Source organism: Saimiri boliviensis, chromosome 11, assembly GCF_048565385.1.
Source record: "Saimiri boliviensis isolate mSaiBol1 chromosome 11, mSaiBol1.pri, whole genome shotgun sequence".
NCBI classification, from domain to species: domain Eukaryota; kingdom Metazoa; phylum Chordata; class Mammalia; order Primates; family Cebidae; genus Saimiri; species Saimiri boliviensis.
In genome coordinates, this window is record NC_133459.1 from 20875064 (window position 1) to 20938481 (window position 63418).

At 55.1% G+C, this 63418-nt stretch overlaps 1 protein-coding gene across 1 annotated transcript; it reads left to right on the forward strand.

Annotated features, from left to right (window-relative positions):
- The first annotated feature begins 897 nt into the window (after positions 1-897).
- EPHA8 (EPH receptor A8) lies at positions 898-37908 on the forward strand. Its single transcript, XM_039474178.2, has 17 exons — positions 898-991; positions 6453-6517; positions 13259-13922; positions 22689-22844; positions 25070-25405; positions 29722-29846; positions 29920-30082; positions 31854-31947; positions 32726-32793; positions 33948-34112; positions 34296-34481; positions 34771-34832; positions 35460-35669; positions 36723-36872; positions 36965-37155; positions 37390-37563; positions 37729-37908. The coding sequence occupies exons 1-17, from the start codon at positions 898-900 to the stop codon at positions 37841-37843; spliced, it is 3018 nt and encodes a 1005-aa protein (XP_039330112.1). The 3' UTR covers positions 37844-37908.
- Positions 37909-63418: the final 25510 nt, after the last annotated feature.

The following is a 63418-nucleotide window of genomic DNA, read 5'->3' on the forward strand; positions in this document are numbered from 1 at the left end:
TGGCCACCTGGCCCTGTGCCTGGCTGTCCCACAGGAGTTCCACCTGGGCCCTTTCACTTCTTACAGCCGCCCTAGGATATCCATACTGGTATCCCTGCTTTACAGACATGGAAATGTAGACTCAGAGAGGTTAAGAAACTTGCCTAAGGCCACACAGCAGGACAGTTGTCTTCCTGGTTCCTGAGCCTGCACTCCGGGCCACTGCAATCTCAGGCCTTCCTAAATGCCTGCCGTGGTCCCTAAACGCCAGGTCATTGGAGTGGGGAAAGGGAGAGAGTTTCGGTTTTGGGTTTTTTTTGGTTTTTCACCTAAAAGTGCCTCCGAGTTTGCTGCTGAGCCGGTCTCCCAGCCTCTGCCCATGAACTAGTGTGTGTATATCCGAGGGTGTCACCACGTGAGGCACTCGGTGTCAGGGGTCATGCGCGCAGGAGCGAGCGTGCGGTGGATGTGCGGCCCGCGCGCGTGTCCACAGGGGGAATCCCCGGGTGGGTCTGGTCCCGGGGTGGCCGGGACGTCCCGATGGTGGTCTTGCGCGCGGGGGCCCTGGGTCCACGTGCGCCTCGCGGGGCGCGTCCCCGAAGGTGCCCGGCGGGGGAGTGTGGGCGTGCGCACGTGCGGCGGCCGTGGCCGCGGGCCGGGTGGCCGCGGTGCGGGCTCCGTGTCCCCCACCCCCCCGCCTCGGTGCTGATTGGCTCGGCGCCGTGACTGGCCGGCCCCCGCCCGGGGCGGCGGCGGCGGCGGGCGCGGGTGCCCGCGTGTGCGCTGGGAGCCGCGTGTGCGCCGGGGTGTGCGCCCGGCCGGGTGTGCAGAGAGCGAGGGAGCGCGCTCCCTCCCGACGCGCGGGCCGCCGCGGCCGAGCCAGAGGGTGCGCGGCGCCCCCGCCCGCCCGGCCCGGCCATGGCCCCCGCCCGGGGCCGCCTGCCCCCCGCGCTCTGGGTCGTCACGGCCGCGGCGGCGGCGGCCACCTGCGTGTCCGCGGCGCGCGGCGAAGGTGAGCGGCGGCGGCGGCGGCGGCGGCGGCGGCGGCGGCGCGGGGGCGGCCGAGGGGCGCGGGGTGCGGCGCGCGCTGCCTGCGGCTCAACTTCCTTTGCCTCGACCCTGAGCTCGAGGCGGCTGGGATCCCTCGGCCCGGGGGGCAGGGGTGCCACCGCGGAAGAGACCCGGGATGAAGGGACGGAGCGGTGACTATAGGAACCCGCGAGCTTGAGGAAGAGGGACAGGTAGCAGGGCTGGGGGACAGTGGGAAAGGACAGGAGACAGGACTGAGGGATGTGCAGGTGGGGACAGAAAACTGAGGGTCGGACGCCGGGGACGAGGGGACAGATCGGACAGAAGACAAGAGGTAAGGAGGCGAGGGGACAGCGAGGTAGGGCAAGGAACAGGGTTGGGGACAGAGGACAGAGGGGCAGGCACTGGGGATGGAGGGGCAGGAGAATGGGAGAGGAGGTTCAGATGGTGGAAGGAAAAGGGGGTGGGGATGGCATGGAGGTGTGGGAGCCAGGCGCTGAGAAACCGGACCCGGAGAGCAGGACCAGCTTTGAGGGGAGGTAGGAAGGAGGGGCAGGGAATGAGAGTCTGGGAGAGGAGTCAGGGTCTGAGGGCCACAGGTTGGTGACATGGTGGCGGGGAGAAGAATCAAGGGCAGGGGAGTTCCAGATGGAGGCGAGGCAGCTTCGGGGGCAGCAGGATCGGGCTTGGGGAGGAGAGGGCTGGAGGATGGGGAGCCCACAGAGAGACTGAGGCAGGCAGGTTGGGGAGAGCAAAGTCTTGTCAGGGAAGGCCGGGAGGGCAGGGTCACTGGAGGGCCCCGTGGGGGAGGAAGGATCCGGGTGGGGAGGGGCACTGAGTCACTGAGACCAAAAACGCCTGGGAGATGACTTCTAGTTGTGGGGGGAAAGAAGAGCTGAGAAGAAGCACCCAAGCCTCCCACCCACACACCCCCTATGTCCCTGGGGACCCCAGCTCCATCCAGCTCAGGGGGCTTCCCTGGTCCCACTCCTCGCACCCCAACCCAGGCCCTGGCCCTCCTCTGTTCCCACAGCTCTGCCCTAAGGAAGCCAGAGCGTCTCCCTTGCAGGCTTCCGGGGCTGATGTCCAGGGGCCAGAGCTGGATTCTCACCTGCCAGGATGAACCTCCAGGTGTGAGCGAACTCCAGAGCCTGTGCTGCTCTCCCACACCCAGACAGACCAGATCTGCCCTTCACACACAGCTCACCAAGGTCCCACCCTACACAGGCACACACACAGGCTACTTGGGATTCACACTTGTGGCCCCGGGCCTGCAGAGACTCACCTGTGTGGTCAGTCTGCCCACCCCATGTAACATCCACAGCCACATACACAGAAATGCAGACACACACACACGTACACGCACGTACAGATGCACACACATGAAAGTATGCAACTCTGTGTCTACATGTATACATCACACCACATATATAAGGAGCCTCTCACTTGCATTTATGCCCACGGAAATGCATGAGCACCAACAAACACACACAGACACAGACAAAATCAGAGTCTCCCACGAGCCCAGGGCGCAGCCTGGAGCGGGGCCAGGCAGGGTGGCTGAGAGATGAGGTGGCCGGCAGAGCAGGACCGGGTGGGTGTAACAAGGAGCAGGTTCCCGGGGCACCAGGAGAGGCCTGGGGTCGGGGATGCTGGGGCGCAGGAAAGGAGGCAGGATGGGAATCCGAGAGGCCTTGGCTCCTGGGGGCTGTGCCGGAGGAGATGGCTTTCTGAGGGTGGGCGGAGGGAAGGGGACAGTTTGTTTGCCCAGCAGGCTCTGAGGAGCCCCTCTTCAAGGCGCTGGGAGTTGGGTGGTGCACCCCAACCCCCTGCCTCAACTCTCTTCTCTGGGGAGGAGCCAGCACCCTCTGGAATCACAGGCTGGAGGCCCCTGAGCCCCTCAAAGAGGGAGCTTGGATCAGGCTCATGTTTTGAGACGAACCATGGGTCTGGGGAAGAGACCTGTGTAGCGTTTGGGGGCCAGCGGCTGAGGAGGAGGGAGGGTCTGGAGAGAGAGGCAGGGGGGAAGTCTGTGTCCAGGGTGAAGGGAGGCAGGGTCCAAGGGCCAGAGTCCACGCCCTTTCTGGTCAATGCAGCAGGATACACACAGCCAGGCATGGGTTCCCCATTCGAGTCAGACAGCCATGGTGTGGAGACCTGGGGCCTGAGTTCCATGCGGAGCATCCGGGAGTCCTCTCCAGCACTGGCCCTGGGCTGGCCTAGAACAACCAGAGCCAGCCGAGGGAACTGTTGAAACTGAGGGAGGGGGCTCTGCTCCCAGCTGGGTCTAGCAGAGGTGGCAGGGCCTTAGCCTGGCCCAACACCCCTGCACCGGGTCACTCTCAGGGCCCTTGCTGGGGCACCCATGGGCCCAGGAAGGGCTCTGCACCTGCAGAGACGCCCCCAACCCTGCCAGGCCCAAGGCCGCTTGTCACTCTCTGGTGTGGCTTATCCTCCACTTTGAGGTGATCTCCAAGGCATTCAGAATCCTGGCTGACGTCCCCTGGCCACCCCGAATTCTCCAGCCTCACCATCATGCGCTGCGTCCTCAGGGAATGTAAATCAATTTAAGTATTAGTCCCAGCGAAATGGAATGGGGGAAGGCGACGGAGCCGTAGAAAAAAAAAGAAATCGCATAATGCCTTCCACAGTCCAACAGGAGCGGCTTAGGAGTTATCTGTGTTTCTCAGAGCAGGAGAGGGACCCATTTCCTCCCCCCCAGAACAGCCGGAGCAGAGAGGCCTAGGAGGGATTCCATGGACATCTTTCAGATAAGGAAACTGAGGCAGAGGGGTTAAGTGCCTTGCTTCACCGAAAGCCCCTGAGAGACCATGCAGTCCAATCCTCCTGTTTTGTAAGCAGGGAGACAGGCCCAACGGGGACAATTGGCTTCACTGTCCCGCAGTGCAAGACGCAGGAGAGGGGCTAGCTTCGGGGACCAGAGGGTCTGAATTTCCAAGGGGACCCGGCCCCAGGCTGGGTGGGCCAAATGCTGGCTTTCTCTTCGGCCCTGATCAAACCTCCTATGGACTTGGGGCTCCCCTCGAGGGACACTCTGCATTCTCACCCATTCAAGGGGACGTGGCTAGGGGAGGTGCAGATGGAGACAGAGGAAGAGGAGGGAGGGGAGGGACAGAGAAGGGTCTGGAAGGAATTGGAACAAACAGCCCTGGAATCCTATAGCCCTTCCTGAGTCTGAGAGAATCGACTTTTGACTTATCTTTGGATTATCTGAGCCCCCTGGCTGGTTAATCAAGAATCAGCTGCAGATGAGGTGGGGCTTCCCCGAGGAGGGCAGGGCCCGGAGAGCGGTATCTACCAGCCCTGAAGCCCGCACGCCCCAGGGGGAGAATCCTGAGCCACGGACATCACTCGGGTGGCTCCAGGGAAGGGGCTGGTCTGGGCTGCATCCAGGCCGGGTCAGAGAAGGGGTCCAGCCACTCCGAGACCTGCGTCTGGGATGTGGGGTGGGGCGGAAGGTGAGGGGTCCTTCTCTCACCCTCTCCCCAAAGTCGGCTTTGCTGGTCTGGGGGAAACTGCAGTGCGGCCCCCTCCCCCTCCCACCAGCCAGCAGGAGGAGAGATCGCCTGACCCACTTTTCTCTACATTGCCTGAGAGGGAGGGAGGGAGGGAGGCGGGAAGCCTCCTTCTCTCTGCCTCTGCCCTGGTGTGGGGCCGGCTCAGGAAGGGGGAGGTCCCTCTGTGGACATTCGCTCTGTCCCCTCATCCCAGGTGGCCCCTGAGGACCCAGGGAGGAACGCGGGGAGGAGCACAGAGACCCCCTCTCTAGTTCTGCCAGCTCCTTTCAGCCAGCCTCCTCCAGGGTCCCTGACGGTGGGGCGGGGAGGGGGAGAGGCAGGAGAAAATCAGCAAATAAGAGCATCCTCACTCCAGCGTTTCCTGAGGACACTTGTCTTGTCTTTGAGGGGCAGGCTTAGAGCTGTACAAATCTCAGGCAGAAGGACACCCAGCCTCCCCGCTGGCAAGTTCCAGGAGGGCCGCAGCTTTAACCCCCGTCACCTGCACCTGGATAAAAGCGCCTGGCTGTTGGCCGGGAGAGGAGGATCACGGAAGGCAGAGCGAAACAGAAAGCTGTGGGACTCGGGAGCCAAAAGCCCTCTCATGCAACAATCACCAGCCAGATCAAAAGCGAGCAGAGAGGCGAAGGGATTTAAAGAAGGACACACAGCAGTTAGAGCCTGCTGAGCCCTGATTTCTAAACAGCGTAATGCATCTGTATCTCCATAATCGAGGGTGTGGCCACAAGCGGAGAGAGGCAGGAGTGGGGGACTTAGAGAAGGGGAACCAGTGTTGGTAAGGACCAGCACTGGCTCCGGGCTCTATGTGGTTTCCTGACCCTCCTCCCACCCTTGGGTACCATGAACCCATTTTACAGATGAGAAAATTGAGGGTCAAGAAAGTGAAGGTCACCATGCCTGGAGACATGGGCCCAGGAATGTCTGACTCCCAAGACGGGCTCTTTTTCCTACCATGTTGAGCTGCAGGGTCCCCTCTGCAGAGGGCCTGACTTAGAGTGACGTGCCCTTTGGACCAGTGCTCCTTCCTCGCTGTAGGGACCACTCAGAGATTCTGCTTCTCGGCCCGAGCATCCAGGGATGGTGGATGGCCCACAGTTGCTACAGCAGGTGCCCTGAATGCCATTCCCGCCAGCTGCCCATTCCCGGAGCTCCCTGAGGTGCAGCTCCTTCATCTGTAAAATGGAGATAATAATGGCCGCCTCTCTGGTTGTTGTGCGGGGCGCAGATGAGGCATCTCAAGCTCCCCTTGCAGATAGCAGCACATAGTAGGTGTTCACTAAGAGGCAGCTCTTACCCCTGGAGCCCCTCCACACCAGATGTGCACAGAGGAGGTGCTAGATGCTGGGCACCATGCAGGGAACACGGTAATGACGAAGCTGGGGCCAGTCCTCAGATGGGAGGTATGACTTTGCAGCATGGACACTTGAATGCCACCGTGGCTCTTACATGAGACAAGGGCCAGGTCATCGTCACAAAAGCCCCATGGGACCAGAATCATTATCACCCGATTTTACAGAGGGGGAAGCTGAGGCTCAGGGAGGTGAAGAGATTGCCCAGGATGCACAACTCCTAAGTAGCAGAACTGGGATTCTGAGACCTGCCAGCCTCAAGCCCACCTATCTCACTGTGCCACCAACCAGGGACGCCTGGCACCTGGAACCGCTTGTATTCTGGGAGTTCAGAATATTACTTTTGGGCCAAAGGGGTGGAGGAAGGCTTCAGAAAGAGAGAGAATTTAAACTCAGCCTTCAAAGAGAGTGTAGGAAAGAAGGCGTTTAGGCAGAGGGCCCCGTGGGAGCTGTGTGCTGGGGGCTGAGCGCGCACCAGTGGAGCTGGGTCAGGCTGCTCGTGAGGGGTGGAGAGAGGTCACAGGGCCCTGATGCCCTATTGTCTCCTGTTTTGCAGTGAATTTGCTGGACACGTCGACCATCCACGGGGACTGGGGCTGGCTCACGTATCCGGCTCACGGGGTGAGTGATGGGTGGTGGGGCCAACGTCATTCCTCCGTGAGCAGAGAGAGGCTGCCACTCAGAGTCGGCATTAGATAGATCAAAAGGAAGCAGAGGCCCAGAGAGGTCAAGGGGCTTACCCAAGGGCACACAGCAGTTAGTGCTGCTGATCTCCTAACAGTTTAGCGCATGCAGACCTTTGAGATGACGGAAGCAACTCAGGCACCAAAGCCCTGACTCTTCAAGTCTGAGGCCCTAGGTCTGGGCGTCCCCATCGCTGTATCCTACAGAATCATGAGGTGCAGGCCAGGACAGAGGAGGCTGGCCAGGCCTTCCTGCCCTCTGGGTCGGTCCCTCCCTCCCAGCTGCCCTGGCCTCACCAGGAGCCACTCCGAGTCCTGGAGTCTCTGCTTGTCTGTCTGCCCACTGTGGCCAAGCCCCCAGGCCTCCATGGTGACTCTGGGCTCAGCCTTCAGGTCCCTGTGGGTAATGTGCTCACAGACTGTGTCCCCATCCTCCCGGAAGGGACTACAGTGACAAGGCCGCACTGCCCTGTCCCCCTGCTTCTCTTCTCTCAGTCCTGCGGGGGCAAGGCAGAGTAGGATGAGCTCACCAGCCTGGTGGAATCCCGGCTCTGCCGTTGACAAGCAGGTGGCCCTCATCCCACCCTTAGGTACTATGGTGGGTCACATCTGGGTCACTGCTTCACCTCTCTGTCTCAGTTTCCCCATCTGTAGAAAGGGACAAGCCTGTGATGACCTCCCAGGTCTGCGCCAGGGTGAGGGCGGATGACCCAGTCTTGGCACCGAGTCTGGCACAGGGTGCGCCCTCATGAATGTAGGCTTTTATAGTGACCATTAGCATTGTTACTCACGTGTTATCTCACACATTTACTGTCTCACACGAACTTTCTCTCGCCAGGGTGCTCAGAAACACACACACACCTGCACACATCCCTGCCACAGACACGAGCACATCATGCAGACCTGACTTCTTTATGTCCACGTTCAGCTCCTGTGGCTCTGGAGACAGAGGGATAATAATGTTAATAAGGATGATGATACTGACACCAACAGTTCACATTTATGAAGGGCCTTTCTTGACTTTAGGTAGAGTTTTCATCTGGGCCTTTTGGGGCCTGTGGTTGGAAGTCTGGACACAGCCCTGCTCCTCTCTCTCTGGGGGTCTTGTCACTAGGCAGTAGTGAGCTGATTCTGTCATCAGTCTTCATGCACTGGGCTCCCGGGAGCTGGGGGCAGGCCACATGGCTCTGGTTCTCCAGTCCCCAAGCCTGGAGGGAGCCCTCATCCCCTGACTCAGCACCACTGCCTGAGGATGAAGGCCAGGTTCTTGGGGCGTCCCTTTACCTCCCAGCGCATCAGTCTTCCCCTCTGTAAAACACTCCTTGGTGTGGCCATTGTATGCAAGGGCTTTGGTGCAGTGAGCTGGGGCCCACCCATGAGGAGGTGGGTTCTGGTCCCACCCTCACTGCATGGCTGTTGGCTGAGATGGCATTCCCCTGAGTCCCGGCAGCTAGGAGGGCACGCCTGGGCCCTGGCTGGCTCTGGGGTGTCTTTATTCCGCTCAGAGCATCGGACTTGATGTTTAGGGTAACGAGGAATTGTCTGAGTTTTCAGCAGATGGGGCGTATGGCTGGCCTCGTGTTTTGGATGCTGGTGCTGCCAGTCTCAGGTGGGTTTCATGTAGGATGCTATAAAGCATAGCTCAGTGTTCTGGCATTGCATTCTGGAGTTAGAATGAACCAGGCAACTTAATTCACTCACCTCTGAGCAGGTCAAGGCATCAGCTCATTACTCCCCAATCCTGTGAGGTGGGCGTGGCCACCGCACTTTCCAGATGAGGAAGCTGAGGCTCAGAGCAGTGAGAAGTAACCTGTCCATCATCAGACAGGTGCCAGCTGATGGCAAGCTGGGCTCAACCTTGGGTCTCCCTGAGCCTAGAGCCTGTGGTGAGTCCCTTATGCCGCCTTTGAACTGAGGCAGTGAGGCCTACCCTGTGACCATGGCATGAGATGGAAAGGGGAATCTTCACTCTCTGCTGAGCCAGGGACTACCTGCCATCTCCAGGGGGCCTGCAGACCGGGGTTTCTCAGAGAGGAAGGAAGGCTGGAATCAGATCTGATTCCCAAACTCTAGACCTTGAACCTGTGCCGGGCTCAGGCTGGCAGGCGAAGCATACGGAGTCCCACATCCAGGAGGTCTGAGGAGGGGCCTGGGAATCTTCTGTTTGATCAGTTTTCCAGGGAGCCGGGCATGGTGGCTCATACCTGTAATAGTAGCATTTTAGGAGGCTGAAGTGGGAGGCTTACTTGTGACTAGGAGTTCGAGACCAGCCTGGGCAACATATAGTGAGACCCTCTCTCTACAAAAACTTTAAAATTAGCTGGGCATGGTGGTGCACTCTTGTGGTCCCAGCTACTCAGGAGGCTGAGGTGGGAGGATTGCTTGAGCCTGGGAGGTTGAGGCTGCATTGAGTCACTGTACTCCAGGCTGGGTGAGAGAGCGAGATCTTGTCTCAAAAATAAAAAAAAAAAATAAAATAAAATAAAATAAGCTTTCCAGGTGATTCTCCTGCTCAGCTCGGGGAGGGACCTCTGGAGATGGTCCTTCAGGCTCTATCCACCTCTGATTCTGGAGTCCATTCAATAGCTTGAGGACAAGAGTCACCCAGGGTGGTCTCCAGGCTCAGAAATATTACCCGATTGTGAGGCAGGTGGCAGAGCCTGAAGGGCCAGGTTGCCGCGTCCTGATGAACAGGGGCTCTTCCTCCGGTAGTCAGTGTGATTCAGGCAGATCACTTACTTCGCCTCCACCTCCTCATTTATAACACGGGGACAATCTTAGAACTATTCCATACAGTGCCATCAATGGGATGATACATGAAAAGGCCATTTTACCAACAAGAAACTGAAAGCTCTCAGAGGCAAAGCAATTCTAGAAGACTGGGGAAGGTCTGGCTCAGACGCCCTGCTCTTCATCAGGCTGCGTCCTCCTTCCCTCTGCTCCCGGGAACTCACGAACATGCTGGGATGTGCTCCGCCTGCTCTGGCGAATTAACATCGACTCACAAACGCTGCTTTAGGTAAGCGGGCAGGTTCATTTCCATTGTTTCACGGAATTCTCACCACCCCCTGCAGCAGATGGAAGGAGCAGGCATTTGCTACCCCATTTTACAGAAGAGAAGCCGAAGCCTCAGAGAGAGGATACGCCTCACCAAACGCTGCACAGCTGGCTCACTGCATTCTGGTCCGGGAGGGGGACAGAGTTGGGGGAGCAGCGTGCCAGAGCTGGTGTCTGGGCTTGAGAAGCAGCAGAGATGGGAGTGGCATCCAGCATGCTATGCAAGGGCTTTGGTGCAGTGAGCTGGCCCACCCTGTGGCAGGGGCCCACCCATGAGAAGGTGGGTCTGGTCCCACGCTCACTGCATGGCTGTTAGCTGAGATGGCATTCTCCTGAGTCCCAGCAGCCAAGAGGGCACGCCGGGGCCCTGGCTGGCTCCAGGGTGTCTTTATCCCACTCAGAGCATCAGACTTGATGTTTAGGGTAGCGAGGAATCGTCCGAGTTTTCAGCAGGTGGTGACCATGGCCGGCCTCGTGTTTTGGATGCTCACACTGGCAGTCTCAGGTGGGGTGGGGGCGCCCCAGGCAGGGAACAGGGCTGATTCTGCCCTTGCACTAGAGCTCCGGGAGTCCATGCCACTCTGGGCATCTGAAACAGCTCCTGGGGCTGGCAGGGCTAGGCCAGGCCCTTGGCCCCAGTGGGGCAGCTGGAGTAGACTCAGATTGAGCTGATTAATTTATCCGGGTCCCTGGCAGGAGATACACGGGGAGCAGCTGGCTGGCTCTTTGGTGCTCCATTAATTGTGACAATGACTTTAACCCCAGATGTGATGCCGAACTGCCTGGAGCCTCTGGCAGCAGAGCGGGGTGGGGAGCAGGGGTCCTTCTTGGGTTGGGGGGACTCGGAAGCATAAACTCTTTCAGGTGAGACTGGCACTCCCTGGGGCCCCTTTGGAAGCAGGGAATCTTCCCCACATGGTCCCTGGAGGCAGGCAGGTGGGCTGTGAAGATGCCGCCAGTTCAGTATCATATTAGGCCCATTCGTCAAGCGCCTTCCCATGCCAGGCCTGAGCTAAGCACTTTGCAGGAATTTTCCCACCGCATCCTCTCAAGCCTCGCTGAAGTGGGGCCTATTTGAGTCCCATTTTACAGATGTGGGCACTGAGGATCAGGACGAGATTAGACAGCGGGGCTCGGGATGGGCAGGAAAAGACTTGAGACATCCATGGCCTTCTCTCTAGCACTTATGGAGCCCACAGGTTCTCAGAGCATCTGGTCATGAAGTCCCCCTTCCCCTTTAAGCAACAGGATCTCTAGTTCAAGGACAATTGAAGAAAGTCAAGGTGTTGACAGTTGAAGAAAGTCAAGGTGTTGCATGTGTGGAGGAACCAGGACAGGGGCCCAGAAACCAACCCCTCCCTCTGCCCTCCTCCTCCAGCTCCTCCTCAGAGCCCTCGTGAGTCCTTGAAGGCAGCTCAGCAGGGACTGCCCCTGGCCAGCTGGTGCTCAGCAGCGGTGGAAGCTCGGGCTCTCCCCTCCCGTCTTCTGCAGACCCCCACCCTTGGAAGAGGGCCCTGCTTCATTGCAGTGCCAGGTTGACTGTAAATTACAGATGCCCCATGTAGAAGCGCTGGGGAGGGGCCTGGGAGTCTTGCCCACCTGGATTCCCTCAGCTCATCACCCTGCACTGCCGAATCTGGTGGACTGGGGCACTTGAGCACAGGGAGTGTTTCTGACATATTTCTTTCTTTTTTTATTCTGGTAAAATGCACATCACGTAAAGTTTACTGTCTTAACCCTTTTTAAGAGCACAGCTTGGTGACATGTAGTGCATTCACATTGCTGTGTGGCTGTCACCACTGCCACTTCCAAGATTCCTTTCGTCCTGCGAAATGGAAACTACGCCCTTAAACAGAACTGCCCCCTCCCCGTCCCCGCCACCCTGGTAGCCCCCATTCTACTTTCTGTCTCTCTGAATCCGACTAGGTACTGCGTATAAGCAGAATCCTAACGATATCTGTTCTTTCGTTTCTAGCTGATTTCGTTTGGCTTGTCTTTAAGGTATATCCGTGTTGTAGCATGTATCAGAATTTCCTTCCTTTTTAAGGCTGACTAGTACTCCGTTGTAGGTATATACCACATTTTGCTCATCGGTTCTTTCACTGATGCACGCTTGGGTTCCTTCTACACTCTGGCTATTGTGAATAATGCTGCTGTGAATTGGGCTGTACAAATATCTTTTTGAGACCCTCCTTTCAATTCTTTTGGATCTATACCCAGAAATGGGCTTGCTGGATCATTTGGTAATTCTATTTTAAACATTTTGAGAAGCTGCCATACTGTTTTCCACAGCAGCTGCACCATCTCACAGTCCCACCTGCAATGCACAGGGTTCTAATTTTCCACATCCTTGCCCACATATTATTATTATTATTATTATTATTATTATTATTATTATTATTTGAGAGGGAGTCTCACTCTGTTGCCCCGCCTGGAGTGTAGTAGCATAATACTGGCTCACTGCCACCTCCGATTTCCCGGTTCAAGTGATTCTCCTGCCTCGGCCTCCCGAGTTGCTGGGATTACAGGTGTATACCACCACACCCGACTAATTTTTGTATTTTTAAGAGATGGAGTTTCACCATGTTGGCCAGGCTGGTCTCGAACTCCTGACCTCAGGTGATTCACCCACCTCGGCTTCCCAAAGTGCTGGGATTACAGGCATGAACCACCGCACACAGACTCATTATTATTATTATTATTTATAACAGCCATCCTAATGGGTATGAAGTGGTATCTCGTTGTGGTTTTGATTTGTGTTTTCCTAATGATTAGTGACACTGAGCATCTTTTCATGTGCCATTTGGCTATCTGAATTTTTTTTTTTTTAGAGAAATGTCTGCCCAAGTCCTTTGCCCATTTTCTAATTGGACTGTTTCTTTTCTGCTGTTGTTGAGTTGTGGGAATTCTTTATGTATGCTGGATATTAACCCCTTATCAGCTACCTGGTTTGCATATATTTCCCCCCATTTCATGGGTTACCTTTTCGCTCTGTTGAGAGTGTCTGGTTTGTTTCTGAATCACTGATGCCCAGCCAGCAGGTGGCACAGAAGCAATTCCACTCAACTTTCTCACATCCTGGGATTCCCTTCAGTGGGACCCAGGACAGCCCAGGGGAACAGCAAGAACAGTGGGGAGAGAGTCTGTGGATCAGGCAGTCACTCAACAAGCAGCAGTGCAGGAGAGGCTGCTGAAGGATCTGGGGCTCATATGTTAGAAAGATCCCTCTGGCAGCTGATATGGAAACTGGACTGGTTGACTTCCCCAGGCAAATCCCACCACTGTAGGAAAGATATGAAGAGCCACAGAGAGATGAGGGCGGGGCTTTGGCATCAGGCAGGCCTGATTCCCATACAGCCATTACTTGGTAACTGCATGACCTCAGAGGAGTGGCTCACAGGTCAGAGCCTCTATTTCCTCATCCCCAGAGTTAGTAAATAACACTTCTCCAGAAGATGGTGGCCCTCTGCGAGGTTAGGTCTGCAGGGGCACCTGGTAGCGATGACAGCCCACCAGGAGGACAGTTCCTTTGTTTATTTTCCCAGCACAATACACAAGGTCATTGGCAAAGGGGGGTGAGGTGCTGGCTCTGCGTTAGTGGCTGTGTTCTCTCTGCCCACAGTGGGACTCCATCAACGAGGTGGACGAGTCCTTCCAACCCATTCACACGTACCAGGTGTGCAACGTCATGAGCCCCAACCAGAACAACTGGCTGCGCACGAGCTGGGTTCCGCGCGACGGCGCCCGCCGCGTCTACGCCGAGATCAAGTTTACCCTGCGTGACTGCAACAGCATGCCCGGTGTGCTGGGCACCTGCAAGGAGACCTTCAACCTCTACTACCTGGAGTCGGACCGCGACCTGGGGGCCAGCACGCAAGAAAGCCAGTTCCTCAAGATCGACACCATCGCGGCTGATGAGAGCTTCACAGGTGCCGACCTTGGTGTGCGGCGCCTCAAGCTCAACACGGAGGTGCGCGGCGTGGGGCCCCTCAGCAAGCGCGGCTTCTACCTGGCCTTCCAGGACATCGGTGCCTGCCTGGCCATCCTCTCTCTCCGCATCTACTATAAGAAGTGCCCCGCCATGGTGCGTAATCTGGCTGCCTTCTCGGAGGCGGTGACGGGGGCGGACTCATCCTCACTGGTGGAGGTGCGGGGCCAGTGCGTGCGGCACTCGGAGGAGCGGGACACGCCCAAGATGTACTGCAGCGCGGAGGGCGAGTGGCTGGTGCCCATCGGCAAGTGCGTGTGTAGCGCGGGCTACGAGGAGCGGCGGGATGCCTGTGTGGGTGAGTGTGCCATGGCCTGGGCAAGGGTCAGCCGGTAGCGGCGCTTGGTCAGGGCAGGGCTGCGGGGGTGGGGAGCGACATCAGAACCCACAGGCACCTGGGTGGTCCCCACAGCCCCTGGGAAGATGGATAAACCTTCAGTGTGCCTGCGTCAGCAAATATGCCAGGCCACCTGTGTCCCTGTGTTGGGCAAAGATGTGGGAGCAAGAAGTTGGAGTGAGAGGGAGGGGAACAGACTCTGGCCAGGTGGTGCCTTCTGTGGGGGGTACAGCTAAAGGCGCCTGTGCAATTGGGTATGCTATGGGTTCCTACCTGGATTAGGGAATGATCCCATGAGCTAACTCAGGTCAGACACTGTTCTAAGCACTTTCCAAGTGTTAACTCACTGAATTCTCGCCACTACCTATGGCCTAGGAACTACTGTGATCCTGGTTTTATAGATGAGGAGACTGAGACACAGCAAGGCAAAGCGTCTTGCCCAAGGTCATGCAGCTAGGAATAGCAGAGCTGTGATTGGAACTCAGAGTCTGGCTTCAGAATTGGCGCTCGAAATCACTGAACTTCTAACCTGTAGGGTGTAGGGAAGTGGAGCTGGGGCCCTGAATGAGCACAGTGAGGGGTATGAAGTCAGGAGCACCCGGGGAGTACAGTCTGTGTTGGGCCCATCCTTGGTGCCCTGCCCAAGGACAGGCTGCCTCTGTTCAGGGGGAGCTTATCAGCAGGCACCTGTGGGAGAAGACAGGCAGGGTTGTGGAGGAGGACAGTGAGCAGAAAGCCCTTGGGTCATGACTTAGGGTGGCACCTGTGCCCACAGGGGCACTGCTGGCTTCCTGTGCCAGAGCAGGAGCAGGGCAGGCAGATGGGGAAGCCTAGGCCCAGGTGGCACTCATGGCTGTATGCATGCATGGTTTGTGTGTGTGTGCACGCATGTATGTGTGTATGCATGGTGTGTATGCATGTGTGTATGCATGGTGTGTGTGTGCATGTATGTGTGTATGCATGTGTGTATGCATGGTGTGTGTGCATGTATGTGTGTATGCATGGTGTATGTGCATGTGTGCATGCATGGTGTGTGTGCATGTATGTGTGTATGCATGGTGTATGTGCATGTGTGCATGCATGGTGTGTGTGCATGCATGTGTGTATGCATTGTGTGTGCGTGCATGCATGTGTGTATGCATGGTGTGTGTGTGCATGCATGTGTGTATGCATGGTGTGTGTGCATGTGTGCATGCATGGTGTATGTGCATGTGTGCATGCATGGTATGTGTGTGCATGCATGTGTGTATGCATGGTGTGTGTGCATGTGTGCATGCATGGTGTGTGTGTGCATGCGTGTGTGTATGCATGGTGTGTGTGCACGTGTGCATGCATGGTGTGTGTGTGCATGTGTGTGTGTATGCATGGTGTGTGTGCACGTGTGCATGCATGGTGTGTGTGTGCATGCATGTGTGTATGCATGCATGTGTGTATGCATGGTGTGTGTGCATGTGTGCATGCATGGTGTATGTGTGTGCATGCATGCTGTATGTATGCATGGTGTGTGCATGTGTGCGTGCATGTTGGGGGAGGTCTGTGCAGCCAGGCACCCCAAGAGCAGGGAGCACTAAAAGAGCTTGTGTGGACAAATATCAAGTGTCCAGCTGTTCCTGGTCTCTCGGTTTCTCTCTGTTCTTCTTTGGTCTTCCTAGTGGCTGGGCATATGGTGGCTCAGCCCCTGGGGCACAGTGAAGCCTGGCTGCTGAGATCATTGGATCCCCTGGACTGAGGGTTGGAAGGGAGGGGGATGTTCCCATGCAGGGATCAGAGACTCGAGAGCCTGTCCCCAGACACCCTTAGTGAAAACTGGAACGGGGCCCTTGTCAGCCACTGGGAATATGCTCCTAGCCTTTTGCTGCTACATCACAGGCCCCAGGGCCACAGTGAGAGGGACCTTTACTTTCATCCTTTCACCCATCCCTCCGCCCCCAGAAGGCAGGCAGCCAAGGCCCCTCAGTGCTAACAGGACTGGGCATGACATAGGCTGACAGCCTCAGGTGGTAACAGGTGGGTATGCAGTCTAGCTGGCCCTACTTAGGAGCTGTCTTGCCCAGAGATCTCTGGGGCCAGGATCTCCCCTGCAGCCACCAGGCCCTTTCCAGCCCTTCCCAGAGACTCTCTGGTTTTCTTTTTCTTTTCTTTTCTTTTCTTTTTTTTTTTTTTTTTGAGACAGAGTTTTCACTCTTGTTGTCCAGGCTGGAGTGAAATGGCGTGATCTCAGCTCAGCTCACTGTAACCTCCTCCTCCCGGGTTCAAGTGATTCTCCTGCCTCAGCCTCCTGAGTAGCTGGGATTACAGGCGCCCACCACCATGCCTAGCTAATTTTTGTATTTTTAGTAGAGATAAAATTTCACCATGTTGGTCAGGCTGGCCTCGAACTCCTGACCTCAAGTGATTCGCCTGCCTTGGCCTCCCACAGTGCTGGGATTACAGGCATGAGCCACCACGTCTGGCTCGATCTCTGGTTTTCTTAAGAAATCTTGTTTCACATCCCCAATTTCTATGAGTCTTCTCCTGTCCTGAGCTCTAAACCCCAAAGCACCTTCTGTGGCATTTGCCCATTTCTGGGTCTGTTCTGCCCTCTGCAGTCAGGTTTGCCAGGCTCCCAGGCCACCAACCTTTCATGGTTCCTGTCACAGACAGCCCTGTATGTCTCAGCTTTGCACTGGGGAAGAAAAACCTGCCTGCACAGCTTATAGCAGGCGCATCACATCCCAGCTCGTTTGCTCATTACAGCAAGGCAGGTCTCACAATCCCATTTTACGGATGAGGGGCTGAGGTATAAGAGGTAGTATTACCTGCTTAGGCCTCACAGCTAGTGAGAGTTGCGCCTGGAGCCTGAAGGCAGATCTGTGTTGCTTTGAGCCAGGTACAGGCTTTTTGCTTCTCCCCGGCCTGCCCCAGGCTGTTTGCCCTACCAGATCTGTTCCAAACATCCCCTCATTCTAATGGGGATATTGAAGGACCTTAGTGATGATTTTTCATTTTTGATGTTGTATCAGTTGTCCATTCTGCTGAGCGTCTACTGTGTCCTGGCACTGGGGATACAGGTACAGGGAGTCTCTGCCTCTGGGGACTTTGCAGTTTCTCATCCTTACAACAGTCCTCTAAGCTAAGTATTACAGTCCCATTTTACAGGTAAGAAAAACTGAGGCCCCTCAACTTAAGTAGCAGGGTAGTGATCTGATCCCAGGTTGCCTGACTCCGGCACCTTCAATTGCTTCCTCTGTGCACAAAGCCCTTTGCGAAGCCCTGCCTCCCTCCTCCCTGGGGTAGCATTTAGATGGACGGTTAGTAACTGGTGCAGCTTAAGTCCTAAGAGTCTGGCTGGTTGGCCGGTGCATATGCACTCAGGGTCCGCCACTGTCCCCAACTCTGGATTTAGCCAGCGGGTACAAGTACGCCAGTCATTTGTCCCGGGTGCACTGAGCCACATCTGTGTGTAGGAAGGAGACCCGCCCTCCTGTCTTTGGGGTCAGGACCTCGCTTGGAGGTCTCAAGTAATGCTGCAGTCTCCTTGTGTGGCAGAAGAGGGAAGCGGAGCCCAGAGGGGGGATGCGTCTTGCCCAGCTTCCACAGCATGTCAGGGGCAGGGCTCTGAGTGGAAACCCCAGGCCCTGAATGGCAGGACCTGGGAGAGGCCAAGGACACACCCATTTCCTGGCACTGCCCACACATTAATAACAAATACAAAGAAATGCCAAAGCAGGGTTAGGGAATTGCAGCATATTTTGAATTTTGCATTTAAATCGTAATACAACATAATTATGCCAGTTGCAAGATAATTACAGGTTTTATAAAAAAATATTAATTCATAGTGCACTGCAGGCAGTGAGATTTGGGAATGGAAAGCTCTTTTTAAGTTGCACAAGGAAAGATGTTTCTCAGCCCCGTTGGTGGCTTCTGTGGCTGTGTAACCTCATTTGGGAGGGCAGCACAGGTCCCAAACTAAAGCCCTTCACAAATGGGAGCCAGCCCCAAGGGCCCTGCCTGGCCCCTTTCCCACCCCTGGAGAAGCCCTTGACCTCTTTGGAGCTGCCCAGCCCCTTGGTGGATGGCCTGGGGCAAAGGAGGGGCTGGGAGCAGAGTGGGCGCCTTTCCTGCTCTGCCTCTCAGATGTTTTCTGCAGTAGGGCTGCCCCTGCCCAGCCTGAGGGGGTCTTCAGGAGACCTGCTGAGGTCCAGGGGCCCCTGCCTGGTTTGAGGACATCCTGATCCCTTTTGGGCTATTCTCTCAGCAAGCAGGTAAAGAGAGGAAAGGCACAGAGTTGCAGGGGGTTGGCCCCAGCTCACCTAGCCCCGAACCTTGTCCTTCTAGTGACAGGAGCAGGGGCTGGGAGCCTGAGACCCACAGCAGGGGTCAGACCCCCTTCGACAGCCGCCCTCCCTGCCTTGGGTTTTGCTCTCAGAAGGTGGCCGGGCAGCATCTGATTTTGCAGAAGACAGCATAGTCCAGGAAAAGGGACCCACCAGGTCACATGGCTCTTTAGAGGCCTTGCTTAGATTGCACTCAGGCCTCAGAGACCTATGGAAAAATGTCAGAGCCGTGTGGGGCTTTGTCCAGTTTACCACTGGGGATCTGGAGGCCCCGAGAAGTGAAGCGACTAGCCCCAGGGCACACAGCGAGTGGTGGTTGATAGAATCTCACATCTCCCGACTCCCTGCCCAGAGAAAGCTCCCCACACTCCACAGCTCCTGACCTAATGAGCTCTCCACACCAGGCTGCACTTCCCAGCATGCCCCCACACACCCCGGTTCACCCCAGAAAGGGGCAGAGCCTCTCAGTGCATCACCCAACGGAGCAGCAGCCCAGAGCCTGAAGTCGTGGTTGCTGTCCTTCCTGTCACCTGGACACAGCATATAAATCACCCTTTAAGGCCCTAATCATCTTTCTATAAATATCAGAATCTCATTTCGGAGGGGAGCAGGAACGGGAGCTCTTCTGCCTTCCTGACTGTGTTTAAAATCTGATTTAGAATTAATTTCCTTTGGTTTTCCACGGTGGACACCTTATTTGTCAAATCTCCAGCTCCTTTCAGGGGAGAGCAGAGAGGTGGCCGGGGCCGCAGGAAGCTGCTGGCCTGACAGGCAGCCTGGGCAAGGTGCCCTCGGCAGGGGCAGGAGCCCCTCCTGGCTTGAGGCCCGATACCCAGGCAGGCGCAGGCTCCGGAAGCACCCTGGGTCGACAGGCAGGGCCGGGCCCCAGCCCAGAGCCGCTCCATCTGTCTCAGCCATTAATTCCCGGCCCAGCCTCCAGGTCTCAGGGCTCCCTGAGGCCTGGTGATTAGTATTCTTATTAAAGATTATTTTATTTTCATTGCGTGGATTAATCTGGCCTTGACACGTTATAGCCATATGGGTATTAGCTGAGCGTGGGAGAACTGCCAACGGGTGAGCCGCAGAGGCACCGCCATCTCTCAGCTCTGGGACAGTGCTGACGGGGACGGGGGAGGCCACAGCTTGGGGGGCTCCCCAGCCTGGCCGCACGTCCCAGCTCCACTGGGAACCTGGGGCAAGGCACTCAGCCTCCCTGAGCCTCTGTTTCCTCTTCTGTCGAACAATTATAAGAATTCCAACTACAGCGAACTGTTGTGACCAGTGCGGGGCACTGCCCTGGCCTTCGCTCATGTCATCCTTGCCATCTCTGTCTAAGGCAGGTAGAATTATGATCTCCACCTTACAGACGAGGAAACTGACTTCCAGCAGCTTCCTTGATGTCACCGAGCTCAGCAAAGGGGGTTAGGCCAGGACAGGAACCCAGGCACTGCGGCTGAGCCGCTGCTCGGGGGGCCTGACGAGGACCAGGTGAGCCCTGGCTGGAGTGGGTCAGAGATTTGCAGGGCAGGCCCCGCATCACACCGTGAGACCTTCCCTGTCTGTCTCCCAAAGCCCTGGAAGCTCCCCGAGAGCAGGCCCAGCTCTTACTTCTCTCGGGTCCATAGTAGAAGCTCAATAAATGTTGGGGAAAGGAATAAATGAGGGAGGGAAGAAGCACGGGGTCTCTGAGATGCTAATCGCCGTGGATCAGATCATTATGAGGATTACTGTCATTCGGTTTAACAACAGGTTCAACAAATATCTGCTAACAAAATGCAAAGCCCTCTTCTGATGATGCCACCCCCAGCGGCTCCCGGGGCTCAGAAGGAGCCTGAGTCCCAGGCTGTGCCCCAGGACTGAGCCTCCTGGGAGGCTTCTGGGAAGAGGAGGCAATATCACGGTGTGTCAGTCAAGACTCCCCATGACTCCAGGCTCCCAGCCCTGAGCTCAGCCCCCAGGCAAGCCTGAGCCCTCTCGGGGTCCTCTGGAGGGGAAGGAAAGATGTCGCAAGACTTGGGTGTGTTTCCCCCGACCCTGCAACTTACAAGCCCTTTCTGGCTCTTCAGCCTTCTAGCATATGAAGCAACTTCAGGGTGTTACCATGTGTCCTGGCTCCAGGTTTTCTCTCAAGTTTGTAGAATTTTACAAATTAACCCGGTTTTAGCTTTTATAATAGAGATATGATCAACATCCAGAGAAGAAACGCTCTGCAGTGGCGTGATGTCTTTGTAAATGAAGCTTCTCTCAGGCACGGAGTTTTCCAGACAGGATTTAGTGCTGAGAGAACCGCAGTGAGCTTCCTGGTGGCCCCTGTTGCAAAGGACTTCAGTTCCATGGACGGAGCCGGGAGCTGCCTGGCAGGGTGGCATTTGGTCCACCTGAACCTCTGGGGTCTCTGCCCTGAGCAGATAATGGTAGGATCCACTCACTTGGAAAACTGCTGCCTGGGGTTTAACAGCATCTCCCGGGGCTGGCACTGGACAGGTTCTGCGATGTTCAGATGAGGAAGGCAGCCCTACTCTGTTCCCAGGATCTGCCTATAAGGGCCTGCCAGTCTGGAAGGAGAGTCAGACACAGATAAGCCAGGACAGCCACAGTGTTGCAGGTGGTAAGGCCAAGCAGGGGCTGCAGAAGCCTGGCAGGGAATGGTTGTTTGTGTGTGTGTGTGTGTGTGTGTGTGTCTATCTGTCTAGAGATCCAGAAGGGACAGTCAAAATGAACCTTAAAAAAGGAGTTCCTTAGGTGGACAAAGGAGAAAAGGCATCCCAGGAAGAGGACACAGCATGTGCAAAGGCCCCGAGGCAGGAATCAGCCTGCTGGGCGTGGGCAGCGGGCAGTGATTTACTTTGGCTTAAGGATGGGGGTGAGGGGCAGCACTAAAGGAGGCTGCCAGTGGGTTTTGATTGGGCAGGGAGGGATTTGAATGCCAGGTTGCATTGTCTAAGCCCTGGGGAGCCTGTGAGGCGTGAAACAGGCAGTGACTGAGTGAGATGTGTATTTGGGAGAGTCCCTTAACCTAGGGTATTCCCCTCCCTGCACAGCTGACCCATTCTTCTTTTCTTTCTTTCGAAACAGAGTCTTGCTCTGTCGCCAGGCACCAGGCTGGAGTGCAGTGGTGCGATCTTGGCTCACTGCAGCCCCTGCCTCCCGGGTTCAAGCAATTCTCCTGCCTCAGCCTCCCGAGTAGCTGGAACTACAGGCGTGCACCACCATGCCCAGCTAATTTTTGTATATCTTTGTAGAGATGGGGTTTCACCATGTTGGCCAGGATGGTCTTGATCTCTTGACCTTGTGATCCACCCACCTTGGCCTCCCAAAGTGCTGGGATTACAGGTGTGAGCCACTGCGCCCGGCCGACCCATTCTTCTTCTTGAGGCCACAACTCAAATATCTCCTCCTCCCGGAAGTAGCTCCTCCCACCATTTACCCTTCTGCCACCTTAGCCCCCTTATTTTCTCCCTCCCTCCTAGCGGTGATCACAGCTGTGAGCCAGAGGCTCTGGTTCACAGCCCTCCAAGGCCCAAACAGGCCTGGTCTGGAGTCCTACTCATGAGCAGTGGTTGACTGAAGACATGATCACGCAGGCAGCTGGGGTGGGGAGGCAGAGCTGAAGGCTGAGTCTGAAGGCTGCTGTGGGTGACAGGCGAGATAGGATGTGACAGCGGCTAGAGAGGGGCAGTCCCAGCCACAGTGACAGTGACAGTGACAGCATGGGCCCAGGACGGGAGAAGCCTGCACTTCTTGGATAGTCCACCTCCCTCAGGGAGCATGTAAAACAGATCCCAAGGTACTGGCCCTGGCTCTTCTAACCCAGTGTCTGAGGTGGGGCCAGGAATCTGTGCTTTTATGAAGGGGGCTCCGTGTCTGCCTGCGTTTGGGGGCGGGGGGAAGCCAGGGTCTTACCACCTGGAACCCCTTTCCAGTTGCCTTCCTAGCATCCCCATCCCTGGCCTGCTTCCTAATCCCACCCAAGTCACTCCTGGGCATTTGATCCTCAGCCCCAGGGCCCTGTCCCCTAGCCTGGTGTCCTGCCTAAGGACCAGTGTCCCAAGAAGGGCAGAAGAACAGCATCTCCACCCCTAAAGCTGGAGACAGGGCCTGGGTAGAGGGATCAGTTGGAGGAGGGCAGGGAATTTGGAGAAGCTCAGGGGTGGGGCTGACTTTGAGGCCGGGACTCCCATGTCAGGGTCTTCAGCTCAGCCCCGACCCGCTATGCAACGCTGTGAGACGCAGTCTCCCTGTACACTTCAGTTCTGTCACCTGCAAATGAGCGCTGCACCGGGCAGCTAAAGATATGCACCTCTGTCCCTCCAGGGGACCCCCCAGGAAGCCGAGGGCCACAGTGTGAGCTGTCCCCAAGGCCTGCCAGGGTGTTCCCGCTGGCTCACATGCAGCCACCTCTCCTCTACAGCCTGCGAGCTGGGCTTCTACAAGTCAGCCCCCGGGGACCAGCTGTGCGCCCGCTGCCCTCTCCACAGCCACTCCGCAGCCCCAGCCGCCCAAGCCTGCCGCTGTGACCTCAGCTACTACCGCGCAGCCCTGGACCCGCCATCCTCAGCCTGCACCCGTGAGTACCACTCCCAGATGGCAGCACCCTTGAGCCCAAGACTGGGCCGGGCCCCTGTGCTTTGTCCTGCAGGACTCAGAGAGCCAGTTTTCTGCTGGTGGGGCAGGGGTAGGTGGACCAGCAGAGCCACCTGAGGTCAGTCTTGGGTCGGGGTGGTGGTGACGCTAACCCCTCCATGGTGAGATCTAGACCTCTCTGGGTTCACAGTCTCTGTCATGTGTCACCTGCCCTGGAGGGCAGAGCGGAGCTGGCCTCACATCCCTCCCCATACTGGGCAGTTTTCATCATCATCTGATCTAGCGGTGATGCTGATGTCTTCACCAGGTGGGCAGGCTAGGATGCTCGCCTGTGCAGAGAGGGTGGGGGTTAGAGCAGCAACCCCTCCATCACCACCATCTCTGATGAACTTGCTGGAACCGCTGAATACTGGGAGCTGCCTTCAGTGTGTATGGTATGTGTGTGTGCACATGGAGTTGGCATGTCTGATTCTGTGTGTGCCACGGGACCCCTGCAGTGAGTGTGTGGCTTCGTGTGTTCGTGTGGGCAGCTGCTCTTACAGACGATGCCTGTATCATGTTTGGATGCCTGCGTGTAAATGTGTGATGTGTACTTGAGCTCACATGTATAAAGGATTCGTTACATATATTAAGGATTCTTAGGAGGAGGGGTGTGTGTGGGGGGGTGTGTGTGTACATCTGGGTACCTGAAGGGGACTCAGAAGTCCTTGTAAAGCTTGAATGAGGGTGTCTTGTGAGCTTAGCACATGTGTGTGCCCATGTGCACACCTGGCCCTGCAGGGACGCCTGTACCTGGAGAGGGTGCGGCTGCGCATGCATGTGCCCTACGTACCTGAAGGTAGGGGAGGGATTCTGCGCTCATGCCTGCAGGGCTGCGTGGCTGTCCTGCCTTCTGCTGTTGCAGCGCCTGGGTTCTCTCCTCTCATCTGTCCTGATGAGCCACTCACACTCCCATCTGAGGCCTGGGGAGAGGCCACAGCCCACTCAGCCCAGCCAGTTACCAACCCTGGGCTCTTGTGGTGGGACAAGAGGCACTTCAGACTGTTTTTGCTCTGAATCTGCGCAAGCCTTGCCCCTGCCTCCCACTCCCATGCATCCATCACCACCCAACCCCAGCCTTGCTGCACATGGCAGGTGAGGGCCCAGATACACCCAGGCCTGCATGCTTCTGCACAGACACGCACATGCCCACCCTCCTCCACTGCCCCTCCAAGATCTGAGCATGTCCCCCATGTGGGACCTGTTGGGGCAGAAAAGGTGGCCGGATGTGACGTGGTGCCAGCATGGGCTCCTCAGGCCAGGCGAGTCCGGCTCCAGGTCATGGACACTCGGCGTGAAGCTAGCTGGACCCTGGTTTCTTTCCAACCCCACAGCTCAGTTTAGGTTCTGGAGAGCTTAAGATCATAAAGACTAAGCTTTTAGTATTCTGTACCCTTCAGATGTTAAAGCTCTCTTCTCTTCAGACTGTATGATTCTGTTCCAAGATCTTACAATTCTATTTTCTGAAGATCTAAGATTCTCTGCCTAGGATTCCGCAAGCTGGAATTTTGAGGCCAGGAGTCCCCAGAGACCCCCATGCCCTCCTGGCTCAAATCCCCATCCCAGCCCCCTGGCCCCCAGCCCCACATCCTGGTCTGCTCAACCAAGGGGTCACCCCTCTCTCTCCAAAGTCCATGTTGCCGGGACAGAGGCTCCCATGCCCGGGGTCAGGGAGGGGTTGCTTGGCGCACACAGCCATGGGGATACATGGTGGGCTTCCTGAGGCCTCCACTTAGTTCCACCATGCATGCCCAGTGGCATTTTACATCAGATCCGGCACAGAGGGGTCAAGGAATGGATATGGCTGCAAATACCTGGGTTGCTTACACATGGGGTGGCTGCTGTGGGTGTCCCTGGGACTGTGCAGTCTCTCTCCGGCTCCGGGTGAGCACTGGGACACCCAGACCCCGGGATTACAGTGGTCCTGATGGACTGGGGGGACAAGGTCCTAGGGTTCTGTGCCCAGACCCTGACACTGTGGTCCCAGTCTGATGGCAGAGGCATAACCTCTGCCCTTGGGGAGGATCCAGAGGATGGAATAGATATGACCTTATCCTTAAGGAGCCCTAAATACGATGGGGAGACCTTCCCTTCCCCAGGTCTGATGATAGGAAGACGGGACAGCCCAAATAAACAGCCTCTGCCCCATCTGTCATCCTCTGCCCTCAGGGCCACCCTCGGCACCCGTGAACCTCATCTCCAGTGTGAATGGGACATCAGTGACTCTGGAGTGGGCCCCTCCCCTGGACCCAGGTGGCCGCAGTGACATAACCTACAACGCCGTGTGCCGCCGCTGCCCCTGGGCGTTCAGCCGCTGCGAGGCGTGTGGGAGCGGCACCCGCTTTGTGCCCCAGCAGACAAGCCTGGTGCAGGCCAGCCTGCTGGTGGCCAACCTGCTGGCCCACATGAACTACTCCTTCTGGATCGAGGCCGTCAATGGCGTGTCCGACCTGAGCCCTGAGCCCCGCCGGGCCGCCGTGGTCAACATCACCACAAACCAGGCAGGTAGGCGGAGAAGCTCCGTCCCGCAGCTTCCAGGTCCCCTAGCTTTCCCTGCCCCGGGCTCATCCAGGGATCAGAGCTCTGCCAGGGATGTGCTGTGGAACTTTAGGCGAGTGCCTGCCTCTCTGGCCCTGCCCTCCTCCTCACCAGGACCCAGAGCTGGAGGCTCTTCAGGCCCTTAGAAAAGTGGAACACGTTCTATAAGTAAGAGAAATTCCAAAAGCTCAGAGGCAGGCTGATGTGGCCATCTTAAGCCTGGGTTCCAGAACTTTCCCTCTCTGCGCCTCTGTTTCCTCCCTGGTGCAATGGGAGTAATAGTACCTGCCCGAGGTCCTCTCGGGAGGCTTAAAGGAGAGGAATGAAATTGCTTAGCCCAGCACCTGGCCCGTGGTAAATGCTCAATAAATGTCATTAAAAAATAAAATCACTCTGATGATCATTTTCCAGAACAGCTGCTACAGCTGCCCCTGGGATAGACTTGGCTGCCCTGGCTTGGACCACAGTCATTTCTCTCTCCGTTTCTGGCCAGTTGATGGGCTGGATTTACCCCCTGGAACCTCTTTCTTCCCAAACTCTGGAGAATCCTGCCTGTCAAGTAACAGCCTGACCCAAGAGCCCATCCCCGGCAGCTTCCTGGTAGCAGCCACCCTCACCTGTGCCCAGGACCCTCAGCCCCCACCCACCATCTTCTCCCCTAACCACGAAGCCCTGGTCCCGCAGACCCTACCCCTACCATGTTACAGAGGAAGAAACTGAGGTCTGAGGCCAGGCATGGTGGCTCATGCCTGTAATCCCAGCACTTTGGGAGGCTGAGGCTGGCAGATCATGAGGTCAAGAGATTGAGACTGTCCTGGCCAACATGGTGAAACCCTGTCTCTACTAAAAATATAAAAATTAGCTGGGTGTGGTGGCAGACACCTGTAGTCCCAGCTACTCAGGAGGCTGAAGTAGGAGAATCACTTGAACCCAGGAGGTGGAGGTTGAAGTGAACCAAGATCACACCACTGTACTCCAGCCTGGTGACAGAGAGAAACTCCATCTCAAAAAATAAAAAAAGAAAAAGAAAGAAACTGAGGTCTGGAGAGCCACCCAGGGCCACCTGACACAGGAAGTGACAGAGGCAGGGCTAAAACCCAGGTCTGTGTCACTCCCAAGAGAAGCAGGTTGCCCCAACTCTGAATTCAGGGCACGCCGCTCCCTGCTACGGGCACTTCACCCCTTCAGAAGATTCCCTCATTCCACAGCCCTCATGCAGCACCCACTAAATGCCAAGTGAGGCACCAGGTGCTGGCAACACAGAGACTGACCTACGTGCCCCATGGTAGAGCCCAGCCCCGGCGCACCTGTCTCTAGCCACCTGAGGGCCCTGGCAGGACGAAAGAGCCAACTAAAGCCCTCCCTGGAACTTCCCTTCCGGCCACCAGACCGTTTCTCTTCCTTTAAGAACCTCTCTGCCCGAGCCTGGCAGATCTGCGGGCCTTCTCTGTGTCTTTCCTCGCCTCTCCTCAGAAATCAGCTCCCTCATGTGGCCACATCCATCAGTGCCTCTTGCCCTTTCATTTCTTCTTCCTGGGGACACTTTTCTCTTGCTTCTGTGTCCCGGCCCACCCCACTTCCCATGGACCTGTGCGGCCTGTCCCTCTCCGTCTTTGTAGCCTCACCTCCTCTAAATGGCCTCTAGAGGTCATGGGTCTGGGAATGTCCTGTGTACCCAGGTCCATCTTTTCTGGGGGGCTGTATCAGGGCTCACAACTTTGAATTCCACCTTAGTGCTGACAACCCCCAACTCCCGTCACCAGCACAGACCTCTCCCCTGGGACCCAGATGCCCACTGTCGTCTCCATGCGGATGTTCGAAAAACAAACAACCCTGCCCCACCTGCCCCTGCCCCACCCTAGGACATGGTGCTCCCAAACCCAAGCTGTCATTTGTGATGCTCGTGCATGTCACATCCATGCACCTGGAAGCCCCAAGGGCCTCCCTTCAAAATGACCAACTGACTCCCAGCCCGCACGAGTCCACGCCTGGACCACCACGGGAGCCCCTGTTGCCTAACCCCCATGAGATGGTCTTCTGAGTGAGCTTTACAGATAGAAGTGAGGGCCTGGCTCGGTGGCTCACGCCTGTAATCCCAGCATTTTGGGAGGCCAAGGCAGGAGAATCGCTTGAGGCCAGGAGTTCGAGACCAGCCTGGGCAACATGGCGAGACCCATCTCTACAAAAAAAACCTTTTTTTTTTTTTTTTTGAGTCAATGTCTCATTCTGTCGCCCATGCTGGAGTGCAGTGACACAATCACGGCTTGCTGCAGTCTTGACCTCCAGAGTCCAAGTGATCCTCCCACCTTGGCCCCCCAAGTAGCTGACCTAAGGCACACACCCCCATGCCCAGCTGATTTTTTCATTTTTGTGGAGATGGGGTCTCCCTATATTGCCCAGGCTGATCTGAAACTCCTGGGCTCAAGTGAACCTCCTGCCTCAGCCTCCCAAAATGCTGGGATTACAGGCATGAACCACCGTGCTCTGCCCTCAAAAACTTTTTTAATGAAAATATGTGAGATCAAGATATCCTCAAAGCCCTTCACAGCCCAGACTGAGTGACATGCAGTTCAGACACTCTCGGGCCCGGTGTGCACCCACGTGGCTTCGCCCCTGCCTGGTTCTCCAGAGCACCTCTCTCCCTGGCTCACTGTCTTCTGGCCACGCTGGTCTCTGGTGCTCCTCCTCGAACACGCTGGGTCCTTCCCTGCTGCTTAAGCGATGGCCTGGCTTCTTCTTCGGGATGACTCGCTCTTCCCCTGACATTCCCATGCCTGGCTCCTGTGCCCTGGAAGCTCCCCTGACCACCCCCGCTGAAATGGCCCAGTGCCTTCCGGGCCCTTCGGAGGCCTTCTCCATCACAGCAACCTCTTCCTGCCTTTCTCAGCATCAACAAAGCCCCATTCTCCTGTTTATTGGACTCCCTGTCTCCTTCCCTGGGACAGAAGCTCCTTGAGGGCTGCCTTGGGCACCGCAGTGTTCCCAGCTCCTAGTCCGGTGCCCAGCATATGATAGGCCCTCGGGAGCCTAGAGGATCAAGCGACAGCTCTGAGAAAACGGGGACTGTGCTCAAAGACCACCAGCTCCTGTCTGCGCCTCTGCCCTTCTCCCTCACCATCGCCTCTGCCCTATAACCAACTCCTCCCTGGAGCCCTCCTGGCTGCAAAGCCCATTCCCCTCTCGCTCTGAGCCCTGGTCTCTGTCCACCCCCATCCCACAGCACCTCCTGCCTTGGTTTTTAAGAGACACAACTTGTGTGTCCCTTGCAAACAGTGGCCTGATCGCATCCTTCCCTTCCCCTGGCAGGTAGTGCTCACTAGCTTCACTTAATAAAAGGGGATCTGGTGTCCACAGACAGCAAGTGACTTACTCAGGGTCCCAGCTAGCAAGGGAGCGGGCCGAGTCCCGAACCCACGCCTGGCTCCCAGACTGACAGGCTTTCTCCGGACCACACCCTTCCAGTGCAACTCTGGAGCTGCTGCTTAATTTCTTATGCCAGACTTAGCAGCATTTATTGGGCACCTGGTGTGTGCAGTCCCTGCCCTCAGGGAGATCCAGTTGTGCTGGGGACGCCCAGACATTAGGGGAGACTTGGTCACATGGGGCAGAGAGTCAGAACTCAGGGTGAGCAGAGGGGAGGAGGAGGCCTGAGGGCTGGAGGGGCAGGGGGGACAGGGCAGTTCCCTGCATTTGGCTTCGGCTGTGTCTGACACCTCCCAGCACGCTCCCCTCCAGGCTGACGGCACCTGAGCCAGGAGGGAGGGGTGCATGAGGAAAGGCGTGGGTGACTCCGTCAAAGAGGGTGGGGTGGGTGGGCAACCAAGTGTGACTGGGAGAATACTTGGGGCTCAGCTCATCTCCTTCCCTCAGCATCCAGAGCTGTCCCAGCTACGCCCCCCAAACCCAGGCAGTGGGGTGCCAGTTCCTCCACTCTTCCCACACGTATTGCTCCTGACCTTTCCGCCTTCCTGAAGCTCTCCCAGGCAGCTGGTCCCCACAGGGTCCTGGGTTGGGGAAGGAGGCTCAGAACTCTTCTTGGCCAAGCCATCCCCAACATCCCAGACCAAGCCAGGCCACTCCGACCCCAGGGGACTGACCCCAAGTGGCCACCAGCGATGTGTTGGGGAGAACTGGTGGATGCTGGCTGGCTTGGGGCTGGGGCAGGGCCGTCAGGAAGCCGAGCAGGGCTGGAACCAGGATCCCAGGGCGGAGCCTGGGAAGGGATGGGAGAGAGGCCACCCCTTGTCTCCCGTTGGCCCTTCTGACGGGTTCGGCCGCCCCAGCCCCGTCCCAGGTGGTGGTGATCCGGCAGGAGCGGGCAGGGCAGACCAGCGTCTCGCTGCTGTGGCAGGAGCCCGAGCAGCCCAACGGCATCATCCTGGAGTATGAGATCAAGTACTACGAGAAGGTACCGAGGGCAGGCCATGGCGGGAGGGGCTGGGCCAGTGGGGCAGGGCCCACTGACCAGCGTCCTGTGGCAGGACAAGGAGATGCAGAGCTACTCCACCCTCAAGGCCGTCACCACCAGAGCCACCGTCTCCGGCCTGAAGCCGGGCACGCGCTACGTGTTCCAGGTCCGAGCTCGCACCTCGGCAGGCTGCGGCCGCTTCAGCCAGGCCATGGAGGTGGAGACCGGGAAACCCCGTGAGTGCGGGGAGTGGGTGGGTGTGGGCGCAGAGCAGCCCAGGCACCAGGACCCCGGGGTGGAGGGGGAGGTGGCCGAGGAGAAGCTAGTGCGGGCTGAGCTGGTGCCAATGCAGGATTTCTGTTTCCTTGCCCTGCCAAGTGGTGCTGTTGGAGTTTTTTCTTTTCTTTTCTTTTCTTTTTTTCTTTTTTTTTTTTTTTTTTTGAGACGGAGTTTCACTCTGCCACTCTGGCTGGAGTGCAGTGGGGTAATCTTGGCTCACTGCAGCCTCTGCCTCCCAGGTTCAAGGGATTCCTCCTGCCTCAGCCTCCAGAGTACCTGGGATTACAGGTTCAAAACACCACACCTGACTAATTTTTTTTTTTTTTTTTTTTTAGGTAGAGTCTTGCTCTGTTGCCCAGGCTGGAGTGTAGTGGCACTATCTCTGCTCACTGGAACCTCTGCCTCCTGGGTTCAAGCAATTCTCCTGACTCAGCCTCCTGAGTAGCTGGGATTACAGGCACCTACCACTATGGCTGGCTAATTTTTGTATTTTTAGTAGAGATGGGGTTTCACCATCTTGGCCAGGCTGGTCTCAAACTCCTGACCTTGTGATCCACTCGCCTCAGCCTCCCAAAGTGCTGGGATTACAGGCGTGAGCCACTGCACCTGGCCTAATTTTTGTGTACTTAATAGAAATGGGGTTTCACTATGTTGACCAGGCTGGTCTTGAACTCCTGACCTCAGGTGATTTGCCTGCCTTGGCTTCCCAATGTGCTGGGATTATAGGCATGAATCACCACACCTGGCCTCTGTCAGCATTTTCACAGGTGAAAAACAGGCTCAGAGAAGGACGGTTGCTTGCCTAAGGTGGCAGAGCTGATGACAGCCCCCCTCCTCACACATGCGCGCGCGCGCGCACACACACACACACACACGGGCTGGTACTGAGATCAGTGTCAGGGTCTGGGATAAGCAGCATCGGCCTCACCCGGCCACTTAACAAAAATTTGAATTCCAATCCTTACCCCAGCCCTTCAGAAATCCTGCAGGTGGGGCACAGCCATTTGGGTTTTCACAAACCCTTGGTGATCCCCAGGCACTGCCACATTTGGGATGCTCTGACTTCGAGGCTGTCCCTTTCACTCTCCTCCTGCCCCAGTCTCCAGCCTGAGTCAGGTCTCCCATCTGAGCAACTGCCGCATGGGGGAGCTAGGGCAGAGCTCGTGACCGCCCACCTGGCACTCCCTGGCGTCTGAGTGCCTCCGGTGCTCATAGGCCTGGCACCCCCTCGAGACTACCCGGATGGGAATCCTGAGCCCTCCATCCTATTTACTGTGTAGTCTCAAGTCAATTCCTCGAGTTCTCTGAGCCTCAGCTTTCCATCTGAAAACTGAAGATAGTGCTGGGGTCTCCCTGGAAGGGACAAGGGCAGGGTTTACTGAGGCTGGAAGGTACAGCTGTCAGCACACTCCATGTCATCACTGTCAGGGTAGCAGGAAGGACAGGGGTTTATCGGCTCAGAGGACATGCGACTCTCGCCCTGTCCCACAGTCCCAGGAAGCAGCAGCAGCAGCATTAGGAAGCCGGCAGCCAGGTCTCAAGGGCTTGAAGAGGAAGCTTAGTAGAGGGTGAGGCAGGAGCAGAGGAGGAGCTGGCCTGCACCCTGACTCTGGGCTGGCTCCCCACTGGCCCCAGGGTCCCAGCCAGGCAGGCTCCGCAGGCTGTCAGAGCCCTGGGCCCAAGGTCAGGGCTGAGAGTCTGGTCCCCTGACCCTGGCTTTCCCTGCAGGGCCCCGCTATGACACCAGGACCATCGTCTGGATCTGCCTGACGCTCATCACGGGCCTGGTGGTGCTTCTGCTCCTGCTCATCTGCAAGAAGAGGTGGGTGGTCTGGCCCAGCGGCCCCCAGCCCCTCCTCTCAAGCACCGTGCCTCCCGCCTGCTCCCGGCCCCACCAAGCCGGTGGTCCCCGTGTGCCTGGGGCTGGCTCACTTACAAACACATCACCTCATTTAATCCAATGGCATGCCAGTGATGTAGAGATTCTGACCTCACTTTGCAGATGAGTAAATTGAGGATCAGAGAGGTTAGGCTTCTTGCCAAAATCACACAGCTGATAGTCGCCAGAGCTGGGACGTGAGCCTCGGTCTGTCAAACCAAAGCTCATACTCTCAGTTACCTTCTCCTCTCCACTCCATTCCGGAGGGAGGTGGAGGAAGGATAGTCTGTGGGCTTGGGATCCCAGACACTGAGAATTGTAAGGATCATTAATTGATGGAGAGATGCTGGCCCAGGAAAGGGAGGGGCTTGCCAAGGTCACCCAGCGGAGTTGGCCGCAGAAGCCTCATCTCCCAACGCTCCCGCCCAGGGTGCTTTCACATAACATGGGGCTAGCAGCATCGTAGACTTTGCCAAGAGGGTCAGGTGGACTTGAGAACATTTTGAGGATCTATCGTGCTTGTGACCATCATAGCGTCACAGTTTAGCTGGGTGGAGAGCCTGAGCTCAGAGACTCTCCCCTGCAGACTTTGTAAGGAGCAGGAACTGACTTGTCAGGAGAAGGGGCATGAAAAGAGATGCCATGACTTGTCCCCTGGTTGGGGTCAGGTCCTGGGCTAGGGATGGCCTGGCCTCAGGCAGGGCGGTGCCCTCCTCCGCAGGCACTGTGGCTACAGCAAGGCCTTCCAGGACTCGGACGAGGAGAAGATGCACTATCAGAATGGACAGGGTGAGTGCAGGGCCCAGAGGCCTGGGGCAGAGGGAGGGTCCCAGGGGGACCCAGCATGAGACTGGGGCAGTGCAGGTGGGAAGGAGGAAGACGCCGAGACAGACTCCAGGATGTCACAGAGACCTGATGCCCCAGAGGGCAGTGCCGCTCACCCCCTCTGGGGCTCTAAGACTCCATTCAGGATGCTAGAAACCCTCTCTCCAAGGAAGGGCACACATCTGTATATGATTTCGGCGGGGAGGTTCATATTCACCCAGCACGTGGCGGTTCATGCCTATAATCCCCGGTTCTTGTTCTCGGACAAGAACCCCTACTACGGAGGGATTTTCAGGATCTTGTAGAGATCCCAGGAAACAAGGCAAATCTGGGGCCCCCTCCCTCCATGCCCCGCTCCTGTGCCCTGGGCAGACGGCAGCTTCAAGCATGTTGCTGATTCACACCGGGCCCGGGCGCAGCCTCAGATGCCTCCGTAACTATTTTTTTAAATTTATTTATTTATTTATTTATTTATTTTTCCTGAGATGGAGTCTCACTCTGTCACCCAGGCTGGAGTGCAGTGGCTCAGTCTCAGCTCACTGCAACCTCTACCTCCGGAGTACAAGAGATTCTCCTGCCTCAGCCTCCCCAGTAGCAGGGACTACCGGCATACGCCACCGTGCCCAGCTGATTTGTGTATTTTCAGTACAGATGGGCTTTCAGCATGTTGGCCAGGCTGGTCTCCAACTCTTGACCGCAAGTGATCTGCCCGCCTCGGCCTCCCAAAGTGCTAGGATTCTAGGCGTGAGCCACTGTGCCCAGCCAGAAACTATTTTCAATGAATCAAAGTTGACCCTTGTGGCAAAAACTTATTTTTGCTACACTCCTACCCCAGAACAATTTTAAAAGATCTCAAGGACTGTAAGTGACCCCAGAAAGTGACAGACATGCCCAGAACTCACTGGAGACTCCATAGCCCCATAGAAACTCCAGAGCGACTCCATGGAGACCCCACATCCACTTGGGAAGCACTTATGGGGTGTGTGCTGTTTGCTACCACATCTAGAGATTGCCAGAGACACCCCTCACCCCACCTCAGACCCATCCCAGGCCCAGGGAATGCCTGCAGAGAGAAATCCCTCCTGGACCCCACTGAAGGCTCTTCTCCCACCCCTCAGCACCCCCACCTGTCTTCCTGCCCCTGCACCACCCCCCTGGAAAGCTCCCAGAGCCCCAGTTCTATGCCGAACCCCACACCTACGAGGAGCCAGGCCGGGCGGGCCGCAGTTTCACCCGGGAGATCGAGGCCTCCAGGATCCACATTGAGAAAATCATCGGCTCTGGTAAGTCTCAGGGGTTGTGAGGGCAGAGACAGCATGGGGCAAGGTGGTGGGGGGGTTGCCCAGGGCAGAGGAAGAGTGTGACCCAGGGGCCTGGCAGGCCCAGGGGGTACAAGGGCCTGGGAGGCTGGGGGAGTCTGAAGGTCCCACTGACCTCCCCCGCCTGCCCTTCTCGGGGGTCTGCAGGAGAGTCGGGGGAAGTCTGCTATGGGAGGCTGCGGGTGCCAGGGCAGCGGGATGTGCCTGTGGCAATTAAGGCCCTCAAAGCCGGTTACACGGAGAGACAGCGGCGGGACTTCCTGAGCGAGGCGTCCATCATGGGGCAATTCGACCACCCCAACATCATCCGCCTGGAGGGTGTTGTCACCCGAGGTAGGTGCCAGGCAGGGACAGCCTCACCCTGCAGTGCCCCTCCTGCCTGGACAGGCCTCTGCGTCTGTCCCCTCATCCATCCTGCTCTGCCCTGCCTGACCCTGTCTGTTGGTTCAGGTCCCCAAATGACTCAGGGTGCCCAGAGCCTGAGACCCCAGAGGAAACCCAAAGCACCCTGGGGCTTCCAGTGCTGGCACAGGCCCTGGGACAGCGGTATGCTCCTGGGGTCTCTGATCAGCAACCCTGAGCCCCAAACAAAGAGCCACCCTCTCCCCACCGCCCGCCCCAGGCCGCCTGGCGATGATCGTGACGGAGTACATGGAGAACGGTTCTCTGGATGCCTTCCTGAGGGTGCGTCCCGCCCCTGCCTCTTGCATGGCTTGGGGAGGGGGTCCAGTTTGGGCGTTGGGAGATAGTGCAAAGCCCTCTAGCCCCTCTCCCTGGCTTGGACATCACAGCAGGCCTGGGGTACCGGAGGCAGGTAGAGGGAGGAGGACTTCGAAATCAGCCAATCAATCAAACTGCCTTTCCGCCCCCATCACATGAAAGTCCCTTTGTTCCACGGGGTCCTGCTGCACTGCACACAAGCTGAGGGGGTGCTCCTGTGGGAATCCAGGCCCCACCCAGTTGGGGGGCGTGCTGGCTGTGGGGGAGACGGCTGGATTCCCAGCTCCTACCTGCGGTGTCTTTGCTGGGTGCCCTTAGGCACAGAGCCTAACCTCTCTGGGCCTCCATCTCTTGTTCCGCAAAATGGTTAAGCAGTCACTGCAGCCCCACCTACCTGGCAGGGTCGCTGTGAGGGTAAATGAGACCACGAGACTTACCCTTAACTGCAAGATGCTTCAGAAGCAGTGAAGCTCTTGGTAAATTGCAACTCGCATCTCAACTCGAGAGCATCATGCAGATGGGAGGGGTTCCTGTTCACGGACCAGGCACCTCGCTGGGCCTTCCTAAAGCCCAAGCCATGTCTCCCTGCAGACCCACGACGGGCAGTTCAGCATCATGCAGCTGCTGGGCATGCTCAGAGGTGTGGGTGCTGGCATGCGTTACCTCTCAGACCTGGGCTACGTCCACCGAGACCTGGCCGCCCGCAACGTCCTGGTGGACAGCAACCTGGTTTGCAAGGTGTCAGACTTCGGGCTCTCACGGGTGCTGGAGGACGACCCCGATGCTGCCTACACCACCACGGTGCGTAGCCCACACTCCTTCCTGCTAGATGGAGGGGTGGGGAGGGGTGCAGGGGACACCCGGAGCCCGACAGCTCTTCTGCACTTAGTTGAATTAAGTTGGCAGTTTCCGGGTGGCCCCCAACCTGGGGCACACCCTGTTTCTCCTCTTCATGCCAGTGCCTTTCCCTGGGAAATGGGAACAGCCTTGCCTGCCTTTCCTCTGTCACTGAGAGGACCGGGGAGACCCCAGGGCTGGTCCCCACGGCCACTCACTCACTCACCAGGAGACTTCAGGAGGGTGGGAATCTACCTGAATCGTAGCCAGACTCCACATCTGTCTCTAGAGTTTGCCTGAACACCAGCTGTTTTCAAATGTGTTCTGTGGAGATTTGGGCTTCTCTAGAGGTGCCTTAGGGGCAGCCTTACAGGCAGGAGCTGAGTGTGCAGGGGGGCAGTTTCCACCCCGGCTCCAACAGGACCCCTCCCTTAGCCTCGGTCCCACAACCTCCGCGTAAGGTTTTGAATGGAGGCAGGATCCTGTGACAAAGAAGGAAGGAAGGGAGTGAGGGATGGAGTGCAGAGAGGAAGGGAAGAAAGAAGGCAGGGAGGGAGGAAGGGAAGGGAAGGGAGGGAAGGGAGGAGAGAAGGAGGAAAGGAGGGTCAGAGGGAAGAAAGGAGGAAGTGGGGAAGGAAGGGAGGGAGAGAGGGAGGGAGGGAGGAACGGAAGGAGGGAAGGAGGGAAGGAAGGGCAGGGAGGAGAAAGGAGAAGGAAGCGGGGGAGGAGAAGGAAGAGGAAGAGTTAGAAAGTGACGGCGCCACGTCCCTGAGGGTCCTTGGCTCGTGACTGGTGCTGGCAGAGCACCTGCTGTGTCCGACGGCCTCACTCCTTCCTCCCCCTTCACAGCGGCTCTCAAGGGGCCTCCCTCAGGACAGGCCCTCTGGGAAGGTCGGGGCTGTGTTGCCCCTCTGAACTGGGAAACAGGACCCCAGGCTTCTGCTCTCTGACTTGGAGGGCTCGGGGGACTCCCTGCCAGGCCTGGGCAGCCCCTGGACCCTTGTGTGTCCATCGCAGGGTGGGAAGATCCCCATCCGCTGGACGGCCCCAGAGGCCATTGCCTTCCGCACCTTCTCCTCGGCCAGCGACGTGTGGAGCTTCGGCGTGGTCATGTGGGAGGTGTTGGCCTATGGGGAGCGGCCCTACTGGAACATGACCAACCGGGACGTGAGTGCAGGGCCCTGGTGGGGACGGCCTCAGATGGTGGGGTCTCAGGGTGGGGGGAGGAACAGCTGAGCCCAGCGCCTCATCCCCTGCAGGTCATCAGCTCTGTAGAGGAGGGGTACCGCCTGCCTGCGCCCATGGGCTGCCCCCGTGCCCTGCACCAGCTCATGCTTGACTGCTGGCACAAGGACCGGGCACAGAGGCCTCGCTTCTCCCAGATCGTCAGTGTCCTCGACGCGCTGATCCGCAGCCCCGAGAGCCTCAGGGCCACCGCCACTGTCAGCAGGTGCCTGGCGCCCACCCAGCTCCGTTGAGGCCTGACTACCTACCAGCATCGCCCCAGGCCTGTCCCGGGGACAGTTCGTTCCTGACCCCTGGAGCAGACCCAGCCTGGGCCCCCAACCCCTGCCCTGCCTGGCCCTTTCCTCAGCCTCCCGAACCCTCTGCCCACTGCTGAGCCTGGAGGCTGAGGGTGACCGCAGACCCAGCAGGCCACTTACCACAGGCCCCTGTGCCTCAGGTGCCCACCCCCTGCCTTCGCCCGGAGCTGCTTTGACCTCCGAGGTGGCAGTGGTGGTGGCGGAGGCCTCACCGTGGGGGACTGGCTGGACTCCATCCGCATGGGCCGGTACCGAGACCACTTCGCTGCGGGCGGCTACTCCTCTCTGGGCATGGTGCTACGCATGAACGCCCAGTGAGTGACGGGTGGGGCTGGGGGCCCATGCGGGTGGGTGGGTGCAGGGACGGGGAGCCAGAGGCAGGGCTGCCAGGGAGGCTGCAGGGCCAGTCATGGCCCTGGCTGCGTGTGCAGCTCCCGGCGTCCCAGGCCCAGCTGGCCAGCAGCACCCTTCCTTCACAGGGACGTGCGCGCCCTGGGCATCACCCTCATGGGCCACCAGAAGAAGATCCTGGGCAGCATTCAGACCATGCGGGCCCAGCTGACCAGCACCCAGGGGCCCCGCCGGCACCTCTGACATGCCACCGGCAGGGCCCAGGCAGCCACCAAGCCCGCCCCAGGTCATGCCAGTGGCAGAGGACGTGCGGGGCTGGCAGCAGGCAGGGCGGCCCCAGGCCTCTGCCCTCCTCTCAGGCGCTAGCGGGGCTGAAGGCTCTGCCGCAGGACCTGGAGTTATCAGGGGTCAGGTGCCTGGGAAGGGGTCTTTGGTGGCCAGCCTGGCCAGGACACCTGTCCCCCAGGGCAGGTGCCTTCTCTTTTCCAGAGCCTGGGGCCCCCATGCCACAGAGACCAACAAGGACATCACTGGCCTGCATCTGTGTGTGTGTGTGTGTGTGTGTGTGTGTGTGTGTGTGTGTGGTCTCACAAGGTCATGGGGGCCCATGTGAACAATGTGTGATTGTGTGTGTTTTTGCCTTGAGTCTCCACATGGACATGTGCTTGTTAGGAGCGTGTGCTTCTCTGTGAAGTCTGCAGGCACATGTGGGTGATGGTAGATGATGTGTCATGAATGAGGAGGTGTGTCACAAGCGTGTGAGCAGGGAACTCAGTGTGACACCGCCAGGTCCAGCACCCACGGGAACCGGGGAGAGGCTCATCCCTACATCCCCTCATGCCTGGAGGCTGGAGCCAGGGGCCACTTCTGAACTGCACCAGCACCAGGCCCACCCTTGTCTCCGCCGGGGTGAGCCCACCCTGGCTGTATCTCAGGTCTGGGTCCTCCCTCCAGCCGAGGAGGCCACCTGCAGCCTCCAGCCAGCTCCCACCACTGCTTCCACAGGAAAACAGGGTTCCCAGCCAGTCCCACTGGCCGCCTGCATGGAGGCATCATGGCAGAACACACAAGAGGCCCGCAGCTGGGCTTGGCTGCCTGGCCAGGGTCAGGGACCCGGCAGCCCCCTCTAGCCTCTGACGCCTTCCCTCCGCGGCCCAGGACCCCTCACTCAAAGTCCTTTCGCAAACCTTTCACTTCCCGGCCCTGACACCTGCCCCTTGTCCCCAGGCCTAGGATCAGGGACCGGAGGATCGTAGCTTCTCAACCCCTAGTCCACCCCTTCCTGTGGCATGTGGGGAGACTGAGGCCTGGAGAGAAGGGGGGATGCCCTATCCCAGGTCACACAGCAACCAAGTGTCAGAGTTGAGGCTCCACCTCCCACCAAGGCTCTTGTCCCCATGCACCGTCCCACATGGGTGCTGGGGGTGGAGGTGCCCTGGAAGCCCCTCCCTTCACACTGACCTCCCCTTACGGCCCACCAGGGTATGTAAATATCTCTTTTCTACCATGTCAGAATATTTTTTCCTCACTCCTGACAATGCAAAAATGGTCTTCAAAGCACATAAAAAGCACCCAGGGTGAGAAAGCCCCATCCCAGGGGCCGTTGGCAGGCAGGGTAGCAAGAACCCCACTGTGTGCCCCCTGCCAGCCCCAGAGGGAGGGGCGAGCCCAGCTCCCCAGCCCTGCCCCCCCCTCCCCATAGCCAGCACAGCTATCCCGCGGGGACACCAGCACTGAGCCCCCTCTTCCTCCTGCAATAATTCAGGGAGTCTCAGCCCCGTCCAGGTGCCGCGGCCAGCTCGCTACACCTCTATATATTATATTACTATATAGCCGAGCTGTTCTTCCTTCCTATGGAAGTCGGAAACATGGTCAGAACACGATCTGGGGGGGGATCCTGTCTTCCTCCCCACCCCCACCCCACCCCACTCTGAACCGGTTTCTGGGCTCTGGATCCTCACAGTCATGGGGGCACTGTGGGCCTGGCACTTACAAAAGTGTGGCCCCTGCCTCCAGTGTGGGGTTCCTCTCAGGGTCCCAGGGATCGACCTCTCTGTGGTCTCCATCCTGACTCTTGACCTTACCCACAATGAGAATAAATTCTGCCTCATCTTTGCCTGTGTGCCCCAGTTTTTCTCCATCTCTACAACCTTGACCTCTCCGACTGGGGAAGGACCAGCCTCACACTGAGTACCTACTGTTTGCATCCCATTCATGTGTCTCCCCTCCGGTTTTCTCATCTGTCTGGGGAGGCAGGATTCGTGTGTGCATTGTACATATGGGGAAGCTGAGTCCTGGTTCAGCCAACCCGCCCAAAGCCCAGGACAGGCAGGGGGATGAATCAGAACCTAGGTTTTTCACCCCCCAAAGCCCAGGCTCAGCTAGGAAACACCCCAGAGGCTCCAAATTCTCTCCGCCAAGAGGTGCACGTGGCACTTAACCCTGGAGTCCAGTCCCTTCCAGCTGGCATTGCCCTTGAGTTCTCTTGGGGGAGAAAGATCCCCAGCCCCAGGAAGAGGAGTACACAGGGAAGGGACATTCCTGGGAACAACTTCCTCAGGACCAAGGGGGGCCACGGGAGAGCTGGGTGTGGGGAGGCAGAACAGGGGAAACGGGGTACGAGCTTCTTCCATAGTTGGGACAGGGAGCTGAGGACTCTCTCTGCTCATGGGGAGGGGGAATAGCAGCCGGGGCTCTGGGCAGGAGACAGAGGCAGAGCAGATGCCGCCAGCATCCCTTTGCACCAGTGGCTCAGACATTTGGGGAAGCTGCCCCAGGGTCTTAGCGATGAGGGGTAGATGATCTCCAGCTGAGAGAAGGCCTTCACTCCTAAACTGTCCTCAAACAGGGGAAGTGGGAACAGGCAGAAAACACCTACCCTGCATTTCCTGAATTGTCTCACTCAAAATCACAACAGCCCTGTGAGATTGAGAGTATCATCTGCCACTTGGGCAGAAGCTTGCTTGGAGAGACCAATGTCCCCCATGGCAGAACCACCACGTAAAGCTAAATTTGTCTGATTTCAAGCCAACTACGTTTCCCCTGAGACTCCAAACTAAGCTCCAGGCCCTCTCCCCCCAAAAACAGTTGTTTCCTATGAGGCAGAATCAGTTACTACAGACTTCTCTTCCCTTAAGGGGAAAAGACCCTAACATCCTATTGGATGATCGGATCCAATCATTCGATCCTAATCAACACGTGCTCTATGCTGGGTGCCACTGGGGGTACAAAGACAGTGAGATGCAGCCCTTGTCCTCAGAAGCTCAGAAACGTGGAGCTACAGACTGCATGAAAGAGGCTCCCTCAGTTAGACCCAACGGGCTAAGTGTCCAAAAAATGAAGCACACCGAAGGGTTCCGGAGGGTCAGAGAGAGCCTCGACAGGCAGGTCTGTCATGGAGGACTTACTGGAGGAGGAAGCATTTCAGTTGAGAACTGAAGAACGAGAAGGGTTTGGAGGTTGATTTCCGAGGCAGCCCTTTGTGCAAGGCATGGAATACAGAGAGAGGAAGAATACAGCCAGAGCAGAAACAAACCGTGTTCATGGATGGGAAGCCTCACCACAATGCTGGCTGTGCCCTTCCAATTTAACCTATACATTTTATTTCCAATAAAAATTGCAATGGGGTTCTCCCAGCAGCTTGACAGAGTCATCCCTAAATGAACATGGAATAATAAAGAACCCAGAATAGCCAAGACAGTTTTGAAAAAGAAAGAGGAAGAGAAAGGGAACCTTGCCCTAGCTGATGTCAATAGGTACTGTGAAGCTCTAATAATTAAAATAGTGTGATTTGATCCCAGGAATAGATCAACAGATAATAGAGCAGAGAATAATGCCTAGGGACAGATCCAGATATATAGGAGGGTGTGAAACACGACAAAGGGTGAAATGGTCTGGTTAACAGATGATGCTGGACAAGTGTGCCCCTATTGGAAAATATAACATTGGATCCCTGCTCACACCACTCACAAGGTAAGTTCCAGGTCAGTTAAAGCCCTAGATGTGAAAAGCACACTACAAAACATTTCCAAAGAAAACAGAGGAAAGTAACTTTATGATCTTAGAGTAGAAACTAAACAAAACGCAAAAAGCATAAGTGACTTTTTAAATGATAAATCGTATTACAATCAAGAACTTCTGTGTGGCAAATGAGGAACAGATTTGTTAAAGCCACTGGCTGGGAGAAAGCAACCCATATAACCAAGGGACAATTCGTTTCCAAAAGAATTTGTTAAAAAACACTCCAGGCCAGGCATGGTGGCTCATGCCTGTAATCCCAGCACTTTGGGAGGCCGAGGCAGGTGGATCACAAGGTAAGGAGTTTGAGACCAGCCTGGCCAAAATGGCAAAACCCTGTCTCTACTAAAAATACAAAAATTAGCTGGGTGTGGTGATGGATGCCTGTAATCCCAGCTACTCGGGAGGCTGTCAGGAGAATCACTTGAACCTGGGAGGCGGAGGTTGCAATGAGCCAAGATTGTGCCATTCCACTCCAGCCTGGGTGACAAGAGCAAGACTCCCTCTCAAAATAAATAAATTAAATTAAATTAAAAAAATTAAAAATTCCAGAGAGTCAATCAACCAAAACATTCCAGAGCGATAGGAAAATGGACAAAGGATGTGAACAAATACCAGAGGAAGAAATCTGAAAGGCCAAACAAGATATAAAAGAGTCTCAACATCACTAACAAACGTGGAAATGCAAATTGAAACAATAATGAGATGGCTCATTACAGCAATCTGATTGGCAAAATGAGTATGTCATGTGAGTATTGATGACGATATGGGGGAAATACCAATGTTTATAAACTGCCGGTGGGAATTTAAATTTGCACAGCTACTTTGGAGAGCGATTTGAAAATGCTTGATAAACTTTAAGATGAGCAAATCTGTGATCCAGCCAACTCCACCACTAATGTGTGCCTCTTAAGTGTCCTAATCGGGGCCTGAGTCAGGGATTCTTGTGCAGTGATTTATTGAGGCAGAGCTCTTAGGTGAAAGGGAGATGGGATGGCAGATAGGGCTGAAGCGCTAGGCAGTGATATGTTCTCAGTTGGAGATTAGCTTCAATCTGATCTCATGGGAGCTCTGGGGCATGTGTGACAGCATCGAGTTGGTCTACCTCAAGGCAAGGGAACCAATATATATAGGTATATATATTTATATATTTTTTCTTTTTTTTGAGAAGGACTTTTGCTCTTGTTGCCCAAGCTGGAGTGCAGTGGCACGATCCTGGCTCACTGCAACCTCCGCCTCCCAGGTTCAAGCAGTTCTCCTGCTTCAGCCTCCCAAATAGCTGGGATTACAGGCGCTACAGGAGCGCGCCACCATGCCCAGCTAATTTTTTGTATTTTTAGTAGAAACGGGGTTTCATCATGTTAGCCAAGTTGGTCTTGAACTCCTGAACTCAGGTGATCCACCTGCCTCAGCCTCCCAAAGTGCTGGGATTACAGGCGTGAGCCACCATGCCCAGCTGGGAGCTATTATTTTTTACCCCTATGTCACTCAGTCACCAGCGATGACCACCCCGTGGGGAGGTTGGGGAAGGGGTGCAAATGTGGGTAAGGAAGTTCCTAAGAAGGGAGCAGCTCTGAGCCCTTAGCATCAATACTCACAGCGGGGGGGTGGGAACACCTACCGGCAAAAGGCATCCGAGTGGGACACCAGCAGTGTTTCCCACCATATCCCAGGGAAGCACACTCACATGCAGAAGCATACATGTCCATGGATATTTATTGCACCTTAGTATGTAACAGGCAGCGAGGAGGCTAACTGCCCCTCAGCAGGAAGACAGAAAAATAAACTGCTTTATAAGTACAATAAAATAATCGACCACAGTTCAAATGAACAAACTGGATCAGCAACCATCAATAGGGATAAGTCTCCAAACATAGCATGGAGTGAAAAAATAAATGGCAAAGGAATCTCCACACGTTTACACCATTTATGTAAACTTTAAAAACTATGCGTAAGAATTGAATGCACAGGTTTTGAATGCATAGCTGGGTAACGACAGAACAAAAATATGCACGAAGTGGGTAAACACCAGGCCAGCACAACTGTGTCTGTCTTTCACTGGCAGTTCTTTTGTAAAAATAGAGGACTCTGAAGCAAATATGGCAAAATGTTAATATTTATTTAATTTGGGGGCCGGGCGCGGTGGCTCAAGCCTGTAATCCCAGCACTTTGGGAGGCCGAGACGGGTGGATCACGAGGTCAAGAGATCGAGACCATCCTGGTCAACATGGTGAAACCCCATCTCTACTAAAAATACAAAAAATTAGCTGGGCATGGTGGCGCATGTCTGTAATCCCAGCTACTCAGGAGGCTGAGGCAGGAGAATTGCCCGAACCCAGGAAGCGGAGGTTGCGGTGAGCCGAGATCGCGCCATTGCACTCCAGCCTGGGTAACAAGAGCGAAACTCCATCTCGAAAAAAAAAAATTTTTTTTATTTAATTTTGATGTGTGTCTGTTACTTTATTTCCCAATTTTCTCATAGGTTGAAATGGCCTATAATTTTATTTTTATTTTTATTTTTGAGACAGAGTCTTTCACTGTCGCCCGGGCTGGAGTGCAGTGATGTGATCTCGGCTCACTGCAACCTTCGCCTCCTGGGTTCAAGCAATTCTCCTGCCTCAGCCTCCTGAGTGGCTGGGATTACAGGTGCCCGCACCCATCTAATTTTTTTTTCTTTTTTTCTTTCTTTTTTTTTTTTTTTTAGTAGAGATGTGGTTTCACTATGTTGGCCAGGCTGGTCTCAAACTCCTGACCTTGTGATCTTCCCACCTTGGCCTCCCAAAGTGCTGGGATTACAGGTATAAGCCACTGTGCCCAGCCAAAATGACCTATAGTTTTAAATAAGAGTGTTTAAAGGGCACAAAGGGGGCAGGGGTATATGAAAAGTCTCTGTACTTCCTGATCAATATTGCAGTGAACCGAAAACTTCTCTAAAAAATAAATGATTTTTAAACACCCACAAGGGAAGGAGGAGTTCTGCAGACTGCCCTCAGGAAACTTGGGGTCTCAGAAATCAGGGTGGAGAAGTGGGTAGATGGTGGGATGGGGAGATTCGAAGAACTGGCCCTTTTGGGCTGTGGGGGAGGGCTGACGCTGTCCAGCGTCCTGGACCCCGGTGGCAGGGGTTTGTGCTGCAACAGACCGGAAGATCTGGTCAGCTCTCTCCCCAACATGTACATGGAGCCTAGCCATCTCCACCTGCCCCTGGTCCTGCTGCCACCTCCTTTTCCCTCAACGACCGCAGAAACCTCATCAATATCCTCCCCACTTCTTCTCTGGCCCCCAAAATCCGTTCTCCACAAGCAGCCAAAGGGATCTTTTAAAAACATAAACCAGATCATGCTACATTCTGGATTACAATCCTGCAAAAGCTTCCTATAAAGTTTATAATAACATTGAAAATCCTCCTCCAGCCTCCAATCCCCTGTCATCTGCTACTGCCAGCCTCTCCAATCTCCCTCCAACCATCCTCCCCCTCACTAGCATCCTTATTTTCTTTATTTAGAGACAAGGTCTCTGTCACCCACCGTGGCATGATCTCAACTCCCTGCAGTCTGAACGGACCTCCCAAGCCCAATCAATCTTTCCCCCTCAGCCTCCCAAGTAGCTGGGACCACAGGCACGTGCCACCACACTTGGCTAATTTTTTTTTTTTTTTTTTGTAGAGATGGGGTTTCACTATGTTGCCCAGGCTGTCCTTGAACTCCTGAGCTCAAGGGATCCACCCACCTTGGCCTCCCAAAGTTTTGGGATTACAGGTATGAGCCAGGGTGCCTGGCCCCAGCATACCTTTATTTTTATTTTTTTATCTGGCCCCATCCATATCTCTGGCTTTGCCTTCTGTCCTTACTCTCCAGCAAGCCCACAAAAGCTCCAGAAAACCTCCAGCCGGGAGGAAACACCTGCAGGCCCAGCAATACTCTCATTCCTCTCCCATGGTTGTGTCGTGTCTGCTTTCTACCAGAGGAATGTTCTTCCTCTCTCTTCTGCCCCTGGCCAACTTCAACTCACACTGATGATCTCGCCCTCTGGCTCCCTTCTTCTAAATCGAGGTTAGACACCTCCCTTCTCTGAGATCCCACAGATTCTGGGGCTGCCCCCACTGAAGCACTTATGTTCCACTTCGATCGATCTCTCACTTTCATTGTGAACAGATTAAGGCCAAAACTGTATCCACTTAGTTAGAGAACCCCAGTGCCTAGCCCAGGGGGAGGGGCACATGGTAAGAATTCAGTGAATGATACATGCACAGGCAAATCGCCCTTTCTGGGGCCCCAAGAATCTGCCCTAAAGCAGGGCCAGTTTCCTCATCCTTCCCTTTTGTGTGACCTTGAGGAAGTCATTTCTCTTTGAGCCCCATTTCATCCTCTGTAACATGGGACTGCCACTTCCATCAACACCACAGCCTCACCATGAGGATTAAAGGATAATGTGAGGACAGCATGCAGGGGACAGGGCCTGGTGTTTGTCACTATTTCTGGAGGGGGGTGATTGGCTGTCTCTATGAAAGGGCCGAGAGCTGGTAAGCATGGAGGAGGCTTTGCGAATAGGAGAGGGGCAGCCCAAGTAGTCGAGTCCCAGCCCCACCGTGGCTCCTCTGTTGCTCACTCCACCTGGGGGTGGTAGCCTGGACCCAGGGCTGGCCACCCCTCTCACTCCATCCCCAAGGCCCAAGCACCTCTGTAGGACCCTCCAGCTCCCCCACGCTGGGTGGCTGGGGAAGGGTCAGCTGCTGGCATGGAATTTGCAGTCCTCAGAGGGTTTGCATTTCCATGTCTCCGGTGTTGGGGATGGTGGAAGGTGATGAATAAAAGATGGGGACGGAGGGAGCTCCTGTGGCTTTAAGAGAAATGTGATGAGCATTCAGAGTGGGGAGATTAGTGCGAAACTTCTCTCTGAATACCAAGAATGAGGGTTTCAGCATCCGGTGCAAAATCAACCAAAATCAACCAGAAAGCCACCTTTCTGCTTTGAGGTGGCAGAACCCAAGGAAGGAGAAGGCGCCCTGGGGCCTTCGGGAGGGAATGGGAGGGGCTGGGGGGACACAGACTCAGGTGAAGGAAATTGAAAGGGTCAGGAGAGAAGTTCGTAGGCACACGGCCAAGGTGACCCATGGGTGGGGCCAGGGTGGGATCAGAGGGGCACTCAGACACAGCCCCTTCCCTCCCAGGCAGACACCTCCTTCAGATGCTAAAAGTAATAAACCGTCCCCCCCAACACACCCACATGAGAGGGGCTTCAGAGGGAAGGTTGTGTTCGTGGCCTCCAACAGGAGCCTCTGTGGGCGGTTGATTGCCCTGATTGTCACTAATGACGGGGAGTCGCTATTCACCAAGATTTTATCCTGTGCCAGACACTGTGCCAAGGGCTTTCTGTGCATTGTGCTTTTGAGTCCTCACAGCAACTTTAGGAGAGTGTTTCTATTACCATCCCTTTCTCACCGGGAAGGAAATTGAGGCACAGAGAGGTTATGTAACTTGCTCCATGTCGCACAGCAGGTGAGTGAGAATCAGGATCCAAACCCAGGTCAGCCTGACTCCCTCAGGGAGGGGCAGTGCTGGGGTGTACTGGGGCTGGCAGGAGGCTTGAGGATGTGAGCCCTGTCCTAAGTTCAGGAGTCACCCAGTCAGCCAGCAGGTCACACTTGAATCTGTCTTCCAGCTTCTCCCGGGGGAGGGCATTCCAGGCCAGCTTTTCTTTTTCTTTCTTTCTTTCTTTCTTTGTTTCTTTCTTTCTTTCTTTGTTTCTTTCTTTCTTTCCTTCTTTCCTTCCTCCCTCCCTCCCTCCTTCCCTCCCTCCCTCTCTCTCTTTCTTTCTCTTTCCTTCCTTCCTTCTTCTTTTCTCTCTCTCTCGATTCTCTCTCTCTTTTCCTTCCTTCCTTCTTTCTTTTTCTTTTTTTTCAGACAGCGTTTTGCTCTCACTCAGGCTGAAGTGCAGTGGTGCCATCACAGCTCACTGCAGCCTCAAACTCCTGGGCTCAAGCCGTCCTCTTGCTTCAGTAGTCAGGGCTATAGGCACACACTACCATGCCTGGCTAATTTTTTTAAATTATTTTTTTGTAGAGACTGGGTCTCACCACATTGTCCAGGCTGGTCTCAAACTCCTGGCTTCAAGTGATCCTCCTGCCTCAGCCTCCCAAAGTGCTGGAATTACAGGTGTTAGTCACCAAACCCCACCTCACTGTTACGGATTTGTGCTTAAATGTGAGTAGATGACTAGGAGGGGTTGTGACATTTTTGTGCATGTCGTGGTGTGTGACTGTGCAAAGGGTATATGTGGGATTATCTCCACGTGCGTATATGACTGTGGGTGCACCGCCATGTATGCATGTGTCCATATGAGTATGGCTGTGATGGTTAAGTGTATGCTGTGAGCTTCAGAGTGGCTGATCATGGGTGTGTCTGTGTGTAAAATCCAGTGACTAAAGTATGTAAGATATACAAATGGGCGGGGTGTGGTGGCATATGCTTGTAATCCCAGCCACTCAGGAGGTTCAGGCAGGAAGGCCACTTGGGGCCAGGAGTTCAAAACCAGCCTGGACAACATGGTGAGACCCAGTCTCTACAACAAAATAATTCTAAAAATGACCAGCCTGGACGAGACCCTGCCTCAAAAAAAAAAAAAAGAAAAAGAAAAAGAAAAAGAAAAAGAAAAAAGAAAAGAAAAGAAAAAAAAAAAAAACCACACGAGTATGTGTGTGTGTGTGTGTGAGAGAGCGAGAGATTGGTATAGGTATAGTATTATATACATGATTGTGTGTGTGTGTGTTTGGTGTACATGTGTTTCTGTGACTGTGACATGGGCCAGGGTGTGACCGGGTGTGTGAATGGTGTGCCTGTAGGTACAGGGATCTGTGTGTGTGTGTACATGCCAAGCCAGCATGGTCACCTCTGATTCCTTTCTCCCCACACCCGTCTTGCTCCCAGGAGAATTTTATGTCTGTTGAGATGCTCAGAATAGGAATCATTTTGCCTCCATGCAAGAATCTTCTCCGGGACAGACTGGACATGGGGTGTCCAGTTGCAGACACCCAGCAGAGCCCCAGAGTCCTGCTTCACAGGTTTCCCTCAGGAGCTTCCCAGTGTCCCTCCCAGCCGAGCAGACACTCCTGGCTGTATCCTCAGGAAAGGCCAACTCTCAGAAGTATTATGCACCAGGCACGTTAGATATACCATATATACACTGTATATCTTTCTCCCCATTTCACAGCTGGGGAAACTCAGGCTCAGACAAGTTAAGACTTTGCCATCAACTTCAAGTCCAAATTGCTTTCTCTGCAGATTCCCTGATTTTCTGAGATTTTGTGCCATAATTTTTCCTTACTTTTGTCCTGGCTGAAACCATCAGTCACTCATTTAGCAGTTGGTCAGCACTCCCATTCTGTAACCACAAAACCTGGGCTGCCAGCTGGTCATCAACTCTCTGAGGATGTGGCCACCATCTTCCTTGACCTCCCTCAGCCTCCAACCCTGCAGAACACATGCAGACCCAGAACATGGCTGAGCTGTCCGTGGTGCTAAAGCTGCATCCGCTGGCTCTTGCCTCTGGGTCCTGTTCTGGGACCGGCTACTTCTTGACTCGGAGAGGCTGCAAACATTGTTCCCAAGAAGTACCCACGGCCTGGGGCTGTATTATTTGGAGCAGAGAGTCACAATTTTCCCACCGTGTTCTATGCTGGCCCAGCACATCTAGAGCCTTGCCTCTCGTGGCTTGAACACCTCTTACACAGCTTCTCAGGGACAGAGTGAGGCTGATGTAACCCAGGAATTGGTTGTGATATTTGCTGGCCTGAGATGAAGGGAAAGAACAGGGCCTTGGATGTGTCCAGGGGAGGAAACCATGGCGGAGGAGGGTCTGGACTCCATGGCATGGGGAGATGGTGGCAAGACCCTGGTAAGGATGCAGGAGCATCAGTAAACACTGTCTGTCCTCAGGTCCCTTGGAACCTCTCCTGAGAAAGGAACCCAGGCTAGGTCTTTGCAGAACCAGATGGTGGATGCTTCAGGAAGACAGATTTCAACTTCATGTAAGAAAATCTTTCTTCCCGTCATAGTTCTTCAACAAGGAATCATTTTTGCCTCTGAAAGAAGTGAGCTTCCCAACAGTGAGAAAGACAAAACATTATTTTTCTAGGGTTCTCATGGCAGCAGACCAGCTCTTAGGCACAATGACTGCCTTTTATGAAACACATATTAAGTGCCGGCCGTAACCCACAGGCATATGTATTATTAGCCTTATGATACAAATAAGGAAACTGAGGCTCGGAGAAGAAAGGCAACTTGTTCAAGATCACAAAGCTAGGAGGTAATTGGGCTGGGATCACATTCAGGTGTGTCTGACTCCATGCCTGTGCTGTTAACCTCTGTGCTACAGACTCCCTGAGCCAATCCGGAAGGCAGAGCATTTCTACCCCTCCCCCACAGGCTTCTCTTGGCTCCCTCCCCTCCTTCTCCCCTTGGGTTGAGTTTTAAGGAAGAAATAAATGAAAAATGGATGAGGCACCCAGCCCAGGGTGTGGGGCCTGATCCGATTAACACTGATGTTTCTTTCATGAGGGATGGGATGGTGTCTCTCACCTGCAGCAGCCCGGGGCTTGGAATCTGCTGCCTGTAAGTCACTAAGGCCACCTGCCTCCTGGCTCTGTGGGTTCTCTGACCCGCCCCACCCACCATCTGCCACCACCTTCCCCTCCTCCCTCCCTCTCCACAGCCCAGCCACAGCTCTCAGAAACCCCGCTAAGCTCCTGAACCATCTCTGAGACAGCCTGGGGCAGCAGAATGAGCCCAGGCTTTAGAATCAGACTGGAGTCTAGATCCGGGCTCTGCCTCTCACCAAGAGACTTTAGAGAAGCCAGGGAGGCTTCAGCTTCCACTCCAGTAAAATGGAGCAGATGCCTGCCTCACAGAGTCACTGTGGGTTGTGAGCTAATGTGTCTGGGGCTTGGAACACAGTTTACCTCTTCCTGGTTAATGCCCAGTAAATGACCCCTGCTGCTGCCACTCCACCACTGCTGTCGTTATCTTGACGAATGGAAGTATTTCTTGTCCTAAGTTTTGATGACTCACAACCAAAGAGAGAAATTGAAAATCAAGGTGATTGGCCCTGAGGCCCCATTTACTCCTCAGGGAAGCCCCAAATTCCTCCCCACCTGTCACATTGGTGTTGGGGCTGGAAGGGGCCAGTCAGCAACAGGGAGTTGAGTGGCTGGAGCTTCAGCTGTTGGGGGTTTGCCTCATCTGACTTTGTGACCAAATAAGAGACAGATGGCAGTTCCTGATGGAGACCAGAGGCACATGAACCACTGAAGAAGCTGACACTGTCATCTGAGAGCTGGTAGGTTTCCTACAGGGAATTCCAGGGTCCGGCATAATCACTGCCCTGCACACTGGACTTAGCAGCCACATCAGCTACGGAAGAGCAGAGCACACATGAGCTTCCTGTGAGCAACCCGGCCCCCAGACGGAAAGATTCCACCTTCCTGATGCTGAGAGTTCTTGCCCCAACTGCCTCCTCTCCCTGAGCCTCAGTTTGCTGCTCTGTTAAATGGAGCAATAACATAGTCTACCACACAACGTTGTGGCCACGGACAGATGGAACAGACAAATGAGGCAGAGGGATGTGGCAGCAGCCCAGCAGGCTCCCTTTAGGACTTCCCAACCCCCCCCCCTCCCAGTTCCAAGTCCTCAGGGCTAGGACCCTGAACTGGGTCTGAGCCCCCAACAGACAACTCGGCCTGCATCGGGATCCAGGCAGTGCCCCCACTGCCCAACCATGGAGCAGACATCACGACTGCTCCGAGCCTCCTTGCTTTGCGTGCCAGATCATGCACGCGGCTATGAGGGGGAGGAGGAGGAGGGGTAAAAAGCCAGGAAGCCTGGGGCCCAGGGGAGCACCCCGCATGCCAGTCTCGTCACGCAAGGGGCTTAACACGAAACGTGAAGCCATCTGCCGGGTCTCCTCCCGATAACCTACCTAGGGAGGGCTTGGTGACCTCAGCCTCTGTCCCCAGCTCCAGCCTCCAGTCCCTGCTGCCTGGCTTTAGCCCATGCAATACTCCTCTCAATGGACAGTCTGGCTGCCTGCCTCTCCCTGGACCTGGCTTAAACTGTCACTGGGCCCATCTGTCTGCTCGTTATTCTGTCAGTCCACCCATGGGTCATCAGACTTCTTGTGGGTCATACTGGCTGTCCATCTGTCATTCTGTTTGTCTGTCTGTTTTCCTCCGTCTATCTGGCAGTCAGTCAGTCCCTTTAGCTCCCTGCCTTCCTGTCCAACCATTTCTTGCCCCCTCTGTCTCTCTGTCCCCACTCTTGGCCCTGGCTATCTCCAGCTCTCTGCCCATTTCTCTCTATATATGGCACTGAGTTCATTCATCCCCAAGGCCAATCCTCTAGGCCATGGGCCAGGGCTGGCTGCCCCCATTGAGGCAGAGCAGGCCCATTCCTACCCCCAGCCCCTGCCTCAGTTCACACTCCCCAGCCTCCACGGCCAAGGCTCCCCTCCTCCCAGCCGCCATCCCCATGCTCCTCTCCAGCCCTGGAGCGTTAGAGAAAGAGTTAGCTGAAGGTATTTGGGGGAGACGAGGTTTAAATTAATGGTGGAAATCAGGTTTTCTGTTTCCATTTCAGTTTTATCCCTCGACTGATTTTCTCCATTACCACTGAGCCGCAGTTGAGAGCGGCTGTTCTCTGCAGTATTTATGGTAATGCAGGTTAATGTCTGAGTTCGAGGAGCTCAATTAGCAAATTCATGGACAAGGGGGTCCGTTCATGCTTCTCTTGTGAAGCTCGATGATTCATTAGCCACAGGGAGACTCCGGGTTTCATGTCCGCATACAAAATGCCAGCCACTGCTCTCCAGGCATGGTGCCTGGCTCAGTGATGGCACTCAGGGAGCCAGTGACTCTGTTCCCTGTGCCCTTCTTAGTGCTTGACACAGAGTAAGGCCTCCATGTTTCTTTGACACTCAGCACAGTGTACGTGGTAGATGCCTCTAAACATTTAATAAGTCAATTAATCACTTCATCCCCAGTGCCAGGTATGGATCCCAGAACAGAGGAGGTGCTCAGTGTTTGCTGAAGAAATTGACGCACCCCAATACCCTGTGCCTAGCATGGCATTGCCATCTGGTAAATGCTAGGTGTGTGTTTGTTGACTGACCAACTGATTGATGATGGATGAATGAATGAATGAATGCTGGTCTTCTCCAGCTGTAAAGCTACTCAGATCCCCAGAATTCCACTTAGGGGGGTGACTGGGAGAAACAGAATCTCAAGGAGGGGGTCTTAGTCCAGAGGGCATAAAGCTAGAGAAGCTGGCAGAGCTCCTTCATTCACCTCAGGTGAGCACCAGACTTCAAAATGTGGAGTGGCCACTTTCAGGTTTGTGGCTTCGGGGTATGCTGGGCTGGGGCCCATGGCCTGAAGAAAAGCTGCGGGTCACACCCGGCTCCTTTACTAGGTGCCCAGCTGTGATTCTCAGGGGAGGGGAGCTGGGCAGGCCGAGGAACCCATCCTCTTGATGGCTTTCCAAGACTGCCCTCATTGGAGACTTGCTTCTCGGTGATGTGAGGCAGGATAAGGCATCCCCTTTTGCAAATGTGAAAACTGAAGGCCAGAGAGGGGAAGTGCTTGCCCAAGGTCACACAGCATGGTAGCGGTTGAGCCAGGCTTTGAACACAGGTCTTCTGTGTTCTTTCTACTATGCCCCATCACATTCTTTGTCCTCCTTGGACCTCCGATTTCCAGCAGCCTCCCCTTCCATCCCCCCATTCTTCTCGCACTAGAATGTCAGCTCCACGAAGGCAAGGATCCTTGTCTCTTTGTTCACAGCTTTCTCCCCAGTGCCTAGAACTGGTCTGGCAAACTATAGTCAGTGTGCAAAACTGCCTTGTTGAATAAGTGAATGACTGACTGAGTGAATGGATCTCTTGGCCACCTGAGAGGGTGGGGACACAACACAATGAGTAGCATCTCCCATTCGTTAGGCTGCTACTCTCTGTGTCACCACCTGCCACTGTTCCAGTTTTTCCAGCGATTCTGTTGGGAGAGCATTTACCCTGGGAACGTTTTCAGCTGAAGAACCTTCCTCTAGAGAGGCAACTTAACTTGCCCCAGGTCACACAGTGAACCAGAGCCAGGCTTCCAGCCTAGTTCAATCTGCATCCGAGGCCTGAGCCCATGCCCACGAGGCACCGGCCCTCTGCACTGCTAGCAGGAACCTGGCCCCGCACCTGCCTGCCCACCAGCTCCCTCTAAGGCCAGCCCGTACACTGACAGCTTCCCAGCCAGGCAGGTGACCCAAGCAACCTGTGCGGTCACCTCCCCAGGCTGGAGCCAGAGCTGTGACAGGGAGACCAAGAAAGGCCAGGCCCAGTGGGGGCAAGGCCAAGCGCCGAGCTGCTGGCTGCCTGCCCCGCCCGCCGGGGGTCTCATCAGCATCAGCAGTGGCCTCTGGGCGAAATGAGGTTGACATTGCCTGCACATTCTGCTGGAGGCTGCCTGTCTTTCCCAGGAAGGGGCTGGTGGGAGGGACTGTGGGGTGACAGTGGTGATGTGACAGGCAGGCCTGGGAGAACAGTCCAGGGTGCTCTTCTACCCCAAGAGTTTGACAAAGGAAACAGATGAGGCTCCTGCCCCAGGCAGGAGGGGCTGCTGGCATTGATGGAAGGCTCACGGGTGCCAGACTGTGAGCTGAGCGCCTCACCCATGTCCTCTCCCTCACCCTCACAGATGTGCATGGGGGAGGCACGAGGACCCTCCCCATTTTACAATTAGGGAAACTGAGGCTCAAGAACGTGAAATCAAGTGCCTGCAGTCACGTGAACCGAGTAGCAGATGCAGGATGGAGTTCTCTCTGACCTCCGAGGCGTCACCCTTAAACTCTACTCCTCGACGTCTCTACTGAAAAATGTAAGTTATGTAAAGGTGGCCGCTGCTTTCTGGGAACTTCCTCCTGCAGCTTAATGAGGCAGGACAAGCCCCTGGCTGCAGAGGCAGAAGACACAGATTCAACAATCCTGCTTCTATCACGGACCCTCTTGCTGTGTGACCCTAGGCTACTCACTTAACCCCTCTGACCCTCAGCTGTGACATCCTCACAATGGAGATTTCACACATCCACGTCTGAAAGGGACCAGCCTGCTCACTGATCCCCAGAAGCCCCTCCACCTCCCAACTCTAATTTTCTGGGTTTGAGTCTCGGGAGCAGCACAGCCTGTGAGGAAGTCCCATGGTGTGGCATGGGGCAGAACCTGCTGAACCCTCATCCGGCGATCTGACAAGCAGAGAGGCAGAGAGCGCAGTGACTCGCCCAAGGTCACACAGCATATTAGCATCTGCAGAAGCATTCCCAGTCTAGCACCTTCCGCCAAGCAGCAGTCGCAGCCATAAAAATGTTCAAAGAAATGTAAGAGTTTTACCTTTGACTCTTGGTTTTTTGTGTGTTTTTTTATTTTGTTTTAAATCTTTATTCCTTTTTCTTTGAAGAGAAATAGCACATTGGGGTTCGTAGAAACTCTTTTTTTTTTTAATCCTTTTAAGCAAAAAATAAGCAAACTCAGTCTAGAAGACCCTGAAGACAGAAATGGCATCTCGGCTTCTTCCCATTATCCCCCTGGAGGCCCGGTGGCTGTCTCCCCGAGTCCCCAGCGGCTGGCACCGTCATGGAAAGGCCCGGCGGGGGGACTTGCTGGACCAGCTGCTGCATAAACAGCGAGCAACTTCAGACAGACTGGAAAATCAGGCGCCACTTCAAAGGCACAGTGACAGGCGGCAACGCTGGTGAGAGCATGGAGGTGGCCTCCCCTGACGACCAGCCAGGAGCGGGAGGCCGGACTCGCTGCGGTGTTCTCACTGAGAAACAGCAGACTGAAAGCCCGGCACCGCCTCCCCCACCAGCAGGAAGCTGTTACAATATTTGTCAACCTGTGAGCTCCAGTGGGGCAAAGGAGCCCGCTTGGGGGAGCCGAGGGAGGACAATGGAGCACCGGCTGGGGTCCGGGACCGGCCAGCCTGATTATTTCTAAAGCCAGGCTTCGCCTGCACAGCCTTGGGCACGGGGCCGAGTGGCTGGAGTCCAGCATGGTCCTGCCCAGCTCCCAGTCCGTGCGCCAAGCCCCATCTCTGTGCCGTGCAGTATGTGGGGCACAGCAAACCTTGGAGGCAGATGAGGAGAAGCTGAACACGCAGCCCCCCGTGAGGCAGCAGGAAGCCCTCTGCGAAGGTCGGAAAGGAGCGAGAGTGTTGAAGTATGTGTGCACGTGTGTGGGCGCCCCCAGGCTGGCGCCTTGTAGCAGCACCTACTTCATGCTCACACCTTGCTGGGCTCACTAATTCCACCTTGGGCCCCCTCTCACCCCCAGCAGCTCTTTCTGTCTTCTCTCTGTCCTGCCACTCTTCCTCCTCACCTCAGATGGACGTTGGAGTGAGGCAACTCCCGGACAGTGTGGTCTTAGACAAGGGACTACACCTCTTCGAGCCTCAGCTTCCCCATCTGTGAAGTGGGACGCATGGCTCCACCTTAGTGGAGAGGTGGAGGTATGCAGAGCTTCAAGCTCATGCTTGGCACACATGAGTCCTCGACATACACAAGCCCTTCCCTCCCGCTTTCCCCACCACCCTCCGCTCCCTTCTCCCCTCTCCCCATCTTTGTTCCTTCCCAGCCCCTCTCTGTGCCTCTGTTTTTCCATCTGTAAAGTGGAAATAATGCTACCTATCTCCAAGGCTGGTGGTGAAGATTAGGGAAGAGACATTTAAGGAGGGGCGGTGGTTTCATCACTCACTAGCCATGCAATCCTAGTCATCCTGATGCCTCCGTGCCTGGCACATGAACGGAAGTGGTTATTACGGAATGGGGAGGGGTGCTGCGTGTGTGTGTGATTCTTTGCATTCATCTTGAGTGTACAGCAAAATGGCTTATGACACAGGTGTATGCCCATGAAACCATCACCTGAATAAAAAGCGTCCAGCGTCTCCAGGACCCCAGAACGTTCCCCGTCCCAGTCACTACCTCCCTTCTGCTAGCAGAGGTAACCACTGTTCTGATCACCGATTCAGCCTAAGTTGCAGGGAAGAGAACAGACTGAGCAGGCAAAGGGAAGCCAGAGGGCCAGGGATGGGTATCCAAGGGAGGGAAGCTATGGTGGGCATTTGCGGGTGGTGGGATGATGATAAGCTTGAGGTCTCAGGGGGCCCCTTCTCTAGAAGCCTCCTGCTGCCAGAGGGAGAGGCAGGAAGCATGCTTTCTGGCTCGTGGTCACACGCATCTGGGGGCTCTGGGCTGGGCCGGCCCAGCAGAGCCAAGACTTGGGCAGCTGCCGCCCCAGGCCCTTTGATGTGACAGAGATGGAGACACACGCATGCCCGGCAATTAATTAATTGTGACTTTCACCGCACAGCGGCCGCTTCCTATTGATCTCCACCCGTCTGGAGTGAGAGAGACAATTAGGAGGGAGTACAGCCGCAGCAGCTAATTACCCACTGAATGAAAACCGTGTCTTTCAATTTATTAAACTTTTATCACAAAAATAACCTGGTCACTCCCTCCTACTGAGAAGCAAAGGAGGGTGCTCCGGAGTGGCGCCTCCAGTTACCCCCTCATGGATGCTGAGAGCCACAGGAAGTCACGGCCGCTGCCTCATTGCCAAGGAAGACCCCCCCGACACACACACACCTGGGTTCTGGGAAATGGGACTGGGTGATCAAGGGCTGCTGTGTCATCAAAACCAGCCCTCAGGTAAAATCAGGCAGCAGTCCAAATGAAGTCAGACAGAGGGCTCCAAGGAATCCAGAGGCTTAGATGAAGGCCTGGGAGTGTCCAAGTCAGGCTGCAAAGACTCTTGAAGATCGCTTTGTCCAGCCCCCCGCCCACAGGGGCAGGCTGGTGTGTAGCAGGGGAAGGTGTGACAGCCTTTGGTTCAAACCTCAGCAGGGCTTCCTTGGATTTTTACTTTATATATTTATTTGAGACAAAGTCTTGCTCTGTCACCCAGGCTGGAGTGCAGTGGTGTGATCTCAGCTCACTGCAACCTCTACCTCCCCGGTTCAAGTGATTCTCCTGCCTCAGCCTCCCAAGTAACTGGGACTACAGGCATGTACCACCACGCCCGGCTAATTTTTGTATTGTTAGTAGAGATGAGGTTTGACCATGTTGGCCAGGCTGATCTCAAACTCCTGACCTATGGTGATCCACCCACCTCTGCCTCCCAAAGTGCAGGGATTACAAGCGTGATCCACCACACCCGGCCCTTCCTTGGATTTTTATTGTTTACTGATACTTAGTGCCTTTGAAGGAGAGAGTGTCACCCCCATTTTACAGATGTGGAAACCAGTGCTCAGAGAGGCAATGGTACCAACTCAAGGCCACACAGCACATACGCTAATGCCTAGGGCAAACAATGTTACCTAACCAGGAATGAGATCTTTACCATGCAGGGAAGTTGTGAATATTAAGATGCAATTTTTTAAAAAAAAAAACCTGTCTGGCCCTGCATGGCACCATCCATGATGGGGAAACAGAGGCTCCAAGATGGGCTGGCTCACTCAAGGCCAGCACATGGGCTGCAGAGGGAGCAGGGAACTCCCAGCCAGCCCTCTTCCTGCTCCATAAACATCTCTCTCTAGGTTCAGATCCACTTCACTGTCTGTGGGATGGTGGGATGGTGGGAGGGACCCTTAAGTGAGTCGCCCACCAGCAGGACTTTGATGCCCTTAGATTTGCCTGGATTTGGGGAAGCTTCTTTACAAATTTTTTTTTTTTTTTTTTTTTTTTTTTTTTTTTTTGAGACGGAGTCTCGCTCTGTTGCCCAGGCTGGAGTGCAGTGGTGCAAACTCAGCTCACTGCAACCTCTACCTCCCAAGTTCAAACAATTCTTCTTGTCACAATCATGTGAGGTGGATTATATTACTATGCCCATTTCATAGATGGGCACACTGAGGTGCCAAGAAATAAAGTAACTTGCTTGGTACCACACAGCCAGGAAGGGGCAGGGCTGGGATTTGAACCCAGCCTGTCCAGGATGCTTCTCTGGCAAGTGACTGTCTTATCTAACTTGAAAAAGAAAGTGTAACAAGACTCAGGAAGCCAGACTACCTCTAATTCATTGCACTGGCACAAGGGACCGGTTTTATTCACTTAAGATAGACACATTTCAAAGAAAGAGGACTCTCAGTTTTTTCATTTTTGCCTTATATTCAAGAGAAGCCCATCTCAGCAATATTCTTTTTTTCCTTCAGTGACAGGGTCTCAGTCTGTTGCCCAGGCTGGAGTACAGTAGTGATCATAGCTCATTATAACCACAAACTCCTGGCCTGAAGCAATCCTCCCACCTCAGCCTCCTGAGCAGCTAGGACTACAGGCATGCATCACCATGCCCAGCTAATTATAATTCTTCTCTTATTTTTTTTTTTGAGATGGGGTTTTGTTCTTTTTGCCCAGGCTGGAGAGCAATGGTGCCATCTTGGCTCACTGCAACCTCTGCCTCCCGTGTTCAAGTGATTCTCCTGCCTCAACCTCCTGAGTAGCTGGGATTACAGGTATGTTTCACCATACCCAGATAATCTTGTATTTTTAGTGAAGACGGGGTTTCATCATGTTGGCCAAGCTGGTCTCGAACTCCTGACCTCATGATCCACCTGCCTCAGCCTCCCAAAGTGCTGGGATTACAGGCATGAGCCACCATGCCTGGCCCAGCTAATTCTTATTTAAGGGACGGGTGTCTTGCTATGTTGCTCAGGCTGGTCTCAAACTTCTGACCTCAAGGGATTCTCCCACCACAGCCTCCCAAAATGCTGAGATTACAGGCTGAGCCACTGGCCCAGTCCTCCCAAAAATATTCTGAAGGAAATTCCCTATTCCGGAAGAGGGGACAGGCACAGGTAACACTAGTCTAAGGTTTAAAATAATCAGAGACCTAAATGAGGTAATAATCAGAGACAGAATGTGGGGGTTAGGGGTAGGGACAGCACCAGGAAGGAAAAGAAGGCTATGGGTGGGGGCAGGGGACATTCAAGATGAGCCTTGATGAGTGAATGACTTTGAATGATGGAGATGCTGGGGAAAGACACACCAGGCAGGGAAAGCAAAGGCACAGAGCTCGGGGGAAGCAAGGCGGCCAGTGACGGGCTGGACAGGTGATGGGCTGGGCGGGCTCTGTTTCCTAGATCATGGGCAGTTTGGAACCTGTGGATCCTGGCAAAGCTCTTGGGGAGTGGCCCCCAAGGAGGTCTTAAGAAAGCGGTGACTTTGTACACCCATGTACATTGCAGCATTATTCACAATGGCCAAAAGTAGAAATAACCCAACTGTTCATCACTGGATGGATAGATAAAAAAAAATGTGATCTGTCCATACAATGAAATATTAGTCCGCTTTATAAAGGAAGGATATTCTAATCTATACTATACTGTGGATGAGCCCTGAGGGCGTTATGCTAAGTGAAGTAAGCCAGTCACAAAAGGATGCATAATTTCACTTATACAAAGTACCACCAGGCCTGGTGGCTCACACCTGTAATCCCAGCACTTTGGGAGGCCAAGGCAGGTGGATCACTTGAGGTCAAAAGTTAAACAGCCTGGCCAACATGGTGAAACCAAAAATATAAAAAATTAGCTGGGTGTGGTGGTGAGTGCCTGTAATCCCAGCTACTCCAGAGCCTGAAGCAGGAGGATCGCTTAAACTCAGGAGGCATAGCTCGCAGTGAGCTGAGGTCATGTCACTGAACACAATTGAAGGGAAAAAAAGGTGCCTAGAATAGAATGACATGGTGGCTATCAGGGTGGTGGGGAGGGCTTATAATTTAATGGGTATAGAGCTTCAGTATGAAATGATAGCGATTCTGGAGACGGATGGTGATGATGGGTACACAACAATGTGAATGTTTTTAGTGCCACTGAAATGCACCTTAAAATGGTTAAAATGGGTAGTTGTATGGTATGTATATTTTATCACATAAAAAATAGTGGGGTCTCAAAGGGTCAGGCTGGGGGTTCAAGACCTGGAAAGGGTGAGGGATACGGCCAGGCCAGAAGGATCCAGTGAGACCCAAGGTCTGAGGACACAAATGCTAACCCCAAGCAGCACAATGAATGTAGGCTCAGAGCCAGACCAGTGCAGCTTCCAGGCCACACCCAGCCAGCTCTTAACTGTGTGGTTTTCGGCAAGTCACTCACCCTTTCTGAGCCTGTTTTCTCATCTGTGAAACAGACATAACGCTATTATTTCCTTTCTTTATTTGTTTTTGACACAGAGTTTCACTCTTGTTGTCCAGGCTGGAGTGCAATGGCATAATCTCGGCTCACTGCAACCTACACCTCCCAGGTTCAAGGGATTCTCCTGCCTCAGCCTCCCAAGAAGCTGGGATTACAGGCATGCACCACCATGCCCGGCTAATTTTGTATTTTTAGTAGAGATGGGGTCTCTCCATGTTGGTCAGGCTGGTCTTTAACTCCTGACCTCAGGTGATCAGCCTGCTTTGGCCTCCCAAAGTGCTGGGATTACAGGCGTGAGCCACCGCGCCTGGCCAATGCTAGTTATTTCTGTTCTTTCACAGGGTTTTTGCAAAGGCCAAATGAGGTCATAAGAACAACCCTTTACTGAACATTACTGCATGCCAGGCACTGAGCAAAGCCCCTCACACATACTAATCCACTCGGCCATTGCAATAATCCCATGAAGATGTGCTTTTATTGTCCTATTCCACAGATGAGAAAACTAAGGCTTTAGGAAGATTCCACTCTGCACCCCAAAACTACATGGTGGGAGGTAGAGCAGCTGGGACTCACACCTGAATTGTGAGAGGAGCTGATGAGCACCGAGGAGGTGAGTCACTGCTGCCAACTCCTGCCTCCTCCTCTGAGAAGTCTCCCAAGATTCCTGCACTGGGGTGACTCTCCTCTTACCCGCTGCTTGTTTCTGGGTGTCTGTGGGGCCTCATGGCCTATTCAGTCCTGGAGTTATTTCTATGTCTCCCTCTGCAGCAGCATGCAAGCTCTCCAAAGGTACATCTGGATGTTTTTTATTTCAGATTCCTGGGTGCCCAGCCCTATGACACAGAACAGGTGAAAGTCTGGGCAGTGGTGGAGAGCTCAGGCCGAGGACAGGACCCTGGACAGCTCCACCGGGACTCGCTAGGGATGGTGTTGCCAGAAGGCTTCTATGAGGATGTTGTCAGAGACAAGGACAGCCCAAAAAAGGTAGAGGGAGGAGGGAAGGGTGATTAAGACTGTGAGGACAGCAATGTTCACGTAATAATCATTCTCTCGCGGCTCATCCTCTTCTGTATCGGTCAGGATAAGCTTGGTTATGCCGCAGTAACAACTATATTGCAGGAACTTAACACCACAAAGGCTTACTTTCCACTCCTGCAAAGCCTGTCGTGGGTCTGGGTGACTCTCCAGAGCAGTTGTCCTTCATGCAGACCCTCAGCAAGCCAGGCCACTGGGATGCCGTGGCTCCACCCATGGCAATAAGAACTCTATGACCTCTGCAGCCGAGTAAGAGCACAGTGACAGAAACCAAGGTCACCAAGGTGAGGACAGTGGTATCCAGATTCAGAGCCACTTCTCCAAGCCCCATACCTGTTTTCCCCTCTGCCATCCCCACAGGGTCCTCTGCGCGGGCTGCAGGTGTGCTGGAGACCCTCAAGGTGAGCCCTACCCCTATTCCTAGTCTGGCCTCCCAATCCCCTAAACCTAAAGGCCCAAGCCCCTGCAGCCGGGCCGTGTTCCCAGAGCCTATCCCTGGAAGCAGCAGCGCTTCCGGCTCTGACAGCCTTTCCCAGGAGCAAGAGGGGTTCGTTTGCATACTACAGGCTCATTTGCATACTACTTAGGAAAAGCCTTCGCTTTTCCCACCTGCAGCAAACTCCAGGCTGATTAGTCCTCCCCACATTGGAGAGTTAATTACTCTCCCGTGTAGACCGGGTGTTTATTTGTAATCAGCAGAGGGCTGGGAGAGGGGGGTGCGGACAGGGCAGCAGCAGCTGTCATTAGCCCAAATTCCTGAGCGGCTCCACGGGTAACACAGTGAGGGCGAGCTCCTGCAGCACACAGCCTGCGCTCAAATCCCAGCACTGGCCCTGCACACCATGTGACCCTGGCCATGCCCTGGTCCCCAGGGAAAGAAGAAGGGTTGATTAAAGCTGGGGTTAGGGGACAGTTGGATAAAGGCTCACAGTGAGCCGCCGCCAGGCAGAGTGAGGCTCAGAGCCTCACAACAAAAAGTGTCCCACAGACCCAGGACTCCGGGAAGAGGCTGGGACAGGACCCCTTCCGGGACCATCCTAGGTCAGGGCTGGTGGCCTGGAGACTGGACCTCTCCTCTGTGTGACACAGGTGACTTGGCCCTCTGCATCCCTCATCAGTTCATTAAGGATGATGGCAGTAATCTCACCAGCCCCCACGTGGGGAATCTCACGAGCCAGGCAGGGGCCATGGAAAACACACTTCTCTACTTAGATGTAAGAAACAGGTCTGATTTCCAACATTGGAAGTGGTCTCAACCTCTGGGCAGATTTAGGGATCTTCCCTCCCTCCTACCCCCGCCCAGAAAACATGGCCTTCTGGCTTTTCCCTCTCCGTGAAGGCACTTCTCTTCGCTCTCCAACCCCCTGGGTTCTGCCTCTCCTTCATTAAGTCATTTCTAAGCTCTCCAGTGCCTTCTCCCCACTTGTCAGATACCAAAAGGTCATGTCCAAAGTCCAGGGCAGGCCCAGCCAACGTGCCAAGGATGGAAAGGCCCCTAGTCACTGTCAGAGCCCCCAGAAAGGGGGCTGGGCTGCCAGCCTCAGCTCACCCAGGGCCCC

Excerpts from the sequence above, each read along its gene's own strand:
- EPHA8 (XM_039474178.2), top strand. The coding sequence starts at position 898 with ATGGCCCCCGCCCGGGGCCGCCTGCCCCCCGCGCTCTGGGTCGTCACG. Across the intron at positions 34,482-34,770 it reads GGAGGGTGTTGTCACCCGAG|GCCGCCTGGCGATGATCGTG; the intron begins GTAGGTGCCAGG and ends CGCCCGCCCCAG. Across the intron at positions 37,564-37,728 it reads GTGCTACGCATGAACGCCCA|GGACGTGCGCGCCCTGGGCA; the intron begins GTGAGTGACGGG and ends CTTCCTTCACAG.